This window comes from Heterodontus francisci, chromosome 17 (assembly GCF_036365525.1).
Source record: "Heterodontus francisci isolate sHetFra1 chromosome 17, sHetFra1.hap1, whole genome shotgun sequence".
Classification (NCBI taxonomy): domain Eukaryota; kingdom Metazoa; phylum Chordata; class Chondrichthyes; order Heterodontiformes; family Heterodontidae; genus Heterodontus; species Heterodontus francisci.
Window position 1 is genome coordinate 18142285 of NC_090387.1, and position 72089 is coordinate 18214373.

Sequence of the window (72089 nt, forward strand, 5' to 3'; positions counted from 1 at the left end):
CACTAATACATTAAAACGTATTAATTAAAGTGGGTTCAATCTAAGAACAATGTTTATATAAGACATTGCAGATACATCCATCAGGCAAATTTGATGGGGGTAGGCCAATGAACGAGTAATTGACGTGACAATTAGCCAATGACTGAGTGCACTCTGGTATGGAGGCGAGTGGAAGCAAGCCAATGGGAAGGATGGGGAGGCGGGTTAACTCCTGATTGACAGCTACGGGGCGTGTGCGGGAGCGGCAAGATGGCGGTGTATGCGGTGGGTGGATGTGAGAGTGAGAGGCAGCTTTCGGATAACCAGAAGCTGGAGGAGCCGCAAACTCAAGCAACAATGACAACAAGAGCAGTAGACGGACAAACCCCAACTTGCCAGATCATTAAGCCATCGGTTAGTGAGCTGAGCCGGGAGGTGAGGACCAACATCCTGTGCACAGTGACGGGCTGCGGCAAGATCCTGTCCAACCCGCCGGCCCTCAGCATGCACCTGGTCAAATCGCACAGGGTGCAGGTAGGTGTTGACCCTCCCCTCAGACCCATGGAACCCCTTCCCCAACCACCTCCCCACTCTCTTTCCCGCCCCCCTCCTCCATCTCTTTCCCCCCCCTCCTCCCATCTCTTTCCCCCCCCTCCTCCCATCTCTTTCCCCCCCCCCGCTCCCATCTCTTTCCCCCCCCTCCTCCCATCTCTTTCCCCCCCCCCTCTCCATCTCTTTCCCCCCCCCCCTCCTCCCATCTCTTTCCCCCCCCCCTCCTCCATCTCTTCCCCCCCCCTCCTCCCATCTCTTCCCCCCCCCCTCCTCCCATCTCTTCCCCCCCCCCCTTCCTCCCATCTCTTTCCCCCCCCCTCCTCCCATCTCTTTCCCCCCCCCCTCCTCCCATCTCTTTCCCCCCCCCCTCCTCCCATCTCTTTCCCCCCCCCCTCATCACATCTCTTTCGCCCCCCCCCTACTCCCATCTCTTTCCCCCCCCCCCTCCTCCCATCTCTTTTCCCCCCCCTCCTCCCATCTCTTTTCCCCCCCCCTCCTCCATCTCTTTTCCCCCCCCTCCTCCCATCTCTTTCCCCCCCCCTCCTCCCATCTCTTTTCCCCCCCCCTCCTCCCATCTCTTTTCCCCCCCCCTCCTCCATCTCTTTTCCCCCCCCTCCTCCCATCTCTTTTCCCCCCCCCTCCTCCCATCTCTTTTCCCCCCCCCTCCTCCCATCTCTTTTCCCCCCCCTCCTCCCATCTCTTTTCCCCCCCCCTCCTCCCATCTCTTTTCCCCCCCCTCCTCCCATCTCTTTTCCCCCCCCCTCCTCCCATCTCTTTTCCCCCCCCTCCTCCCATCTCTTTTCCCCCCCCTCCTCCCATCTCTTTTCCCCCCCCTCCTCCCATCTCTTTTCCCCCCCCTCCTCCCATCTCTTTTCCCCCCCCTCCTCCCATCTCTTTTCCCCCCCCCTCCTCCCATCTCTTTTCCCCCCCCCTCCTCCCATCTCTTTTCCCCCCCCCTCCTCCCATCTCTTTTCCCCCCCCCTCCTCCCATCTCTTTTCCCCCCCCTCCTCCCATCTCTTTTCCCCCCCCCTCCTCCCATCTCTTTTCCCCCCCCCTCCTCCCATCTCTTTTCCCCCCCCCCTCCTCCCATCTCTTTTCCCCCCCCCCTCCTCCCATCTCTTTTCCCCCCCCCCTCCTCCCATCTCTTTTCCCCCCCCCTCCTCCCATCTCTTTCCCCCCCTCCTCCCATCTCTTTCCCCCCCCCCATCCCATCTCTTTCCCCCCCCATCCCATCTCTTTCCCCCCCCCATCCCATCTCTTTCCCCCCCCCCATCCCATCTCTTTCCCCCCCCCCATCCCATCTCTTTCCCCCCCCCCATCCCATCTCTTCCCCCCCCCCATCCCATCTCTTCCCCCCCCCATCCCATCTCTTCCCCCCCCCCCATCCCATCTCTTCCCCCCCCCCCATCCCATCTCTTCCCCCCCCCCCCATCCCATCTCTTTTTCTCCCCCCCCCCCCATCCCATCTCTTTTTCTCCCCCCCCCCCCATCCCATCTCTTTTTCTCCCCCCCCCCCCCATCCCATCTCTTTTTCTCCCCCCCCCCCCATCCCATCTCTTTTTCTCCCCCCCCCCCCCCATCCCATCTCTTTTTCTCCCCCCCCCCCATCCCATCTCTTTTTCTCCCCCCCCCATCCCATCTCTTTTTCTCCCCCCCCCCCCCATCCCATCTCTTTTTCTCCCCCCCCCCCCATCCCATCTCTTTTTCTCCCCCCCCCCCCATCCCATCTCTTTTTCTCTCCCCCCCCCCCATCCCATCTCTTTTTCTCTCCCCCCCCCCCCCATCCCATCTCTTTTTCTCTCCCCCCCCCCCCCCATCCCATCTCTTTTTCTCTCCCCCCCCCCCCATCCCATCTCTTTTTCTCTCCCCCCCCCCCCCATCCCATCTCTTTTTCTCTCCCCCCCCCCCCCCATCCCATCTCTTTTTCTCTCCCCCCCCCCCCCCCCATCCCATCTCTTTTTCTCTCCCCCCCCCCCCCCCCCCCATCCCATCTCTTTTTCTCTCCCCCCCCCCCCCCCCCCATCCCATCTCTTTTTCTCTCCCCCCCCCCCCATCCCATCTCTTTTTCTCTCCCCCCCCCCCATCCCATCTCTTTTTCTCTCCCCCCCCCCCATCCCATCTCTTTTTCTCTCCCCCCCCCCCATCCCATCTCTTTTTCTCCCCCCCCCCCCCCCATCCCATCTCTTTTTCTCCCCCCCCCCCCCCATCCCATCTCTTTTTCTCCCCCCCCCCCCCATCCCATCTCTTTTTCTCCCCCCCCCCCCCCATCCCATCTCTTTTTCTCCCCCCCCCCCCCCATCCCATCTCTTTTTTCTCCCCCCCCCCCCCAATCCCATCTCTTTTTCTCCCCCCCCCCCCCCCATCCCATCTCTTTTTCTCCCCCCCCCCCCATCCCATCCCATCTCCTCCTCTTCCCCCCCCCCCCCCCTTCTCCTCCTCCCTCAACAGCATAGACCAGCTGGATTGAATGGCCTGTTTCTGTGCTGTAAATTCTGTGCAATTTCAGTTAGCAAATGTCATTTGGGTCATTGTATATCTTTTCTTCCCCTGTGAGAAAGGGTCCAGCTAAATTGCTCTTGCAGACAGCCAGTGTAGGCTTGATGGGCTGAATAGCCGCTTTCTGTGCTGGAATAATTCTATGATTGACTTATTGATTCATTTTTTCTCTAATCTAAAAGCTATGTTGACATTAAGGAGGGGTTTTCATAAGGTAAATGGTGAAAAAACTATTTCTGATGCCTTTTGAGTTGGTGACCCAGAGGGCATAAATTTAGTATTCGAGAAACAAAGGATGAAGTTTGTATTTTTGTTTAATAATATGCAGAGGGCTGTTAGGACATGAAATAGTGGCAGAAATGGAATTCATTGCTTTTTTAAAAAGAATGGGTGCATATTTGAAAAGGAAATTTTAAAGGATGTAGGAAAGCGGGAAGGGAAATGGAAGTAGTGGCTGGCTCTTAAGCATTGCTGGAGAATAAGAAATGAACTGAATAGCATTCTTCTGTGTTGTGAAATGGTGTCATTTATATAAAAAATAAAACTCTATGTTGTGGTACTACATCAGAAAGACCAGGGCACTCCCAAGTTCAGTTAAAGCCTGGCTCGGGTATAAAATTAAAACCCGAACCCACAAAAGCTGACCCGGGCCCAAGTCCTTTAACTTTTTTAAATGCCCAACCCGACCTGAATCCAAGACATGTAGTCGGGTTTGGTTGGGTAGCCAGGCTTTACTGCAGTGCGGAGGCCGGACTGCACGTTTCCTGCCTTGACGTCCTGAATGTTCATTTGAAGATTACTTCCTGGAGCAAGGCAGCACTGTCCACGTCCAGCCCGACCGGACCCGAATGCTGGCCCCAGAAGAGAGACTCGACCCGAACCCGAAACTAGTCCTCTCTGAATGCTGAAGGTGCTGAGTCTTTGCTGGGCTGAGGCTTTATGGGTGTTGAGCACCATCTGATATTTCACTGAAGTGGTCATTTATTTGGGAGCCAAGACAGTGAGTATTAGCAGAGTTTTCCACCTTGATGCTATTCTGAGCTGATTCCAATGATACTTCTGGTAGACATCCCTAGTTTGTGGTGAGGTGGAGGCCTGGCTGATTTTCCCAACCCTAATCCAGGGATATTGACGTCTCTTGTACCTTCCTTACTGCCACAGAACATGCATTGAAGTTGGAATGCCCCTTGTCCTTGTGTCTCGGTTACTTTCTGGCGAAATCTGTGCCATGGTATAATCTGAAGGGGTTAGTGGCACTAGACTTTGGATTGAAACATGAACACTGAAACATGAGGGCGGCGCAATGGTTAGCACCACAGCCTCACAGCTCCAGCGACCCGGGTTTGATTCTGGGTACTGCCTGTGCGGAGTTTGCAAGTTCTCCCTGTGATCGCATGGGTTTCTGCCGGGTGCTTCGGTTTCCTCCCACAGCCAAAGACTTGCAGGTTGATGGGTAAATTAGCTATTGTAAATTGCCCCTAGTGTAGGTAGGTGGTAGGAGAATGGTGGGGATGTGGCAGGGAATATGGGATTAATGTAGGATTAGTATAAATGGGTGGTTGATGGTCGGCACAGACTTGGTGGGCCAAAGGGCCTGTTTCAGTGCTGTGTCTCCCTATGACTCTAAAATAATATATATTAACTTCAAAATAGTTGCAAGCTGAATGGCAAAGCAAATGTGATTTGTGTAATACCTTCTCATTACTTTCAGAAATATTCTAAAGTGCTTCACCATGTACAGCAAATTGCCTTTGTGTCATTTTGCATGTAAGCTCATTGATAAGCCATTGATTTAATGTTATTTAGTGCACTGAGTTGATGGGATTGCTGTTGCCATTTTAGCAGACTCAGCAAAGGGACCGGCTAGGAAGGTTGATTCCTTAACTTTTTTTTTAAAAATCCTTGATAAGTGAGTATACTAATGCATTTTAACAAAGAAAGTGGATATTGCTTTATCATGTTCTGAGAATTTCAAGTGAATGTTCAGTTATAGGAACATAGGAAGATAGGAACAGGAGTAGGCCATTCAGCCCCTCAAGCCTGTCCCGCCATTCAATGAGATCATGGCTGATCTGTGGCCTAACTCCATATACCTGCCTTTGGCCCGTATCCCTTAATATCTTTGCTTAACAAAAATCTATCTCAGATTTTAAATCTAACAACTGTTCTAGCTTCAACTGCTGTTTGTGGGAGAGAGTTCCAAATCTCTACCACCCTTTGCGTGGAGAAGTGCTTCCTAGCCCCTCTCCTGAATGGTCTGGCTCTAATTTTTAGACTATGTCCCCTAGTTTTAGAATCTCCAACCAGTGGAAATAGTTTATCTTTATCGAGCCTGTCTTTTCCTGTTAATATCTTGAAGACTTTGATCAGATCACCCCTTAACCTTCTAAATTCTAGCGAAAACAAGCCTAATTTGTGTAGAATGAATTATAGAATGGTTACAGCACAAAAGGAGGCCATTTGGCCCGTCATGTCCAAATCAACTCTGCCCAAGAGCAACTCAGCTAGTCCCACTCCCCCGCCTTTTCCCTGTAAATGATTTTACAATCATATGAACATGGAGCAGGAGTAGGTCACTCTGCCCCTTGAGCCTGCTCCGCCATTCAATGAGATCATGGCTGATCTGATTGTAACCTCGACTCCACACTCCCGCCTACCCCCGATCAGCTTTCACCCCCTTGCTTATCAAGGATCTATCTACCTCTGCCTTAAAAATATTTAAAGACTGCTTCCACTGCCTTTTGAGGAAGAGAGTTCCAAAGACTCACGACTCGGAGAGAAAAAATTTCTCCTCATCTCTGTCTGAAATGGGTGACCTCTTATTTTTAAATAGTGACCCCTAGTTCTAGATGCTCTCACAAGGAGAAACATCCTTTCCAGATCCACCCTGTCAAGACCCCTCAGGATCTTGTATGTTTCAATCGTCGCCTCTTACTCTTCTAAACCCCAGCGGATACAAGCCCAGTCTGTCCAACCTTTCCTCATAAGACAACCCACCCATTCCAGGTATTATTTTTCTCTTCAGATAATTGTTCAATTCTCTTTTGAAAGCCACGATTGAATCTACCTCCACCACACTCTCAGGCAGTGCAGCCCAGATCCTAAGCACTTGCTGCATAAAAAAGGTTATTCCTCATGTCGCCTTTGGTTCTTTTGCCATTCACGATAAATTGGTGTCTTCTGGTTCTTAACCCTTCCATCAATGGGAGCGGTTTCATCTTATCTACTCTGTCCAGACCCCTCTTGATTTTGAACATCTCTATCAAATCTCCTCACAACCTTCTCCTGTAGGAGAACAGTCCAGCTTTTCCAATCTATACATGTAAAGGAAGTCCCTCATCCCTGGAACCATTCTCATAAATCTTTTCTTCACCCTCTCCAATGCCTTCACATCCCTTCTAAAGTGTGGTGCCCAGAATTGATCACCGTACACCAATTGAAGTTGAATCAGTGTTTTATAAAGGTTCACCATGATGTCCTTGTTTTTGTACTCTATGCCTCTATTTATAAAGCCCAGGATTCCCCTGTGCCTTATTAACCACTTCTTCAAACTGCCCAGACAACTTCAATGATTTGTGCACACATGCCCCCAGGTCCCTCTGCTCCTGCATCCCTTTAGAATTGTATCCTTTATTTTATATTGCTTCTCCTCATTCTTCCTACCAAAATGTATCACTTCTCTGCATTAAATTTCATCTGCCACGTTTTCACCCATTCCACTAGCCCTACTATATCCTCTTGAAGTCCATCACTGTCCCCCTCACAGGTCACAATACTTCCAAGTTCCAGGGCTTCAATGTGTAGCCAACAACAGTTCAACAGTCTGGCATTTTTCACATTCTTAAAAGATCTAAACATAGGAGTTATTCCTGGAAGTTTCCTCTTGAAGGATGATATGAAGCTTATTTTAGCTTCAGGGGTTTAGGATAGGTTTGTTGAATGAGTTCCAAATGAATGAAATATAACTTCTGGAAAGGATGAAAAATCTCTCAAGTTAAAAGCTGAAAGTACTGGGTGAGTTCGAACCTTTAATGGCTGTCTCTATGCATGAGTTGTATATGCTTCAATTTAGCAAGCAGAAAGCAATTTTTTTAAAATTGGAATCTTAAATGTGCTTTTTGTAATATTTTAAACATTAAAATTGCTGCAATCTGATTGCAATTATAGCTAAAGTTGAGCCATTACAGCATTATTTTGTTTTTTTAATTCTGTCGCAATTTAAGTCCAATTTTATTTCATGAAACCAAGCATTATAAATTAAAACAGGGAAGCAGCCAAACATGTCACCATTGAAAGTTGATGATTCTTGAGTTAGATCATACGGTGGTTTTTGCAATCAGTTTAAAATGGCATTTACGATAGAGTGCACTCATGGGTTCCGGGAGCTGGGAATATACTTGGAAACAGGTGCACAGGGGGCTGTTCTGTCTGTTACAGAATCATTGTTAGATTGGATCATTCTGCCGTACTTAGGAAAGGTTAGTGATGTGCTTTTAATTTTCCATCTAGGATCAACTTGCTCCTCCCTGTCTAGTGATGGTCTGGTTGGGGTCAGGGGTGAGTTGTGAAGGTCTGTTTCCAAAGTTTCCCACAATTACTTTGTTGTTTGCTGGCCTAGGTCTTGCTCTGTGGAATCTGTTGATAGAGAAATGAGCAGTGCCCAGGACGTGTAATGTTTTGAGTGCTTTTTGGATGCAGGATATGTAGCTCCAGGTGATTTTTTTTTTTTACTAGAGTTCTGAAGCACATTTGACTTCTGAAGGAAATATGATTTGGCAATAGCTAATGATGTCTTGTTGGGTGAGATAGAATTTGTCTTCCAATCATTCTTTAATAGTAAGTGAATGCAATAACCCAAAATATTTTTATTTGTATGAATAAAATACATGTTTTAAATTGATTACAGTGGACTCCATCTACATTCTGATCCAAGGGCATTATGATCGGTTGGTAGCTTCATTATGCATGAATCTGTTCATCAAAGAACCCTTTCTGTGTGCCTAATACTATGAGAGATATCTTCCTTTTCCAGATGGTATAACAATGTAAGATCATACCTTGCAGACAATGTCCCAGACACTGCCATCACCTTCCCTGGGTATGTCCTATTCCACCGGCAGGACAGACCCAGCAGAGGTGGTTGCACAGTGGTCCTCAACATCGACTCAGGACCCCATGAAGTCTCATGGCATCAGGTCAAACATGGGCAAGGTAATCTCCGACTGATTACCACCCATTGCCCTCCCTCAGCTCAGTCAGTACTCCTCCATGTTGAACAACACTTGGAGGAAGCACTGAGGGTGGCAAGGGCACAAAATGTACTCTGGGTGGGGGACTTCAATTTAGATCACCAAGAGTGGCTTGGTAGCACCACTACTGACCGAGATAGCCAAGTACTAAAGGACATAGCTGCTAGACTGGGTCTGGGGATCCAACACGAGGGAAAAACATACTTGACCTTGTCCTCACCAATCTGCCTGCCGCAGATGCCTCTGTCCATGACTGTATTGGTAGGAGTTACCACCGCACAGTCCTTGTGGAAACGAAGTCCCCTCTTCACATTGAGGATACCCTCGATCGTGTTGTGTGGCACTATCACCGTGCTAAATGGGATAGATTTCGAACAGATCTAGCAATGCAAAACTGGGCATCCATGAGGCGCTGTGGGCCATCAGCAGCAGCAGAATTGTACTCAGCCACAATCTGTAACCTCATGGCCCAGAATATCCCCCACTCTACCATTACCATCAAGCCAGGAGTCCAACCCTGGTTCAATGAAGAGTGCAGGAGGGCATGCCAGGAGCAGCACCAGGCATACCTCAAAATGAGGTGTCAACCTGGTGAAGCTACAACCCAGGACTACTTGCATGCCAAACTGCATAAGCAGCATGCAATAGACAGAGCTAAGCAATCCCATAACCAACAGATCAGATCTAAGCTCTGCAGTCCTGCCACATCCAGTCGTGAATGGTGGTGGACGATTAAACAACTAACTGGAGGAGGTGGCTCCACAAATATCTCCATCCTCAATGATGGGGGAGCCCAGCACATCAGTGCAAAAGATAAGGCAGAAGCATTTGCAACAATCTTCAGCCAGAAGTGCCGAGTTGATGATCCATCTCGGCCCCCTCCTGAAGTTCCCAGCATTAAAGATGCCAGACTTCAGCCAATTCGATTCACTCCGCGTGATATCAGGAAACAACTGAAGGCACTGGATACTGCAAAGGCTATGGGTCCTGACAATATTCCGGCAATAGTACTGAAGACCTGTGCTCCAGAACTTGCTGCACCCCTAGCCAAGCTGTTCCAGTATAGCTACAACACTGGCATCTACCCGGCAATGTGGAAAATTGTCCAGGTATGTCCTGTACACAAAAAGCAGGACAAGTCCAACCTGGCCAATTACTGCCCCATCTATCTACTCTCAATCATCAGCAAAGTGCTGGAAAGTATCATCAACAGTGCCATCAAGCAGCACTTGCTTAGCAATAACCTGCTCAGTGATGCCCAGTTTGGGTTCCGACAGGGCCACTTAGCACCTGACCTCATTACAGCCTTGGTTCAAACATGGACAAAAGAGCTGAACTCAAGAGGTGAGGTGAGTGACTGCCCTAAACATCAAGGCAGCAATTTTGAACGAGTATGGCATCAAGGAACCCTAGCAAAACTGGAATCAATGGGAATCATGGGAGAAACTCTCTGCAGGTTCGAGCCATACCTAGCACAAGGAAGATGGCTGTGGTTGTTGGAGGTCAATCATCTGAGCTCCAGGACATCACTGCAGGAGTTCCTCAGGGTATCATCAATGACCTTCCTTCAATCATAAGGTCAGAAGTGGGGATGTTCGCTGATGATTGCACAATGTTCAGCACCATTTGCGACTCCTCAAATACTGAAGCAGTCCATGTAGAAATGCAGCAAGACTTGGACAATATCCAGGCTTGGGCTGATAAGTGGCAAGTAACATTTGCGCCACAAAAATGCCAGGCAATGACCATCTCCAATAAGAGAGAATCAAACCGTCTCCCCTTGACATTCAATGGCATTACCATCGCTGAATCCCCCACTATCAACATCCTAGGGGCTACCATTGACCAGAAACTGAACTGGAGTAGCCATATAAATACCGTGGCTGCAAGAGCGGGTCAAAGGCTAGGAATCCTGCGGCGAGTAACTCACCACCTGACTCCCCAAAGCCTGTCTGCCATCTACAAGGCACAAGTAAGGAGTGTGATGGAATACTCTCCACTTGCCTGGCTGGGTGCAGCTCCAACAACACTCCAGAAGCTGGACACCATCCAGGACAAAGCAACCTGCTTGATTGGCACACCATCTACAAACATTCACTCCCTCCACCACCGACGCACAGTGGCAGCAGTGTGTACCATCTACAAGATGCACTGCAGCAACGCATCAAGGTTCCTTAGACAGCACCTTCCAGACCTGCGACCTCTACCACCTCAAAGGACAAGAGCAGCAGATGCATGATAACATCACCACCTGCAAGTTCCCCTCCAAGTCACACACCATCGTGACTTGGTATTATATCACCGTTCCTTCACTGTCTCTGGGTCAAAATCCTGGAACTCCCTTCCTAACAGCACTGTGGGCGTACCTACCTCACATGGACTGCAGCAGTTCAAGAAGGCAGCTCACCACCTCCTTCTCAAGGGCAATTAGGGATGGGCAATAAATGCTGGCATAGCCAATGACGCCCACGTCCCATGAATGAATTAAAAAAAAATTGCTGCAGGACTGGAGAGCAAAATTGTAGCTTGTGTCATAGTGGTGTGTGACCGTGAATAAAACAATGTAGAGAAAGATTGTGTTAAATAGTTGCATTTTGTTTGTTGGTGTTTGCTTCCAATTGCAGGACTGCAGCATTAATCCAACGGTTAGGAAAGATCTGAAGTCGTCTGTTCAAAAACTGTATTGCTGCCCAATTGAAGGTTGTCCAAGAGGACCGAACAGACCGTTTTCCCAGTTTGCCTTTGTTAAACAGGTAAGCACTGCTAACCTGCAATCCCGTTTTTAGGTTTAACTTCTTCACTTGGCATTTTGAATCATGCAGAAATAGCACATGGTGTCTGGGTTGAGTATTGGGTTGTCAGCTTCAGACCAGCACTTTTAAGAGGATTTGAGCTTATTTGTATATTTGTAAACTTTAACCATCTTTTGATTGCTCATAGACTGCTTTGACTTTTATGGAGTGGGGGTGGCAGGGATGGTGGTGGAGATCTTGTAACTACATGATAATGACAAGAATTCATGAAAGCTCAACTTCTTACATCAGTCAACTATCTGGAGCCAGTACTGGACATTTGTTTCTTGAGCCAGTGTGTTCTTGTACCACAACAACAACTTGCATTTATAAAGCACCTTTAAACATGGCAAATCATCCCTAGGCACTTCACAGGAGTATTATCAAACAAAATTTGACACTGAGCGACATTAAGATATATTAGAACAGATGACTGAAAGCTTGGTTAAAGAGGTAGGTTTTAAGGAGCATCTTAAAGGAGGAGAGAGAGGGAGAGCGGTTTAGGGAGGGAATTCGAGTTCAGGGCCTAGGCAGCTGAAAGCACGGCCACCAATGGTAAAGCAATTCAAATGGAGGCTAGAATTGGAGGAGTGCTGAGATCTCTGAGGGTCGTTGGACTGGAGGAAGCTACACTATAGAGATAGGGAATGGCAAGTTCATTATGGGATTGGGAAACAAGGATGCGAATCTTAAAAATGAGGCGTAACTAGAGCGGAAGCCAATGTGGGTGGAAAATGGGAGGCCAACCAGGAAATTATTAGAATAGTCAAGTCTGGAGGTAACGAGGCAAGGATGAGGGTTGTATGCAGTCAAGGCTGTCTATCCCATTTAGATGTTGTAGCTTAAGCTGCTCTTTGCCATTTTCTTTGTCTCCAGCACTTCATGAAAATTCATGCTGAAAAGAAACACAAGTGTGACAAATGTAATAACTCGTATGGCACAGAAAGGGACTTGAAACGACATGCTGAGGATTGTGGGAGGATCTTCCAGTGCACTTGTGGGTGTCCTTATGCCAGCAGGCCAGCACTACTGTCTCACATTTACAGAACTGGACATGAAATCCCTGCTGAACACCGGTGAGTAAATGATCCGCTGAACACCCTCCAGGTGAGCAGAAGTGTTCTTTTTGTAAAACTTTTTGTGTGGCAAGCCATCTGTTCTGCTGTATCATGCATCAAGACAAATTATTCAAGCTGCTTTTAAAACCATATTTATCAGATTAAAACCATCCAGCTCTAGTTTGCCTATAAACAAGGTACTGAGCCTTGTCTGCTACGTATATTTTTGCACTGCATGCTGGAGGCACTGCGATTCCTGTAATGTGTTGACTTTCTGAGGAGCCTCTGGAGGTCCAGCAGTGGTTCGGGTATTTCTGGATGACACTTGACTGTGGGTGGGTTGTGTCTGCAATCTACCTGTACGTGCCAATAATATGCTTGCTCAATACTCCCTGCCCCATAGATATTGGGGACCTTCTTCATGTAAATCTTTCATTTTTGTTCCTTTTTTAAAATTTAATTCACTTGTTGAAAGTATGTAAATGTAGTAAGGACTTCATGATGCAGAATCCCAACTTCAACAACAGTTGAGACACTTTAAATGTGGTCTTTTATTAATGTGACATTTTTAAATTTAAATTTGCATGGATCTTAAGTTGACTTTTATATGATTCTGACATCAACTTCAGTATGATGCAAACACACAGTTGGTATACTTCCTCTCCCCATCACCCCTATCCTCCCAAAATGCAGAGAAGATGCAGCCTATGCTTTTCCAAGGAGCAGAGTACTTTGGCAAACATAATAGACTGTGTATGTTTTCTGCTCCAGTTAGCTCATAGGGTGGAGAGAGGAAGAGGCAAATGTATAAAGACAGGGTTGTCTAACCTGTTGGAGCTGGTTAAATTAAGTAGGGTGGGGGGGGGTGCTGTTTGCTTGATTATGCAGAAATCTGAGCGCCCCCCCCCCCCTCCCCCATACACAAGTCAAGAAACTCCATTGACGGAAAGGAAGCCAAGTCGTCCATATGAAAAAGTCAACTCAACCCAAAAAAGTGTTGCAGTTCCCTCCATGCATAAAGCAAGACTCCCATTCACCAAAAAAAAAACTAGGCCCTTATGGATACAAAAGGTGAGAGTCCATGCATAAAACAGGTCATACCACACATGCATACACAGCAAGATCCCATACATAAAATAAGCAAGACCACTCATAAATGAAAGTTCCAAGCCTTCAACCACTTAACAAAGAATTCAAACTCTCCTCTCCTCTCACCTCCTTCCCCCACACACCTCCAACTGTCCTTTTGTCCTGTAATCCTCGCTCCCATTCTTCTTCCATGCTAAATTTGAAAACTAGGCAGCTTCAGTTTCTGTTCCTTAAACCCACCTGAGATGGCGGACTATTGTGCAAAAGAACTGTTGCCATCAATCAGGCTTCAACCTTTCCTAGTCCTTTGGGCTAGCTGAGGTTTAAAGAGCCACAGCTGAGCCATAGTTCAAATCAGCTTTGCCGCTTAATATGAAAAGAAGTGAGGGCTGGATTAAGGGAGCTTGTAGGCCAGATTTGCCCCCTGGGCCTTGTATTGATGCTTCTGGATTAAAGGATGAATTTTGTTATTAAATTAAATTTAGGGCCACATGTTAGACACTCTTGGATTAAGGAATTAATTCCCTTTATTAAATTACATTTTATGGAACGTGCTCTTTAGAGAAATAATAGTCTGTTGAACAGACAGCTGGCTCCAGGCAAACAGATTTCAAGAGTACAGCAGTGCAAAAACTTCCACATCTGGAAATCTGTATCATCACTTTGGACAGCTTGAAGGGCTTTATGCTTGTGAGGAGAGTGAGACGTGCTTCAGAACGAACCAAACACTTCAGACCTTTTTCCATTGGAACTCTTTGCTGTCAGCTGTTATCTGGAGACTATAATACAGCTACCAGAATGGGGCAGTAGTAACAGATCAAAGAAGTAGATCCCAAAGATGCTGAGGTTCAAAATTAATGGTAAATATTAATAACTGTTGAATATTTCAAATTTAAGCTCGAAAAAGCTAACCTTAATCAACCTGGACTCCCGTTATGGTCTGCTGCCTGTGAGGATGTCAGTAATGCAAGTTCATCATTACGGTACAAATTACCTTGAATGTTGACATAGATTTACCAAAAGAAAAATTCTTCTGATACTAATATGTAACTTTTTTTTTTGTAAGTGGGGGAAGCCTATATTTCTGCCTTGCCTGCTTGCTTTCATGTTTCTTAGTTCAACACCACTTGTTCACTCAAACTTGTTTCCAGTTAAATATTGGAAAGACTGAAGCCATTGTCTTCAGTTCCTGCCACAAATTCTGCTCCCAATCCACCATCTCCATCCCTCTTCCTCCTAATTGTCTGAGGCTGAACCAGACTGTTAGTAACCTTGGTGCCATATTTGATCCCGAGATGAGCTTTCAACCACATATTTGCATCATCACTGAGACCTCCTATTTCCACCTCCATAATAATGCCTGAGTCCGTCCCTGCTGTCGTTCATCTGCCGCTGAAACCCTTATTGTGCTTTTGTTATCACTCGGCTTGGATACTGCAACACACTCCTGGCCGGCCTTCAATGTTCTACCCTCTGTAAACTTGAGGCCATCCAAAACTCTGCTGCCAGTGTCCTAACGTGCATCAAATTCCGTTCACCCGTCACCCCTGAGCTCTCTGATCTACACTGGCTGCTTCTACTGATCTCCTGGCTGAATTACTTCCTCTCGGGTACAAAATATGAAAGAGCCCATGATCTGATGTATAGAATAAAACTTATTTGCACCTCTGCATTATATTGGGAATATTTCATCACTGTCTGTAGATGTCCATAATGCACTGTTGTTGAGTGTCTATGTCCCTTAGAGTCATAGAGAGATACAGCACTGAAACAGGCCCTTCGACCCACCGAGTCTGTGCCGACCAACAACCACCCATTTATACTAATCCTACATTAATCCCATATTCCCTACCACATTCCCACCATTCTCCTACCACCTACCTACACTAGGGGCAATTTATTGTGTAATATTTGTGTTTTAATTTTAAAGTTGCAAATCTTCAGATTTTTTCATCCATTTTAAAATAATTTTGTAGATTGACTATTATGTGTTATGTAATGGCGCAATTTATTTATCTTTTCAACTTCTTTGTATGTTGGTGATTCTCTTGTTTGTTAGCGGTGCTCACAGACATTTGGTAAGTATTTCTGCTCGGGCATTTACCCAAAATACTAAGGCACAAAAATTATCTTGGGATGTTCTGCCAACTGCTGAAATGTGCTGGTCTTAATTTGAAAAGTGGCCTCCTTTTTTAATCAAATATCTATTTAATAGGCACATGTAAGACATTTGAAAGGGCTCTTGTTAATATTATTGGCATTTTAAATTGACAGAGCACAAATAGCATGTGGCCTGCTCGATCTTCAGCATGTCACAGTATCCTTCAGCCAGCCATGAAATTTAGATAAACTGTAGCTGTCGGTGTCTGTAAATCACATGTCTTGTGATTTTTAATAAATTCTTCCGTGGACTGTGGGCGTCACTGGCAAGGCCAGCAATTGTTACCCATCCGTAGTTGCTTTTGACAACTAAGTGGCTTGCCAGGCTATTGCAGAGAGAATTTAAGAGTCAACCACATTGCTGTGGGTTTGGAGGTATATGTAGGCCAGACCAGGTAAAGATGGTCGATTTCATTCCCTAAAGGACTAGGTGGGTTTTTACGACAGTTTCATGGCACCATTACATCAATTCCAGATTTCTTTGTAAATAATAGTCAATTAATTAATATTTAAATTCCATCAGCTGCTGTAAGATTTGAACCCGTGTCCCCAGGACATTAGCCCGCACCTCTGGATTACTAGTTCAGTGACATTACCACGACACCACTCCAACATATGGGTACTAGTCTGGTCATGATTGCTTTCATCTGTTATGCATTGCCGCAGCCAGAATTTATACCTAGGCTCAACAGTTTTAGACTATGTTGTCAGGGTTCATAAAAATAGCTCTAGCTATGAAACATTGAGGCAGGGATAAATTAAACTTTATAATTGACCATTTCAAATCAGAGTGGGCAAATGCAGGGATCATATGCTGCGTGGAGCACCAAGACGTAGGACATGTGGTTTACCCAGAGCTGCTATAAACCTAGTTTCCGTCACACAGTTAGAGTCATAGAACTAGGCGCTTATGAAAGCTAGCCACTTCCTCATTGGGAAGAGAAAAATCAGGGAAAGAGAAACAGTCACCTTCTGCCGACTCTTTACAAAATTCCTTGCATTTGACTCCGAGAAACCCTAATAGAAGGCTTGGGAGCAATTGCCCTTTTAGTCGCAATATGGGGAAAAAGTAATTTGGCAGAAAAGAGAACTGCTAGTGACTAACTGCTGCAATTTCAGTGTAATCGTCGCAGTTTCCAATTGTTTCTGCATTCACTGATTTCATTCACTTGGACTTTGTTTGAGATAGACAATAGTAAGGTAGGTGCCAAAATGGCAAATTTAATTATTCCCCCGAACCCCATCAAGTTTTAAGAAACTTAGGTCTTGGCATTTAGCCGGTCTCCAGTTTAACCCAAGACAATTTGTTTGAGTTCTAACATGGATTTCAGTCACATTATAGTCTAGTCCTGACAGCACAAACCAGCCCATTTCAGACGGATGTTTCTCATCCAGATGTTAGAGGTGTCCATGTTGTGTTTAACTTTCGAGGGCTTGCAACCTTTTTTGCATTTTGAATATCTGATTATGAACTGGTCGTGGCAGTGTAGTCTAAATGGGAAGCATGAAGGGGATGTGCAGAAAGAATGTATGTGATGGGATTGCCAATTTTACAAAGTCATGCTAACTATCTAAGTGCTCACACTGTGGTGATGATTTTTAGCAGTTAGATTTTTGATCGACAAGGGAGTCGCGGGTTATTGGGAGAGAAAGGAAAGTGGAATTGAGGCTACAATCAGATCAGCCATGATCTTATCAAATGGTGGAGCAGACTCAAGGGGCCTAATGTCCTACTCCTGCTCCTAATTTCTTGTGTTCTCCTACTACTGTATTAAGCACATTGGCCTGTAGTTACTTCATGGTTTCCATTCCTTTTTTTCCCAACAGTAGTGGAAACCCTGCTATCTTCCAATCCTCTCCTACTGTCCCTGAATACAACTAGATTTGGGAGATGAAAACATTCCCAAGTTTGTCATCTATCATTGGATGGAAACCATCTAGACCTGGAACTTTGTCTTGCTTCAGTTGTCTTGGTTTATCCATTTATAACACCAAGAAATTAATCAGAAAGAGAATGAGAGTAGTCTAGCAAGAAAATTGTAAACATTTCTATAGGTATGTAAATAAGAGATTAGTGAAAGTAAATACTGGCCCTTTAGAGGCAGAGACATTTGAAATTATAATGGGAAATAAGGAAATGGCAGAAACATTAAACAAATATTTTGTATCTGTCTTCATAGTAGCACATACAAAAAACATTTTGGAAATAATGGGGAACCAAGGATCTTGTGAGAATGAATAAGGTATAAGTAAAGAAATAGCACTGGAGAAATTAACGGGATTGAGTGGCGACACATCCCCTGGACCTGACGACCTACATCCTATGGTTTTAAAAGAGGTAGCTGCAGAGATAGTGGATGCATTGATTTTGATCTTTCAGAATTCCTTAGATTTTAGAATAGTTCCCAGGGATTGGAAGGTAGCAAATATAACCCCAATATATAAGAAAGGAGGAAAACAGAAAACTGGGAACTGTAGGCCAGTTAGCCTAATATCAGTAGTAGGCAAAATGCTAAAATCTGTTATTAGGTAGGTGATAACAAGACACTTCGAAAATCATACCATTAAGCAGAATGAACACTGATTTATGGTGGGGATGTGGTAGGGAATATGAGATTAATGTAGGATTAGTATAAATGGGTGGTTCGGCACAGACTCTGGCCGAAGGGCCCGTTTCAGTGCTGTATCTCTCCGTGTCTATGTCTGTGAAAGGCAAATCATGCTTGACAAATCTGTTGAGAGTTTTTTGAGGATATAATTTGTAAGACAGATAAGGGGGAAATCAGTGGATGTAGTGTATTTGGATTTTCAAAAAGCATTTGATAAACTGCCGCACAAGAGGTTATTACAAAAAGTTAGGACTCCTGGGATTAGGGTTAATATATTAGCATGGTTTGCAGATTGGTTAATGGACAGAACACTGTAGGAACAAACAGGACATTTTCAGGTTGGCAGTCTGTAACTAGAAGGGTACTGCAAGGATCAGTACTTGGGGCTCAACTGTTTACAATCTATATTAATGACTTGGATGAGGGGACTAAATATAATGTATCCAAGTTTGACAGTACAAAGTTAGGTGGGAAAGTAAGCAGCGAGGACGCAAAGAGGCTGCTGAACGATGTAGATAGGTTGGATGAGTGGACAAGAATGTGGAAGATGGAAAACAATGCGGTGAAGTGTGAAGCTATCCATTTTGGTAGGAAAAACAACGAAGCAAAATATTTTTTGAATGGTGAGAGACCAGAAATGTTTGCATTCAGAGGGACCTTGTACATGAATCAAAGAAAGTTAACATGCAGGTACAGCAAACAATTAGGAAGGCAAATGGTATGTTAGCTTTTGTTACAAAGGGATTGGCGTATAAAATTAAGTAATTCTTACTACAATTATACAGGGCATGGGTGAGGCCACACCTGGAGTATTGTGTGCAATTTTGGTCTCCTTACCTAAGCAAGGACGTACTTGCACTAGAGGGTGTGCAATGAAGGTTCACTAGACTGATTCCTGGGATGAAAAGACCCTCCTATGAGCTTGAGTAGACTAGGCCTATTTTCCCTGGACTATAGAAGAATAAGAGGTGATCTAATTGAAACATATACAATTCTTAAGAACTTGACAGGGTAGATGCTGAGAAAATGTTTCTCCTGCCTTGAGAATCTGGAATATGGGATTACAGCCTCAGACTAAGGCGTGGACTGAGATGAGAATGGCAGAGTAGGCACCAACAGCCAAATGACCTAGTCAGTTCTATTTCTTAGGTTCTTGTATGTCTTCCTCTTCCAAAGACTTGTGTTAAATGCAGCTTTAGATTTTTACTCCGTTTAAGACAGAGCTTCAAAGACCTGATAATACCTGGTTTATTCTCTGCCATGTGCTGTGTTAGGTTTGCTCATCTCAACCAAGTAGCAACAGAATCATAGGAAACTTAACACAGATAATTTGAGCTGTGGTTATACCAATGCCTGTACTCGCACTTCATCAGAATTATGATTTCTAATGCTATTTCATTGCACTTTCCCTGTAGTGTTCAACTTTTTAACTTTATCTAATACCAGTGAAATGTTTTTTGCTTCATCACTTGTATTGCATTCCTTATTCTAATAACTGCATGAAAAAAAATTCGAAGTCTTTTGTGCTTAGAATTAATCTAAATTAGTACACATTTGTTAGTAAAGGATGTGATCACAGAGATACAGGGAAGGCTAGAGATTAATGAAGGAAAAGAAATTGCAGAAAACAATGTTTCACAGTTGCTGAATAATTTTTTTTAATTCATACATGGGAAGTGGGCATCACTGGCTATGCCAGCATTTATTGCCCATCCCTAATTGCCCTTGAGAAGGTGGTGGTGAGCTGCCTTCTTGAACTGCTGCAGTCCATGTGAGGTAGGTACACCCACAGTGCTGTTAGGAAGGGAGTTCCAGGATCTGGACCCAGCGACAGTGAAGGAATGGCGATATAGTTCCAAGTCACGATGGTATTTTTTTTTTTAGAATTAGAATTAGAATATTACAGCGCAGTACAGGCCCTTCGGCCCTCGATGTTGCGCCGATCATCTGACCTACACTATTCCATTTACATCCATATGTCTATCCAATGACCACTTAAATGCCCTTAAAGTTGGCGAGTCTACTACTGTTGCAGGCAGGGCGTTCCACGCCCCTACTACTCTCTGCGTAAAGAAACTACCTCTGACATCTGTCCTATATCTTTCACCCCTCAACTTAAAGCTATGTCCCCTCGTGTTTGCCATCCTCATCCGAGGAAAAAGACTCTCACTATCCACCCTATCTAACCCTCTGATTATCTTGTATGTCTCTATTAAGTCACCTCTCCTCCTCCTTCTCTCTAACGAAAACAACCCCAAGTCCCTCAGCCTTTCCTCGTAAGACCTTCCTTCCATACCAGGCAACATCCTAGTAAATCTCCTCTGCACCCTTTCCAAAGCTTCGACATCCTTCCTATAATGCGGTGACCAGAACTGCACGCAATACTCCAGGTGCGGCCTCACCAGAGTTTTGTACAGCTGCGTCATGACCCCGTGGCTCTGAAACTCGATCCCCCTACTAATAAAGGCTAACACACCATATGCCTTCTTAACAGCCCTATTAACCTGGGTAGCAACTTTCAGGGATTTATGTACCTGGATACCAAGATCTCTCTGCTCATCTACACTACCAAGAATCTTCCCATTAGCCCAGTACTCTGCATTGCTGTTACTCCTTCCAAAGTGAATCACCTCACACTTCTCCGCATTAAACTCCATTTGCCATCTCTCAGCCCAGCTCTGCAGCCTATCTATGTCCCTCTGTACCCTACAACACCCTTCGACACTATCCACAACTCCACCGACCTTCGTGTCATCCGCAAATTTACTAACCCACCCTTCTACACCCTCATCCAGGTCGTTTATAAAAATGACAAACAGCAGTGGCCCCAAAACAGAACCTTGCGGTACACCACTAGTAACTAAACTCCAGGATGAACATTTGCCATCAACCACCACCCTCTGTCTTCTTTCAGCTAGCCAATTTCTGATCCAAAGCTCTAAATCACCTTCAACCCCATACTTGCGTATTTTCTGCAATAGCCTACCGTGGGGAACCTTATCAAACGCCTTACTGAAATCCATATACACCACATCCACGGCTTTACCCTCATCCACCTGTTTGGTCACCTTCTCGAAAAACTCAATAAGGTTTGTGAGGCACGACCTACCTTTCACAAAACCGTGCTGACTATCGCAAATGAACTTATTCTTTTCAAGATGATTATAAATCCTGTCTCTTATAACCTTTTCCAACATTTTACCCACAACCGAAGTAAGGCTCACAGGTCTATAATTACCAGGGCTGTCTCTACTCCCCTTCTTGAACAAGGGGACAACATTTGCTATCCTCCAGTCCTCCGGCACTACTCCTGTCGACAATGACGACTTGAAGATCAACAACAACGGCTCTGCAATCTCCTCCCTGGCTTCCCAGAGAATCCTAGGATAAATCCCATCTGGCCCAGGGGACTTATCTATTTTCACTCTTTCCAAAATTGCTAACACCTCCTCCTTGTGAATCTCAATCCCATCTAGCCTAGTAGGCTGTATCTCAGTAATCTCCTCGGCAACATTTTCTTTCTCTACTGTAAATACTGACGAAAAATATTCATTTAACGCTTCCCCTATCTCCTCTGATTCCGCACACAACTTCCCACTACTATCCTTGATTGGCCCTGTTCTAACTCTTATCATTCGTTTATTCCTGATATACCTATAGAAAGCCTTAGGGTTTTCTTTGATCCTATCCGCCAATGACTTCTCGTGTCCTCTCCTTGCTCTTCTTAGCCCTCCCTTTAGATCCTTCCTGGCTAGCTTGTAACTCTCAAGCGCCCTAACTGAGCCTTCACGTCTCATCCTAACATAAGCCGCCCTCTTCCTCTTGACAAGCGCTTCAACTTCTTGAGTAAACCACGGCTCCCTTGCTCGACAACTTCCTCCCTGCCTGACAGGTACATACTTATCAAGGACACGCATTAGCTGCTCCTTGAATAAGCTCCACATTTCGTTTGTGCCCATCCCCTGCAGTTTCCTTCCCCATCCTACACATCCTAAATCTTGCCTAATCGCGTCATAATTTCCTTTCCCCCAGCTATAATTCTTGCCCTGCGGTATATACCTGTCCCTGCCCATCGCTAAGGTAAACCTAACCGAATTGTGATCACTATCGCCAAAGTGCTCACCTACATCTAAATCGAACACCTGGCCGGGTTCATTACCCAGTACCAAATCCAATGTGGCATCGCCCCTGGTTGGCCTGTCCACATACTGTGTCAGAAAACCCTCCTGCACACACTGGACAAAAACAGACCCATCTAAAGTACTCGAACTATAGTATTTCCAGTCAATATTTGGAAAGTTAAAGTCCCCCATAACCACTACCCTGTTACTCTCGCTCCTGTCGAGAATCATCTTCGCTATCCTTTCCTCTACATCTCTGGAACTATTCGGAGGTCTATAGAAAACTCCCAACAGGGTGACCTCTCCTCTCCTGTTTCTAACCTCGGCCCATACTACCTCAGTAGACGAGTCCTCAAACGTCCTTTCTGCCGCTGTAATACTTTCCTTGATTAACAATGCCACACCCCCCCCCTCTTTTACCCTCTTCTCTGTTCTTTCTGAAACATCTAAATCCCGGAACCTGCAACATCCATTCCTGCCCCTGCTCTACCCATGTCTCCGAAATGGCCACAACATCAGGATCCCAGGTACCAACCCATGCTGCAAGCTCACCCACCTTATTCCGGATGCTCCTGGCGTTGAAGTAGACACACTTTAAACCAAGTTCTTGCTTGCCAGTGCCCTCTTGCGTCCCTGTAACCTTATCCCCTACATCACTACTCTCAACAGCCTGTACACCGGCACTGCAATTTAGGTTCCCATTCCCCTGCTGATTTAGTTTAAACCCCCCCGAAGAGCACTAACAAATCTCCCCCCCAGGATATTGGTACCCCTCTGGTTCAGGTGAAGACCATCCTGTTTGTAGAGGTCCCACCTACCCCAGAAAGAGCCCCAATTATCCAGGAAACCAAAACCCTCCCTCCTACACCATCCCTGCAGCCACGTGTTCAACTCCTCTCTCTCCCTATTCCTCTCTTCGCTAGCACGTGGCACAGGCAACAACCCAGAGATAACAACTCTGGTTGTTCTCGCTCTAAGCTTCCACCCTAGCTCCCTGAATTTCTGCCTTAAATCCCCATCTCTCTTCCTACCTATGTCGTTGGTGCCTATGTGGACCACGACTTGGGGGTGCTCCCCCTCCCCCTTAAGGATCCCAAAAACACGATCGGAGACATCACGTACCCTGGCACCTGGGAGGCAACACACCAACCGTGAGTCTCTCTCGTTCCCACAGAACCTCCTATCTGTTCCCCTAACTATGGAGTCCCCAATGACTAATGCTCTGCTCCTCTTCCCTTTTCCCTTCTGAGCAACAGGGACAGACTCTGTGCCAGAGACCTGCACCCCATTGCTTACCCCTGGTAAGTCGTCCCCCCCAACAGTATCCAAAACGGTATACCTGTTGTTGAGGGAAACGGCCACAGGGGATCCCTGCACTGCCTGCTGGTTCCCTTTCCTTCCCCTGACGGTAACCCATCTACCTACTTTTACCTGAGGTGTGACTGCCTCCCTATAACTCCTGTCAATAATCCCCTCCGCCTCCCGAATGATCCGAAGTTCATCCAGCTCCAGCTCCAGTTCCCTAACGCGGTCTGCGAGGAGCTGGAGTTGGGTGCACTTCCCGCAGATGCAGTCAGCAGGGACACTCTTGGCGACCCCTACCTCCCACATTCTGCAGGAGGAACATACAACTGCCTTTACCTCCATTCCCACTATTCTAGATTCCCAATAAATCTACTGAAAAACCAAACGAAAAAAAAAAAGTCAAAACTTGTTCGCTTAGCAATCCGACGGACTGAAGTTTTAAATAAAAAGCTTACCTTATCAACACCCTAGAGTCCTTTTTTTTTGGTTAGAGGAGGAGGGTGGGTGGGAGACACTACACGTGTAGTGTCTCGGGTACTGCCACTGCCCAAATAAATAGTTTTCCCCTACCCAGCAGTCCCCGGTCCTCCGAAACAAAAAAGGGATTAACTTGTAACTTACTGAAATTGACCGCTCAGCTGAAAGTCCGCTCCGCACCCCGTTCTATCAAGGCTGCTCCTCGCAAAAGACAAAGATTTTAAAACTGCCCAAATAAATAGTTTTCCCCTACCCAGCAGTCCCCGGTCCTCCGAAACAAAAAAGGGATTAACTTGTAACTTACTGAAATTGACCGCTCAGCTGAAAGTCCGCTCCGCACCCCGTTCTATCAAGGCTGCTCCTCGCAAATGTATGTGACTTGAACGGGAACTTGCAGGTGATGATGTTACCATGCATCTGCTGCTTTTGCCCTACGAGGCGGTAGAGGTCGCAGGTTTGGAAGGTGCTGTCTAAGGAGCCTTGGTGCGTTGTTGCAGTGCATCTTGTAGATGGTACACACTGCTGCCACTGTGCGTCGGTGGTGGAGGGAGTGAATGTTTGTTGATGGTGTGCCAATCAAGCAGGTTGCTTTGTCCTGGATGGTGTCGAGCTTCTTGAGTGTTGTTGGAGCTGCACCCATCCAGGCTAGTGGAGAGTATTCCATCACACTCCTGACTTGTGCCTTGTAGATGGTGGACAGACTTTGGGGAGTCAGGAGGTGAGTTACTCACCGCAGGATTCCCAGCCTCTGACCTGCTCTTGTAGCCACGGTATTTATATGGTTACTCTAGTTCAGTTTCTGGTCCCTGGGATGTTGATAGTGGGGGATTCAGCAATGGTAATGCCATTGAATGTTAAGGGGAGATGGTTAGATTCTCGCTTGTTGGAGATGGTCATTGCCTGGCACTTGTGTGGCGCGAATGTTACTTGCCACTTATCAGCCCAAGCCTGGATATTGTCCGGGTCTTGCTGCATTTCTACACGGACTGCTTCAGTATTTGAGGAGTTGCAAATGGTACTGAACATATTGCAATCATCAGCGATCATCCCCACTTCTGACCTTATGATTGAAGGAAGGTCATTGATGAAGCAGCTGAAGATGGTTGGGCCTAGGACACTGCCCTGAGGAACTCCTGCAGTGATGTCCTGGAACTTAGATGATTGACCTCCAACAACCACAGCCATCTTCCTTTGTGCTAGGTATGACTCCAGCCAGCAGAGGGTTTTTCTCCTGATTCCTATTGACTCCAGTTTTGCTAGGGCTCCTTGATGCCATACTCGGTCAAATGCTGCCTTGATGTCAAGGGCAGTCACTCTCCCCTCACCTCTTGAGTTCAGCTATTTTGTCCATGTTTGAACCAAGGCTGTGCTGAGTGGCCCTGTTGGAATCCAAACTGGGTATCACTGAGCAGGTTATTACTAAGCAAGTGCTGCTTGATGGCACTGTTGATGATGCCTTCCATCACTTTAATGATTGAGAGTAGACTTATGGGGTGGTAACTGGCCGGGTTGGACTTGTCCTGCTTTTTGTGTACAGAACATACCTGGGCAATTTTCCACATTGCTGGGTAGATGCCAGTGTCGTAGCTATACTGGAACAGCTTGGCGAGGGGTGTGGCAAGTTCTGGAGCACAGGTCTTCAGTACTTTTGCCGGAACATTGTCAAGACCCATAGCCTTTGTGGTATCCAGTGCCTTCAGTTGTTTCCTGATATCACGCGGAGTGAATCGAATTGGCTGAAGTCTGGCATCTTTAATGCTGGGGACTTCAGGAGGAGACCGAGATGGATCATCAACTCAGCACTTCTGGCTGAAGGTTGTTGCAAATGCATCTGCCTTATCTTTTGCACTGATGTGCTGGGTGCCCCCATCATTGAGGATGGGGATGTTTGTGGAGCCACCTCCAATTAGTTCTTTAATTGTCCACCACCATTCACGGTTGGATGTGGCAGGACTGCAGAGCTTAGATCTGATCCGTTGGTTATGGGATCGCTTAGCTCTGTCTATTGCATGCTGCTTATGCAATTTGGCATGCAAGTAGTCCTGGGTTGTAGCTTCACCAGGTTGACACCTCATTTTGAGGTATGCCTGGTGCTGCTCCTGGCATGCCCTCCTGCACTCTTCATTGAACCAGGGTTGGACTCCTGGCTTGATGGTAATGGGAGATATTCTGGGCCATGAGGTTTCAGATTGTGGCTGAATACAATTCTGCTGCTGCTGATGGCTCACAGCGCCTCATGGATGCCCAGTTTTGCATTGCTAGATCTGTTTGAAATATATCCCATTTAGCACGGTGATACTGCCACACAACACGATGGACAGTATCCTCAATGTGAAGGGGGGATGACTTTTTCCACAAGGACTGTGCGGTGGTCACTCCTACCAATACAGTCTTGGACAGAAGCATCTGCAGCAGGCAGATTGGTGAGAACTCGGTCAAGTCTGTTTTTCCCTCTTGTTGGTTCTCTCGCCACCTGCCACATACCCAGTCTAGTAGCTATGTCCTTTAGGGGCTCTATAATTGGCCTCAGTATCCCTGGATTAGGGTACAGAAAATCAACCATTCGGTCCTGATCGCATTATGGGCAGCAGGTTATCAAAGTATGGAGGTGTGGATGTTGTATCTAGGCAGAGTTTAAAATTCCTATGAAGCAACTATGTTGTATTATGCAATAATCATTATCAGCTTGGATATCATCATGGCCATTTGAATGCCCTCAAGGGGAAAAGTTGTGTATTTTCAGGCAAATATTGATAGTAAACAGACTCCCATGTACAAGATTTGCTAGCTTTACTTTCAAAAATAAAAAGGATTTTGCAAAAGAGGTGAGCTATTTTATGTTTCTATTACTGGGGTTCTAATGACCTAATTTGTCTGTCTACTATTTAGGGATCCGCCATGCAAGAAGAGGAAAAGTGAGGGGTTAAATCAGAATCACCTGAACAAGGTAGAAAAAGAGAAGCAGAAAGTCCAGGTGCTCCAAGAGCCAATGGAGATGAACAAGAGAACCTGCATCAAAAACTTCGGTAGAGATGATGGCAATAATCAGACTCCAGCTCCGGCAAAACAAATTCAGAAATTGTTGTTACCAAAGCCCAAGGTTGCGCTAGTCAAACTTCCTGTAATGCACTTCACACATTTACCAGTCCTTTTATCTTCAAGCACGTCCATGGATAATTCTGTCAAGTCCATTGTTGTTGCTGTTGACAATCAAGGATCTGTTATGAGCACAATGCATATTTTGCCTACGTCAGTGGGAACACTGGCACCAGCTTTGGAGGCAAAACCATTGAATTTTAAAGGCGGTCTGCCCATCTCCAAGGTAACTAATGTCATGATGGTTGAACCAGTCAGCACTGCAGTGCAAGTCAACATGGATTCAGGTTTTGCCAATAATCAAGGAATGTCATCACTTGGAGACCTGGGCCAAAAGAACAAGTGTATCTCCATGAATGTTCAGACAGACATATCATACCTTGCACAGAACACAGCACCAGAGTCTCTAGCTACGTGCTGCTCAACAGAGAACACTGTGTCGGCTTGTGCACAGACTGATCTGAGTTTCAGTGCTCAAGTGTTGCTACCTGTAAGTGTCCAGACGCAAACATTCGAACCAGACACTAAAATCACTACATCGATAAGTGCTCAAACAGATTCTTTTGGCCAGTCTTGTTTTCCATTGTGTGACGTTTCCAGGAAAAAGCAAACTAGTTTGGTAAATTCTGCTCATGATAAAAGCCCTACAGTTCAAGCACTAATTAATGCAAATAATCATGAAGACATTTTTGACCATTCTTTAGTTTCCTCTTATGGTGTCTGTAGGCAGACTCAAACTACTTTTGCCCTGGATGCAAATGACATGGACCAAAGACAATCTCATGATGATCTTTTACAGAACTCTAAGTCAGCTGTTGATTTTCACATTCAATCTACTTTACTTCAACAGAACCCTATGACTGACAATCAGACTCAGACAATTAACCTATTTAATGACTTGGAAAATATCCTGTCTGAAAGTATAGCTGGTCATTCATTAGAAAACCGTGGTCTTTTGTCTGATGCCAGCAATGCCTCTGGAGAGAGTATGACCAGCAGCCAGACACAAAGTGCAGGTATTGACTTTGATATTGAAGAGTTTTTATCTGCAAGCAACATACAAACGCAGACAGAAGACAATGAATTTGGTGCTTTACAGACAGAGTCTGCCTTGGAATCTCTAGATATTGAGACTCAGACAGACTTCTTGTTTTCAGACCATCCTGCCCAAGCATACAATGGCAGGGGACAGTCCAACTATTTAGGACTAGAAATGTTTGACACACAGACTCAAACAGACTTCAATTTCTTATTGGACAGCAGTCCACATCTACCTCTCGACAGTATTTTGAAACAGTCCAGTTTCTCTTTAAGTGCAGAGTCTTCTGGTACCAAAACCCAGACTGATGTGTGCTGCAGAAATCATTTCGGCAGTGCCACTGAGAGTCATGTCCGGTTAAACTGCGCCGAAACGCAGACAACCAGCAGCTCCTTTGAAAACCTCGGCAGTCTTTTCTTCACTAGCAATGAAACACAGACTGTAATGGATGACTTTCTGTTGGCAGATATGGCATGGAACACCATGGAATCTCATTTCAGCTCTGTTGAGACACAAACATGTGATGAAATCTTTTCCTTATTTCAAAATACTGATAAAAACAGTGACTGAAGTGCACAGACTAAAAAGGAGCTTTGGTGTCTTTTGGAAAGTGCCAAAGTTTAATGTTAAGTTGCAGTGCTATGAAACTGTGCACCTCCTTTCGCAGCAGTGTATTATTGCTGGAGGGAGGGGGGTATAATTTTTGGTGGGAAGAAAATGGCAAAGAAATCCCAGATAAATAAACTGACCTAGTTTGTTGAGGTCTTTCTTCCCCTTACCCTTGGATGCCTGCATACTTTTTCTTTGATGGAAAAGCAGCTAAGCTTAATACTTCTAGGCTTCTACCGATGCTGTGCTGTGATTCACCATTCTTTAGTATTTCAGAGTAGCCCCTCTCTCTTCTACCTCCCCCATCCAGTTTGATGCTCTTGCTTTCCTCTTGGCACCTTCCTCAGATATATGTTAGCGTTGGATATGCTTTAGGACAGTTACAGAGACGCATCTTTCTGTGTTTAACTGTAAGGCAATATATGCCTTGATTTGCCCCCCGCCTCCCTCAATTTCATGGTGACATCATTTTTTAAAATTTTCTTTCTCCTCTGCACCCTCTACCCTCTACCCTACCCTTGGACGCTCTTGGCTGCTTTCTGTGTTAGAGTTTCATGGACACTGGTACTTTGTCCAAGTGGCAGTCATTCACGTGAGACCCTTGCTAGCTTGTGTTGACAGGCTCTTCAGTGAAAAGGAGCATCACGACTGGGGTTGTTAACTCTGGTTGGACATATTCCTGGAAATTTCATCATGACCTCTTGCTTCCAAATATCCTGTTGTAGCACTTTGATTGCAAAAATATTGGAGTTATCAATAGGTGAAAGTGTTCAAAGAATTTTACTTTAAAAAAAACCTTTGTTTTTATTGCCCCTGTGAATTTTGGGGACTCCAGGATAAACCTGGCAGGTTAGCCACCCTAATCGCAGCCTAACCCAAATCTGGTCTCGGCTGATGTCCATACATGCACTTTGAGCACGGTTTGTTGGATAACCACTGAGAACAAGAGCTCCTGCCAATTGCCCCCTACCTAATCTAGTGGCACTGAGGTTAATTGTAGTATTCTAGTCACTGCCCCAATGCTGAGAGCGCAGACTGCAGATTGAAATTGGAACTTTACTGGTGTGTGTGATTCAGCTACTCAACGTTGAGCATTCGGGGAGGAGAGTATTTTTGACACAACGCTGAGAATGTAAGTGGATGTGCATTGGTGTACTTTTTTCCAGAAAAGCTATTGATTAATGCAGTTCACGCTACCTGTTATTTGTGGCATGACTTAGATTATATTTATTTAACTTTACCAAATTAGTGAAAAGCTTTCCTGACCTTCCAAGACACAAACAATAAACCTGGTCTTGCCAATCCTGAAATGTAAAAGTCTCCGTGGTTGACCACCTTGGTTCTTCTCTCAGCTGCTGAATTTGCACATGTAACAGCTTTTGGCCCCTTCATTGGCTGTAAGTTTGAATTGTTCCTGTTAGTAGTGATTTGATTTTTTTTTTTCTTTCTTGGCTGCGTTTTGTGCCCTGGGTCTTTAGAAATTGCTTCACCATTTCAAGTGACCGTACGCATTACTGCTCTCTTAATTATTGCTCACATAAAGCAGTCTGGAAGGCTGTTGAACCATGTGTGCCCATCCTCCTGGGCTATGAGAGCAAAGAATCCTCAGCTATGAAGGCCATCAGCTCAGCTAAAGCAGGCTATAATAAGGCAAGAAATACTTCACTTACTCCACCCACGATCCCAGTGCAGTGCGCAAGTATCTGGAACAAGATTGAACCTGATTTATCAGATCATACTTGCTTCTTTCTTGTGAATTTCTGATGCTTCCGTACAGGCCTTGAAGTTGGGCTCTATACCTATTGGCTGTGATTTTAGCTTGACCATTTCACAGCATTAACTAATAAGATCTTCCTTCCATACAAGTTACTGTCACCAAGTGCCAAGGCACCTGTTTGGGCAAATGGAGATCAAGTATTGAAACCTGGGTCTCAAAATCCAGGCTTTTAAGCAATATCATGAGAGCATTTCCTTGAATGCGATGGGGTCCTGTCCAGATAATATACGCTGCTGTGCCCTTGCTATGTCACTGAGCAATTTCTGAGACTGTTTTAGAATATAAGCCTAAATGAATTCTTCAGGGAAAAGGAGACCTTTTTTGTTTTGCTACATCTAGTGGCTGAATCTGTGTGAATCCCGAGAAATGTTTAATTTTAATCTTCTAGTTCCTCAGCTTCTACGTTTATGTATTCCAAACTCCCAGTGGATACTCTAATTTCTATTTACAATCTCTCTCATTTGTGAAAAATGAGGTTTTCTAGGCCTGCTGGTAAATTTGATGGAGTTCGAGTGTGACCAGAAATGTGTCTGGAAACCAATGTCAGTGTCCGCATTGGGAGATAAAGTACTAAATTGTTAGGAATTGCTCCAAGCAGTTTTACAGAATTGGTGATTCTCAGAAACAAGTAAATGACAATAAATTTTTGTGTTCCATAAAAGTGAATGTATATCTCAAATTGGGACCACAAATGCATGTCACAATTAGATGAGTTGATTCCAGCAAGTGTTGAGAGTAGCGAAGAATATTTGCTAATCAGTAAGCATCATAATGTCAGGGTCCCATTTGTAAGTGTAAATTGCTATCTGTGTACGTTCGCTGCACAAATCTGGTTGTGTTTGATTGCCCTATCTGGTTGAGCTTTTGTTTTTGCAAATGTTCAGAAATAAATTGTGAGCCACAAATGTGATTCCTGGCTTCAAAGCTGCTTGGAAACCATAAGACACTTGCCAAAGGGGAAGAACATATCCTTTTTCAGGCCAAATTTAGTTATTCGAGCTTCAAATGCCTCCTGTCTGGTGCAGTCTTTGGAGGAGAGGTGGTAGGCATAAAAAGCCCTTTCACAGCTCCAAAGCTAACAGCTCTGGTAGACTTGGTACTCATCTTCCCAGTTGGAAGTATCAGTACACACCACCCAGGGCAGTGTCTTGAATTGCACACTTTATTTCCAAGTCCATGTCACACGTTGGAAAGATAGCTTCTGAAGATGCTTTAACACTCTTTCATTGGTGAGGTGTGATGATACAGCAGCTCTCTAATGCACAAAGTCCTGGCTTCTTATCTCTCTCTCTCTCTCTCTCTCTCTCTCTCTCTCTCTCAATTTTCCATTTTGCTAACTTCCCAGAGCTGTATCCACTTGATGTGTATTTCATTAATTTCACATAAGCATTTACTTTAGACCAAAAATTAGACTGCACACTCAATGACATTGCCTGTATTTGTGCTAGACTGTTGCTTTTCAATGCAAAGTGTAGCTTTGTATCTCTGATAGACAATGAAACTTAACTGTCTATTTTTTTAAAAAAGGTCCATCCGAGAAAACAGCTGCTCCATACTGCATTGACAAGTATACCTGCACATACCTTTAGTAGTTTTTGAGTGTGCATTTGTGTTTCAAGGGTCACTCTGTGTTTGTACTGCAATATTTTCACTAATACCTCTTTCATTCTTTTATGTGTTGAATTGATATGTAATTTAGTTATTGTCAGTAGTTTGATTCTGAAGTAAATAGCAAGCTCAGACATCCATGATCTCTGGAATTAACTTCTTTCAGTTACTCTTTAGTATATGGTTTTACTGCTGTAACTAGACCTACTTAACATAGTGGTATCAAATCATTTCAGGTAAAATAGTCCAGTAATGCACTTTTAATGCTTCAATAAACTGCTTTTATGACACTAATTTATTCCTTGAAATTGTTTTAATCGCTAGCAGTGCCAGTGATAAACCTGTAACCACCAATACTTCATCGTCACATTATTAAGTTTAAAATGTTGTCCCCAGACAAACTTCTATTTTTTCTCTCTCCACCACCACCCCCCCCCCCTTCCCCACCCCGGCCCCCGGCAGTTCAAGTGACCAGAATGGATGAGTCCTTCCCTCCTGTGATTTACCGAAATCTCAGTGCAGCAAATAGAGTGCAACTGTGTAAATATTTGTATCCCCTTTTTCCACTGAAATCATTAACACTGAATTAAATCCCTTTATTTTCAAGCTTATGGATACAGTTTGGCACAGTCAAAAACCTTTTGCACATTATCAGACTTTTGACATTATTGACCTTTGTTATCAACTACAGCAAGCGTGGCTATATTAACAGGTATTTCAACATACTGTGGATTAATTACTGCAGTGTAGACTTACAAGGAGTAACCTGCACATTTTTACTAAGCATTGTAGTCTTAGCCTGCTCTGTCCTCACTAATGCACCTCGTGCACCTGTTTCTGAAATGGTTACTTCTGTGTGAAGTTTAATGAATGAAGTGAGGTAATTTGCCTTGTACAGCTTGTAGTCCTTATTTTTAATGTTGACATACTTTATGTTCCATATTTTGCACCATTCTGTCTCAGAAGTAATAAACTTCATACGAGAAGTAAATTGCAGTATTTTTTGTGGGTAATGATTTAATAATGCGTTTCACTTTAACTTTATGTACATACAATACATATTAGGTGTCATCCCAAATATTTAGATGGAATGTATTGGGATTGCTTGCTTGAGGATGTCAGTTGTTTGGCTGGCAATTGACAAAGTGGACTGTGCTTTTGAAGTGAACTAAGTGTTGCTGTGACTTTTATTTTTGTCTGGTCAGTGATTTATGTTAATTTACCTTCAATTTATGAATAGCAACAAAACTTGAAAAGTGAATAACTTTTTTACGTACTCTTGTCTTTACACTTTCTATATTCCAATCACAAATTCTTCCCTCTTGTGATGGAGCATTGAGTTATTTCGCTGTTCTCCAGATGCCCTGATGGGTAAAGTTACTATGTGGCATAACACAATGTCAAACTGACCAGTCGTCCTAGGTTTGATTCTCAGTCTGAAAGTGACACAACTAGTTTTGGCGTTCTTGGGTTCGGAAGGGGGAAAATCAGCCACCATTCACAATCCTGATCACTGCTCCGGCACTCATTTTGGAATGGTGCATGTGGCAATGTTGGGTAAGGACAGGATCAGGCTTGGGTGGTGATTGCTCAGACACTAAATATGCTTTTATATGGGAAACAGCCACCTGGTCAAAATAATGGAAGGCTGCTGACATTTGTGGAACAGGAGGTGGTGCCCTTTGGAGGGGCGGAGGCAAAATTGACACAAAGATATCACCAAGTCTGTGTGATTCTTTAATTTTGTTTTTGATCGTTGCCATATTTACTAAGATTCCTGTTGAGTTGTATTTCATCTTTGTGTCTCCTTCGTTAATGTAACACTCAAACCAAGAAAAAACTGCATGGTTCATGACTTTCACCTGTATTTATGTTTGCACAATACTAAACAAAAGGGTTTGTGTGATTTGAGATGAGTTTAACTGACAAGCAGCTGCTCCACACAACCTTGCACAAGCCTCTGTGATAACTTTTTTTCCCCATTTGTGATGAATTGTGCATCTCTTACCATGTAAAGATCCCAAGTATCGTATCAATGCATGTGAAATATTGTCAAGTGTTTTTGTTAAAATATTTTTTGTCATGAGTGAAAATTTCTTTAAGTTGATGCTATAACATGAGATTTATTTCATTGTATTCCAGTTAGCTGGAATTTTGCACATTAAATTATTTTCTCAGTGTATAGTGTCAGTGGATGTTTTATGTAAAGTACTTGGTTGCTGGTCAAGATTATGCAAAATTGCACAAAATAAAGATCAGTTTCTTCTCAGCAGCGCTTCTTGATTTTCTTTCATGTAAGCTTAATTTACAAAAGTGTCCTCCTTTTATTTCAGCAGACTGCTGTGTTGCGTAATTTGTCTTGCCATGGTTTTGAACTACACTTTTTCAATTCAGTTGCAAAGCCAACCTTGCTGATTTCTACAATGCAAATGAGGAAACGATAAAAGTAAACCAGCCTTTTTTTCTCAAATTATAGCGTAGTTTTGTGTGTGTGGCCTATGCCCACTGGCAATTGAGTTGAGGCTACTGAATAAATTTCCCTACAAGGCATTCAGCAATTAGAAAAATACTTTAATCCCTTTATCTGGAATGGCTTTGAAATGTGGTTGCATGGGTAGACTGGTTTGTTTATAAAGACATAACTACTGTGTTTTTTAGTACCACTTTCCATCTTGGCTGAAAAACCTTTTGTTCAGGGTGTACCTGAGCTGCTGTCTTGACCGAGATTTGCGTAAAAGGCTTAGGTCAAGCTTGTGATCAGAGGTTGGGATTAATGCTTGTGAAATCTTAATGCCAGGTTTGTCTGAAGATTTCTGCTGTGTGGTTCCAGGTTTTTATTTTAACTCTTTTCCACCCACCCTGCAACCTTCCTGAAGGTTTCATTTGGCAACAGTTGCTTTTGGGCATCTTGCCAGGGCAATTACTCTCGAGCCTTGATGTCGCATTGCTAGGCTATTCAATGGAAAACCCAGGCTTGTTTAACGTCATGTAGGTAGTTCAGTAGGAGTCTTGAACTATTGCAAATGTGGAAACGCTAGCCAATTTCCATTTTCGGTACCCAGGGACAGTGAAATCAATTGTACTGACTCAGCTAAGTTGGCACAAACCCAGGACCAAACCTGGCTCCTTCCTAGCCTATGGATCAGCTATTCCATGGATAAACTCAAGCCTTTGGAAGAGTATGGTTCCAGTTTCATTGCCTTGAGGTGGTAAACCTTTTTGAGATTTGTATTATGCTCCCATCATCTATATTCACTTCTTTACAGGGTCTCAGTACATATGCCATTCTTGTGAAGCCCATTGCAGTTGCCTTCATACTAGTAGACCTCAAAGACAGGCCAAAGGAGACTTCCCACAGAATATATTAGAGACACAGAGGGCATGAGATCATAGAAAATAGGAGCAGGAGTAGGCCATTAAGCCTGCTCTGCCATTAAAACAGATCATGGCTGATCATCTACCTCTAAGCCATTTTTCCCTACTATCCCCATATCCCTTGATAGTATTCAGAAATCTATCAATTTCTGTCTTGAACATGCTGAATGATTGAGCTTTCACAGCCCTCTGGGGTAGAGAATTCCACAGATTCACACCCTCTGGGTAAAGAAATTCCTCCTCATCTCTGTCTTAAATAGCCTGCCCCTTATGCTGAGACTGTGTCCCCTTCTACCCTGTCCTATCCACATCTACCCTGTCACACCCTGTAACAATTGTGCAAGTTTCAATAGGATCACCTCTCATTCTTTGAAACTCTAGAGAATACAGGCCCAGTTTCTGCAATATCTCCTCATAAGACAATCCTGCCATCCTAGGGATTAGTCCGGTGAACCTCCGTTGCACTCCCTCTATGGCAAATATATCCTTCCTTCAATAAGGAGACCAAAACTGTACACAATACTCAAGGTGTGGTCTCACCAGGGCTTGATACAATTAAAGCAATACATCTTTCCTCTTGTACTCGAATTCCCTTGCAATGAAGGCCAGCATACCTTCTGTCCTCTTAGTTGCTTGCTGCACCTACATACTAGTTTTTAGTGACTCATGAACTACAAAACCCAGGTCTCTTTGGACATCAACACTTCCCAACCTCTCATCATTTAAGAAATACTCTGCTTTTCTGTTTTTCTACCTAAGTGGATCACTTCACACTTATTCACATTATATTCCACTTGCCATGTTCTTGCCCATTCACTTTGCCTGTCCAAATTCCCTTGAAGCCTCCTTGCATCCTCCTCACAACTTACATTCCCTCCTAGTTTTGTGTCATCTGCAAATTTGGAAATATTACAGTTGGTTCCCATGTCCAAATCATTTATATAGATTGTAAACAGCTGTGACCCAAGCACTGATCTTGTGGTACCCCACCAGTAACAGCCTGCCATCCTGAGAATGACCCATTTATTCCTACTCTGCTTTCTGTCTGTTAACCAATTCCATTTGCAGTATGTTACCCCCAATCCCATGTGCTCTAATTTTGTTTAAACATCTTGGGCATCTTGAGTTTATGAAGTTCCATCTAGTGGTAGAAGAATACAGCTTCAGACATGACTGTCACAGAACAGTGACGCACAAATAAGGAGTGTGTGGTACAGGTAGAAAATGTAATGCATTATAGATAGCATTGATGGTAGTTTGGGCCCTTGGGTCAGGGTTGCACTCTTGTTCTGTATTCTCACCTACTGTTCAACCCTCCTACCTCAGTTTTGATACTGCAACCTATGTAGGAATACAGGAGTAGGCCATTGAGTCTTCAAGCCTGTTCTGTCATTTAATTAGATCATGGGCTGATCTGTATCTTAACTCCATCCATCCTCGTTCCATAACCCTTAATACCCTTGCCTAACAATCTGTAAATATCAGTTTTTAAATTTTTAATGGACCCCCAGCACCAACAGCTTTTTGGGGCAGTGTCCCAGAATTTCATTACCCTTTGTGTGAAGAAGTGCTCCCTGACATCATCGCTGAGTGAATAAGCTCTTAATTTTGAGAACTAAAGATATACAAGCTGGAGTAGGTCAAATGGCCCTTTGAGCCTGCTTTGCTATTCAATAAGATCACAGCTGATCTTTGACTTCATATCCCTTGATTTCCCCTAGAGTCAAAGATCTATCTATCTCATAGTAGGCCATTTGGCCCTTTGAGCCTGTTCCACCTCGGCTCCACATTCCTGCACTATCCCTATATCTCTTAATTCACTTAGTGTCCAAAAGTCTATCAACCTCTGGCTTGAATATACTCAATAACTCTGCACCAACAGGTGTCTCAGAGAATTCCAAAGATTCACAACCCTCTGAGTGAAGACATTTCTCCTCATTTCTATCTTAAACGATCAACCTCTTATCCTGAGACTATGCCCCCTCATTTTAGACTCTCCAGCCAGGAGAAACAATCTCTCAGCATCTATATAGTCAAGCTCCTGCAGAATCCTATTTCAATGAGATCAACACTTATTTTTCTAAACGAGAGTATAGGCCCAGTCTGCTCAATCTCTCATCATTGGATAACCCTCCCATCCCAGGAATAAATCTAGTGAACGTTCGCTGTACTGTCTACAAGGCAAGTATATCGAGTATATTCCTTACACTTGTATTAGAATTAGAACATTACAGCGCAGTACAGGCCCTTCGGCCCTCGATGTTGTGCCGACCTGTGAAACCATCTGACCTACACTATTCCATTTTCATCCATATGTCTATCCAATGACCACTTAAATGCCCTTAAAGTAGGCGAGTCTACTACTGTTGCAGACTTGTACACCAACTCCTTGCAATAAAGGCCAACATACCATTTGCCTTGCTAATTGCCTGCTGTTAGAATGTTCACTTTGTGTTTCTTGTACAAGGACAAACAAATCCTTCTGAACACCAACATTGAAAAGTTTCCATTAAAAAAAAAGATTTTCCATTCTTCCTAACAAAGTAAATAACCTCACATTTCCCCACATTAGATTTCATCTGCCACCTTACTGCCCACTAACATAACCTATCTATATCACTTTGCAGCTTCCTTAAGAGCATAAGAAATAAGAACAGGAGTAGGCCATTTGGCCCTTTGAGCCTGTTCCACCTCAGCTCCACCTTCCTGCACTATCCCTATATCTCTTAATTCACTTAGTGTCCAAAAGTCTATCAACCTCTGGCTTGAATATACTCAACTCCGCATCCACAGCTCTCTGGGGTAGAGAATTCCAAAAATTCACAACCCCTATGAAAAACTTTCTCCTTATCTCAGTCCAAAATAGCCAACCCCTTATTCTGAGACTGTAATCCCATGTTCTAGATTCTCCAGCCAGAGAAAAATTTTTCTCAGAATCTACCCATCAAGCCCCTTAAGAATTTTATGTTTCAATTAAATCGCCTCTCATTCTTCTAAACTCGAGCTTGAGTATAGACCTACGCTACTCAATTTCTCCTCATAGGGGAATCCCCTCATCCCAGGAATCAGTCTAGTGAACCTTTGTTGCTCTCCCTCTAGGGCAAGTATGTCCTTCCTTGGGTAAGGAGACCAAAACTGCACACACTACTCCAAGTATGGCTTCACCAATGCTCTATATAATTGTAGGAAGACTTCTTTACTCTTATAGTCCAAACCCTTTGTAACAAAAGCTAACGTATCATTTGCCTTCCTAATTACTTGCTGTGCCTGCATGTTAACTTTGTGATTTATGTACAAGGGCACCCTATTTGCCTCTTAATGCAAACCTTTCCCAGTCTCCCTCCATTTTAAAAAAATATATATATTTTTCCTACCAAAATGGAAAACTTCACACTTTGCCACACTGTATTCCATCTAATGAGTCCTGCTCACTCATGCGGACTGTGTATATCCCTCTGCAGCATCTTTGTGTCCTCCTCACAGATAATTTCCCACCTAGCTTTGTATCACCAGCAAACTTGGATGCACTACTCTCAGTCCCTTCATTTATGTCATTAATATAGATTGGATAAAGCTGAGACCAGAACACTGATCCTTCCAGCACCACACTTGTTACAACCTGCCAACTCTGTTTATCCCTATTCTGTTTTCTGTCTTTTAACCTATCCTATAGCTACGCTAACATATTATCCCCAACCCCATGAACCACTGTGTAATATTTTATGTGGCACCTTATTGAAATATTTTGGAAATCTAAATATACTACATCTACAGGTCCCCCTTTATTCTTAGGTACATCCTCAAAAAACTTTAATACAATTGTCAAACGTGATTTCCCTTTCATAAAACAATGTTGACTCTGCCTAATTATACTACGATTTTCTAAGTACCTTGTTAATACCTCCTGAATTATAGATTCCAGAATTTTCCCAACAACTGATGTCAGGTTAACTTGCCTGCAGTTCTGTTTTCTCTCTCCCTCCTTTCTTACATTTGCTAATTTCCAATCTGCTGGGACCATCCTAGAATCCAGGGAATTTTGGAAGATCACAACACGTACATCCACTATCTGCAGCCACCTCTTAGAACCCTAGTATGTTGGCCATCAAGTCCAGGGAATTTGTCAAATGAGTCCCATTAGTTTATGTACTTTTTTTTTTCTCTACTGGTATTAATTACTTTATGTTCTTCACTCTTGTTAGCCTTTTGGTTCCCTATTATGTTTTTTGTGTGATCTTCTATGAAGAAAGATACAAAATATTTGTTTAATGTCTCTACCATTTCCTTATTCCCCCATTATAATTTGCCCTGTCTCAGCCTCTAAGGGATTAATGTCTACTTTTGCTACTCTTCCTTTTTACATGCTTGTAGAAGCTCTTATCGTCTTTTATATTTCTTGCTAGTTTTCTCTCATTTTATATTTTCCCCTTTTCATCAATTTTTTTGTTCATCTGTTTCTAAAACTCTCCCGATCCTCAGGCTTATTACTATTCTTGGCAACATTATAATCTTTTAATTGAATATCCTTAACTTCTTTAGCAAGCCACAGATAGATCACACGGTAGTTCTTGTTTCTCAAGAGAGTGTATTTTCATTGAGAATTTTGAACTATTTGTTTTAAGGTTTTGTCCACTTGTTCTGGACTCTCCCACCAGAGAAAATAGTTCCGCGAACAACCTCATCAAATCCTTTTTTTAATAATCATAAAATGCCTCAACTAAATCTTCTACATTCAAGGGAATACACACCTAGTCTATACAACCTGTCCTCATAATTTAACCCTTTTAGCCCAGGTATCATTCTGGCGAACCTGCACTCCAACCGCTGCAAGGTTAATATATCCCTCCTGAGGTGCAGTGCCTAGAAATGAATGCAGTACTGTAAAAGGGGTCTTCCCAGAGCTTTATATAACTAACTTGTACCCCTTTAAAGTCCAGCCCCTTTGAGATAGAATTCCAGCTGGCATTCTGGGGGTTGGAAGAAGACAGAATGTATCTATGAAAGAATGGGGTGTTAAATAGGATGCAGTGTCTGAGTCTGCAGGGGATAAATGCCTGGGTGAAATGGAATGGGTAGGTTGTATGTGGGAAAGTGACTGTTCGAGGGAGCTTTGGGCAAGTGATAAGTTTGCTCTGTTGAAAATGGAAATGTTGCTTTTTAAGATTACAAGTCTTTAATTGTGAAATATTAAAAATGCTTAAGATTAACTGGAATGCATAATTTTTAATGTAAAACTTCTAAATTTTCCAGGGGTGCCTGCCCGCCTTCCCACACCCCACTCTTAAATGCACATCAAATTTCTTCTTCAGCCTCACAAGTTGCAAAAGAGAAGCCTTCAAAATGTAGTTCTATCGCAGTACAATGCAATGTGCATAATCCAGCATGGTAGGTTGCAAGTTGGTGCCTGTGATTTTATTGTGTGGCCACTTCTCAAACTCAGCCATTGTAGTGTGGAGAGGTGCCTATCCTTGCAGAGAAGGAGTCTCTATAGTTTTTGATTTTACAATTAACTGACGCTAGAGAGTTGAACAGTAGGTATGATGAGGTACCTAACAAAATGGTAAGAACAAGAAATATCATTTTTATAAGTGTGAAAAATAGGACTCGTAGAATACATCCAGGGGTAAGCTTCTTGCTTTCATCTCCTTCAACTTAGTCCAAGCACTGACTGTTCCATGGTTCTGCGTTCTGTATTGTTTATCCAAAGCTGTATGATATTTCTAGAAGAGAACAATTGGGGTTATTGTTTACATCAACACCTGTGATATGTACCACTATGTGCTATAGGACTTGAATATTTTCTTCTGTCTTATGTTTTAGGTGTGTTGTATGTAGCGTATTTTGTAATGCACTGGTGGATATAGTTACCCATTTTCTGCCCCTCACCCTTCTTGAAAAGAATATTTGCTACTTTCCAGAATCTAGTGAATTTTGAAAAATTCACACCAACGCATCTACTACCTTATTAGTCACCTCTTTTAGAACCCTAGGATGAAGTTCATCAGGATCCGGGAACTTGTCAGCCTGCAGCTCCATCATTTTGCTCAATACTGCTTCCTTGGTCATAGAGTCATAGAGTTATACAACACAGAAACAGGCCCTTTGGCCCATCGTGTCTGTGCCGGCCATCAAGCCCCTAACTATTCTAGTCCCATTTTCCAGCACTTGGCCCGTAGACTTGTATGCTATGGTGTTTCAAGTGCTCATCTAAATACTACTTAAATGTTGTGAGGGTTCCTGCCTCTACTGCCAGGCAGTGTATTCCAGATTTCAACCACCCTTTGGGTGAAAACATTTTTCCTCAAATCCCCTCTAAACCTCCTGCCCCTTACCTTAAATCTATGCCCCCTGGTTATTGACCCCTCCGCTAAGGGAAAAAGTCTCTTCCTATCTAACCTATCAATGCCCCTCATAATTTTGTATACCTCAATCATGTCCCCCCTCATTCTTCTCTGTTCTAAGGAAAACAACCCTAGCCTTTTCAGTATCTCTTCATACCTGAAATGCTCCAGCCCAGACAACATCCTGGTGAATCTCCTCTGCACCCCCTCCAGTGCAATCACATCCTTCCTATAGTATGGTGCCCAGAACTGTACACAGTACTCAAGCTGTGGCCTAACTAGCGTTTTATACAGCTCCATCATAACCTCCCTGCTCTTATATTCTATGCCTCGGCTAATAAAGGCAAATATCCCATATGCCTACCTAACCACCTTATCTACCTGTGCTGCTGCCTTCAGTGATCTATGGACAAGTACACCAAGGTCCCTCTGACCTTCTGTACTTCCTAGGGTCCTACCATCTATTGTATAAACCCTTGCCTTGTTAGTCCTCCCAACATGCATCACCTCACACTTCTCAGGATTAAATTCCATTTGCCACAGCTCCGCCCATCTATATCATCCTGTAATCTAAGGCTTTCCTCCTCACTATTTACGACACCACCAATTTTCGTGTCATCTGCGAACTTACTTATCATACCTCCTATACTCACGTCTAAATCATTAATGTACACTACAAACAGCAAGGGTCCCACAACCGATTCCTGTGGTACACCAGTGGTCACAGGCTTCCACTCGCAAAAACAACCCTCGACTATTACCATAAAAGCAAAATACTGCGGATGCTGGAAATCTGAAACAAAAACAAGAAATGCTGGATTCACTCAGCAGGTCTGGCAGCATCTGTGGAAAGAGAAGCAGAGTTAACGTTTCGGGTCAGTGACCCTTCTTCGGAACTTCGGAGTTCCGAAGAAAGGTCACTGACCCGAAACGTTAACTCTGCTTCTCTTTCCACAGATGCTGCCAGACCTGCTGAGTGAATCCAGCATTTCTTGTTTTTGCCTCGACTATTACCCTCTGTTTCCTGCCACCAAGCCAATTTTGGATCCAAATTGCCCTGGATCCCATGGACTCTTACCTTCTTAACCAATCTCTCATGTGGGACCTTATCAAAAGCCTTACTGAAGACAATGTAGACTACATCAACTGATTTACCCTCATCTACACATCTAGTCAACTCCTCGAAAAATTCAATCATGTGAGTTAGACATGATCTCCCCCTTACAAAGCCTTGCTGACTATCCCTGATTATTCCCTGCCTCTCCAAGTGGAGATTAGTCTTGTCCCTCAAGACTTTTTCCAATAGTTTCCCAACCACTGATGTTAGATTGTAATTTCACCAAGTTCCTCTCCTCCTTCCACCTCCTGATTTACAGCTATTACTGGCATGTTTTTTGTATCCTCTGTAGTGAAGACAGAAGCAAAATATTTGTTCATTTCATCCTCCATTTCCTTATTATCTACTATTAACTCCCCATTCTCACTCTCTAGAGGACCAACACTCACCTTATTTACTCTTTTCCTTTTTAAATACCTGTAGAAACCCTTGCTATCCATTTTTACATTTCTAGCTAGCTTCCTCTCGTACTCTAATTTCTTTCTCCTGATTAACGTTTTCGTCATTCTCTGTCGTTTGTTATATTCTGGCCAATCATCTGACCTGCCACTTAACTTTGCTCAATTATATGCTTTTTCCTAAAGTTTGATGCTTTCCTTAACTTATTTAATTAACCACAGATGGTGGGGGTCCTCTCCTTAGAATTTTTCTTTATAGTAGGAATATACTTATTCTGAGTATTCTGAATTTTCCCCTTAAATGTCTGCCACTGCTTCTCTATCGTTCTATCTCCTAGCCTAGTAACCCAGTTTACTTCAGCTAGCTCAGCTTTCATGCCCACATAGTTGCCCATTTAAGTTTAAAATACTAGTCTTAGACCCACTTTTCTCTCTTTCAAACTGGATGTAAAATTCAATCATATTGTGGTCTCTGCTACCTAGAGGTGCCTTTACTCTGAGGTCATTAATTAATCCTGTCACATTACACAATACTAAGTTTAATATAACCTGCTCTCTGGGTGGTTCCAGAACATACTGCTCTAAGAAACTATCTTGAAAGCATTCTATGAACTCCTCATCCAGGATACTATTTCTAATCTGACTTTTCCAGTTTATATGTAGATTAAAATCATCCGTGATTATTACCTTCCCTTTATCACAAGCACCTAATATTTATTCTTGTATACTTGGTCCTACATTGGGGTTACTGTTAGGGGGCCTGTAGACGACTTCCGCTAGTGACTTCTTTCCCCTACTAGTCCTCACCGCCACCCAAACTGATTCTACATCCTGATCTCCCGAACCAAGGTCTTCTCTAAATATTGCACCAATGCCATCTTTGATTAACAGTGCTACCCCTCCACCTTTACCTAGCTTCCTATTCTTCTTGAATGTCATATACCCCTCAATATTCAGGACCTAATCCTTGTCATCCTACAGCCACGTCTCTGTAATGGCTATCAGATTATATTTATTTACTTCAATGTGTGCTGTCAGTTTGTCTACTTTGTTACGAATTCTATGTGCATTCAAATACAGAGCCTTTAGTTTTATCTTTTTGTTATCTTTGTAACATCTAGTCTTGATGTTGGTGTGTTATTAGGTTTTTTCTCTCTGTCCCTTCCTGCCATTCTCTGACCTTCATTTCCCATATTACTATTCTGCTCTCCTGCCTTGATTCTACCCCTTGATTTTGCTACATCTACTCAGGCTTGATCACTCACCCCCTCGTGCAGTTTAAAGCTCTCTCTACTTCCCCAGTTATACAGTTTGCTAGAGCACTGGTCCCAGCACGGTTCTGGTGCAGATCCCACTTTCACCAGTACTGGTGCCAGTGCCCCAAGAACTGAAACTCACTTCTCCCACATCAGTCTTTGAGCCAAGGCAGATTTCCTTCCCTAAAGGACATTAGTGAACCAGATGGGTTTTTACAACAATCGACAATGGTTTCATGGTCACCATTAGACTAGCTTTTTAATTCTAGATTTATTAATTGAATTCTAATTTACCATGACAAATGATGAAGACTAACCGTAATAGAATAGACTCATTTCTGGGTTCTGAAAAGGAAATATCATTCAGGGTTGCTGCTCCTGATTGTTATCCAGTGATTTCTTTGGAAAATGTTATTGTATGGACAACTGGTGAGGACAGGCTTGTGCACAAATGTGATGGACACTAACTATTTTGGTTCACACATGAATGGTTGTTGTTTGTGTACAATAGTGTTTATGAAACTATCCGGGGATGATTCAGCACCTTCATGGAGGGAGGTGGGGGAAGTACTTTCAAGGTTCAGATGACATTTTCTGCTGTAATTTGCTGAAGATTTCTAACCCAAATTCCCCGATGCTTATCTTGAAAAAGCAATTATTTTGTTGTAATAAGTTTCACATCAGGCTTATACTATATGAAGTTACGACGTTTTAAAGTTTTTTGTTTTGCTTTTGCTGTTATCATCCGAAGCTGAAATTAAATTATTGTGACACGAGACAAAATGCATTATGAATATCACAATTTAAGACCTGGAGGTATATTGCAGTATAACAAGTATAAGATCCTGCAATATTAGATTCACTTTTACATAAATTACAGAAACATTTATCTGTGTGTGTGTGTGTGTGTGTGTGTGTGTGTGTGTGTGTGTGTCACTTACCCAAATACATCCTTGCTGTTCTCTAATAAACATCATACAATAAATTATTGTGCATTATTACTTCTAGATTGCTAATTCCCTTTCCCAGTGACAACACAATAAACCTTTTACAGTCCGGATGTTGCCTTAGGGTCAATTGGTGGTCTGTACTGAGTTAGCTCATCTCAGCTAGGGTGCCGAGAGGGGCACCATAATCTGTCTCGACAACCGTTAGCCCTGGGAGTGGGGAGGGCAAAGAGGAGAAAACTTGGTAAGACTAAAGAAGTTTATGTGGCAATATGGAGATTGCTATCCTGGTTCCTGATGACGGTGGTGGGTCTGGCTGTGGGATCATGGGGAGTATATCTCTCCCCGCAACATTCCTTTGTCTTATTCTACCCAAATGTTTACTGCTTGGGCCATTGTGACTGAAAGCAGATTTACTGAAGTCGTCTTGCTTTATGTTCTTTGTCTGGCATTTTGTTACTTTCGAGGGCTGCACCCTTACGCTATGGCACTCCACTAGTTTGGAGGCCGGGGTGCCATTGATGGCCAGGTTGTGGTTGCCTTGCATCAAAGAATATTGCCAGCACCAATGATTCATGGTGTGCTGGAAGGGCATCCTTGTAAATCCAACAGGAGCAGAAGTCCCAGCCTTTTGGATCTTGCTGACCTGGAACATGGCCATATTACAAGCATGGGCCCTAATGTGCATGTTGGCTTTGTTGTTATTGCGCTTCGACATTACACTCACAGTTTGAAGATCTCGGTTGCCATTTTGTATGTCCAAACAAAACGTTCTTCCTGTTCTGAAACCTGAGACAGATGTTTCGTCGCCATTAGCCATTTTTACAGGTGGCAGCACAGAGAAGTTTTTTTTTACTGGGGTCTGTTGATCGGGACCATGGATAGTTTCACCCACTGTTTCGTGAGATGGGTTAACGTCAGTCTCTGTCTTGTCTTGGACCTGGATTTCTTGAGTTGCTTCACTTGTTTGCCTCTGTGAAACTGTGAAGCTATACTGCTGCAACTTGGTTTGTGAAACAGGAGGAGGAGTTCTCTCCGCAGAGGAGTTAGTATTCTTCCCTGTGAAATTATATGCCATTGTGCTGTTGGATAATTTGGATGAAGGGTTAGAATATTCAACTTCTTGGAAAGCTTTCCTTTCTGAGATGGGCACCATTTCTGCACAGAGCACGCAGCGGCTGTCATTCCTCTCCTCTTTTCTTGATTTCTTTGACTTCTTCAGAGTATTAACAGAGGAGTAGGAATTACCCCTTCTCCAGCCATGCACCTATAAAAAAGGAAACCTTTTAAAGTTACATTAGCTGTTTGAGATGGTGGTAAGTGACTACAGCCTAATGAGCTATGACATAGAAAGAATTTTATTCCTTTACTTGTGGAAAAAATGAAGCAAAGTTCAGATACCTATGTATTCACCAGTGTCTAGTGCTGTGCAACCATTGCTCCAAGCTACTATATACTGAAATTTATTAAGAAAAGGTACCAACTTCTATCTAGAACTAGTTTCTGATAAGTCACAGAACTCAATTCTTTCTATTTTAACATCACCAAGTGTTTAATGCCTTTGTCAATTATATTGACAAAGTTAATGAATCACTTTAGAATAATGTCACAAAACGCACACTTGCCAGGATAGACTCCCTCAGCCTGAGCCAATCCCGGACATGGCATTTTAGTGATTTTCCCCAATGACTGACTCAGCAGGACTGTCTAATGAACAGCTGAGATTTGTAGACTAGGAAGGTTCCATATTAGAAATGCTGATTAATTTATCTCTATTGGGATGGCGAGAGGGCCACTAGAATTGGCTTCAGTGTCTCTGGGCTGGACTCAGCCAGGATTCTTACTCCTAATCACTATCTTTTGGCTCTTGTTGGAGGTGCACAAGTGTGGACGGTTGGGGTAAGAATCTGGTTTAGTTGTGACCTTCTCACAACTGAGTAGTTAACCAAGAGTCACTGTTAAAGTTCCGAGATGAATAATGACCATTTAGAGGAGGTGAGTTTCAAGGCTAGTTGTTCTTTTGAAGCTTTTACATTGCAAGACAGGTTTTGGAGCAGTACTATACTGACTTCCTGGTCTCATTTTTTCCCCTTTTATATTTGCTTCTGGCACAGTTCTCTACCTCCAGGCAGGAGTGAAGTCAGAGAATCCAGAGGCTGCTGGTGACGTTCACCAAAAAGGTCTTGGCTGTAGCTGAAACAAGGTAAGTTGGACCATTTGTATTTTTAATTGGAGCCAACAGTAGAGGAACCATGCACTCATCTTTGGTTGTAGTCTATAAATTTGAAACTGCCTTATTGAGACTGTAAGCTTTCTAGGCATTGGAGGCAGCATGGAATCATACAGAACGAAAGGAGATCATCCTGCCCATCGTGCTTGTGCCAGCTCTTTGAAAGAACTATCCAATTGGTCCTACTCCCCTGCTCTTTCCCTACTTCCTTTAGAAGGTTACTATTGAATAGTCTTCTGCCATCCTTTAAGGCAGTGCATTTTCAGATCAGAACAACTCGATGTGTGGAAAAAAAATCTCACCTTCCCTCTGGTTCTTTTGCCAATTACCTTAAATGCAGCAGAAGCAAAACACAAGTTCAGTGAAACAGGGTGGATAAAAGTTCAATAAAAAGTCCATTCCAAAAATAGCCCTAAGCCATTAAACAATTACTCCTACTCAGACAGTCATTTATACCTTCCTATACAAATAGGTACTTTTTAAAATTAATCCCAAATTGCCATGTAATTTAGATATCCAAGCTCTTAATTTTCATACAATTACTGGCACTTAACTCCCCTGTAATTATTAGTGAAAAATACTTTACCATACCCCTCTATTATATAAGTATTATTTCCAATAACTATGACATCATAGCTAAATATAATGCCACTGTACTCAAAAAAAAAAGTAATACATTATGTAATAGATATTTTGATTTAAGGCGATGAATGAGTATTCTTAAACTTAAAATGCTTCCATCATTATATCTAATGCAGCCTTTTTCTGCAATATTTGTCAAATGATTTAAAGGTTATAATATTTATGAACAATATACTACAGCTATTCTTATTGGGCCATACATGTGCAGAGCATGTTTAGCCAGCATACCTGAGGTACACCTGCTGCCCATCGCACTCTGCTAAGCAATAAAGGAATTCTACTTGCATATGCAAAGCTGCAACTGGTTTAATTTTAATATCACCAGAGAGATTCCATTTTTGATAAATTTTTAAAGCTTGAGTTAGAGTTATACTGCACTGTTTGTAAGTTGAAACACTGAGTCTGCCTCCTCGAGTTGGTCACATTCCACACAGCTTTAGGGTGCTTTGGAGCCTGAATATTTTCTAGGAATATCATCTTTATGTCAGTTCAAAGTTGATGGTGAAATGGCAGAGTAAAATTGTGCTGCTTAGCAATTATATGAAAAACATTGTCTGAGATTGAATACACTAGAAGAATGTAATCTTAAATACCAGCTGTCAGTCATAAAACACTGCACTTGCACTTTATGACACTATTTGGATCCCTAATCAAATCGTTACTCACCATCAACAACACATCGTTGTACATTCATAAGATTAAATAAATTTTTGTTTGGAGATACAGCACTGAAACAGGCCCTTCGGCCCACCGAGTCTGTGCCGACCAACAACCACCCATTTATACTAACCCTACAGTAATCCCATATTCCCTAACACCTACCTACACTAGGGGCAATTTACAAAGGCCAATTTACCCATCACCTGCAAGCCTTTGGCTGTGGGAGGAAACCGGAGCACCCGGCGAAAACACACGCGGTCACAGGGAGAACTTGCAAACTCTGCACAGGCAGTCCCCAGAATCGAACCCGGGTCCCTGGAGCTGTGAGGCTGGGTGCTAACCACTGTGCCACCCTAAACATTTTTGAAAAATGTTTTATTTTATTTTATTTGTTACTGTACATTGTATGTTAGCCAACCTAAATGTTTCACAGGAAAATGTCAAAAGTCATTTCTTTTAGATATTTCCAAGCCAAGGGTAGAAAAGGAGTTAGAGCTAATGTAGGTGGATGGAGTTGAGTAATTTATTATGATCTCACTGAATGACAGAAGAGGCTTGATGGGCTGAATGGCCTACTCCTGTTCCTATGGTTCTGCTTTACCATCAGTTTAGTTAAGCAACAATGAGCAGTTTGGGAAAAGGAGTCACTGCAATAAGATTTGAGATTTTTTTTTCTCATCAGAGACTGACTCTCTTGACTGGCCAGGCATATAATAAACAATTTATCAAGTGTCTTTTTATACCATTGTAATAAACATAATTGCAAAGAAGGAATATATATCAAGCAGAAGTTGTTAGCAGCCAAACAGCTGAAATAATGGTTTTCAAAAGGGAATTGGAGAAGCACTGAAGAGAAGAAAATTGCTGGGCAACAGGGAAAGGGCAGGGGTGTGGGGCTAGCAGAGTTGCCCTTGCAGAGAGACAGCAAGGACATGATGGGCTGAATGGCCTCCTTCTGTGCTGTAACCATTCTATTATTCTTTGTCAAAATCACCAGTGGTTTTCAAAATACATACCATATTCCCATATGGGGCACTCGCAAAGTTCAGCCCCTCGAAAATATTTATATGTTAACTGTATGTGTGCACATGCAGACATTGCACTTATTCTAGAGCCAAGATCATTTTAAAATGCTTTATGTTTCATTAGCTGCAGGTTGGAACTGATCAGCATCTTTGAATCTCCAAAGTTTTCTGATCAAACAACTGAATGACTTGAAGATCTGTTTACTTAAAATTCGATGCTGTAACCTTATAGTGGACGCACATCAACCTTAACACCAAAATAACACGTTATGTATTAATGCGCTCATCGTGTGTGTCATCTGACCTGTGAACAACACCACGGGAACTCTGAGTAATATGTTAAAAATGCTACATCTGTGTGTGTGTGTGTGTGTGCGCGCGCGCGCGCAGATATCACACTGTTATGAATGCAAAACAAACTTAACATGCTGTGTGCTCCTAAGTTGCATCTTGAAAGTCATATTCCAGTCTTCACAATTCCCTGATCAAACAACCATTAAACTCTAAGTGACCTCAGCCTCAGTTCACTTAAACTATGACCTTAAACACTTGAAACTACTGACCATATCTTTAATTAAGCCTTTAATCATCCCTCCTAATCTCTCCCATCCTGCTGTGGCACAGTTGGCTCTCTCCTTGCGCTTCTGTCTTTTTTCCTGCCAACAGCTACGTCTCTTCGACTCGCCACTCTTTAGCCCCGCCTTTATGGCTGTCTGCCAGCTCTAGCGATCACTGGCAGCTGACTCCCACGGCTTGTGATCAATGTCACAGGACTTCATGTCGCATTTGCAGATGTCTTTAAAGCGGAGACATGGATGGCAGGTCTGATACCAGTGACGAGCTCTCTGTACAATGTGTCCTTGGGGATCCTGCCATCTTCCATGCAGCTCACATGGCCAAGCCATCTCAAGCGCCGCTGGCTCAGTAGGGTGTATATGCTGGGGATGTTGGCCGCCTCGAGGACTTCTGCATTGGAGATACAGTCCTGCCACCTGATGCCAAGGATTCTCCAGAGGCAGCGAAGATGGAATGAATTGAGATGTCGCTCTTGGCTGACATACGTTGTCCAGGCCTTGCTGCCGTAGAGCAAGGTACTGAGGACACAGGCTTGATACACTCGGACTTTTGTGTTCCATGTCAGTGCACCATTTTCCCACACTCTTTTGGCCAGTCTGGACATAGCAGCGGGCACCTTTCCCATGCGCTTATTGATTTCTGCATCGAGAGACAGGTTATTGGTGATAGTTGAGCCTAGGTAGGTGAACTCTTGAACCACTTCCAGAGCATGGTCGCTGATATTGCTGGATGGAGCATTTCTGACGTCCTGTCCCATGAAGTTCATTTTCTTGAGGCTGATGGTTGGGCCAAATTCGTTGCAGGCAGTTGCAATCCTGTCGATGAGTCTCTGCAGACGCTCTTCTGTGTGAGATGTTAATGCAGCATCGTCAGAAAAGAGGAGTTCCCTGATGAGGACCTTCCGTACTTTGGTCTTCGCTCTTAGATGGGCAAGGTTGAACAACCTGCCATCTGATCTTGTGTGGACGAAAATTTCTTCTTCTGAAGACTTGAACGCATGTGAGAGCATTCGGGAGAAAAAGATCCCAAACAGTGTAGGTGCGAGAACACAGCCCTGTTTCACACCACTCAGGATAGGAAAGGGGTCTGATGAGGCACCGCGGTCCCACAACGGATCAGATCTAAGCACTGCAGTCCTGTCATATCCAGTCGTGAATGGTAGTGGACAATTAAACAAGTGACAGGAGGAGGAGGCTCCACAAATATTTTCATCCTCAACGATGGGGGAGCCCAGCACATTAGTGCAAAAGACGAGGCTGAAGTATTGGCATCCATCTTCAGCCAGAAGTGCCAAACGGATGATCCATCTCGGCCTTCTCCTGAGATCCCCAGCATCACAGATGCCAGTTTTCAGCCAATCCGATTCACTCCACGTGATATCAAGAAATGGATGAAGCCACTGGATACTGCAAAGGCTATAGGCCCTGACAACATTCCGGCAATAGTACTGAAGACTTTGCTCCAGAACTAGCCGCACATCGAGCCAAGCTGTTCCAGTACAGCTACAACACTGGCACCTACCCAGCAATGTGGAACATTACCCAGGTAAGTCCTATACACAAAAAGCAGGACAAATCCAACCTGGCCAATTACTGCCATATCAGTCTACTCTCGATCATCAGCAAAGTAATGGAAGGGGTCGTCGACAGTGCTATCAAGTGGCACTTGCTCAGCAATAACCTGCTCACTGATGCTCAGTTTGGGTTCTGCCAGGGCCACTCAGCTCCTGACCTCATTACAGCCTTGGTCCAAACATGGACAAAAGAGCCGAACTCAACAGGTGAGCTGAGAATGACTGCCATTGACATCAAAGCAGCATTTGACTGAGTATGGCATCAAGGAGCCCTCGCAAAACTGTAGTCAATGGGAATCAGAGGGAAAACTCTCTGCTGGCTGGACTCATACCTAGCACAAAGAAAGATGGTTGTGGTTGTTGGTGGTCAATCATCTCAGCTTCTGGACATCACTGCAGCAGGTCCTCAGAGTAGTATCCCAACCATCTTCAGCTGATTCATCAATTTCCTTCCCTCCATCATCAGGTCAGAAGTGGGAATGTTCGCTGATGATTGCACAATGTTCAGCACCATTCGCGACTCCTTAGATACTGAAGCAGCCCATGTCGAGAATGCAGCAAAACCTGGATAACATCCAGGTTTGGGCTGATAAGTGGCAAATAACATTCGCGCCACATAAGTGCCAGACAATGACCATCTCAAACAAGAGAGATTCTAACCATCTCCCCTTGATGTTCAATGGCATTACCATCGCTGAATTCCCCCCACTATCAACATCCTGGGAGTCACCATTGACCAGAAACTGAACTGGACTAGCCGCATAAATGTTGTGGCTACAAGAGCAGGTCAGAGGCTGGGAATTCTGCAGCGAGTAACTCGCCTCCTGTCTCCCCAAAGCCTATCCACCATCTGCAAGGCACAAGTGAGGAGTGTGATGGAATACTCTCCACTTACCTGGATGGGTGCAGCTCCAAGAACACTCAAGAAGCTCAACACCATCCACGACAAAGCAGCCCGCTTGATTGGCACCCCATTTACCACCTTCAACATTTACTTCCTTTACCACCGACACACGGTGATAGCAGTGTGTACAAGATGCACTGCAACAACTCACCAAGGCTCCTTCGACAGCACCTTCCAAACCCGCAACCTCTACCACCTGGAAGGACAAGGGCAGCAGGTGCATGGGAACACCACCACCTGCAAGTTCCCCTCCGAGCCACACACCATCCTGACCTGGAACTATAACAAAGGAACTGTTCCTTCGCTGTCGCTGGGTCACAACCCTGGAACTCCCTTCCTAACAGCACCCCAAGGAGAGCAGCAGTTCAAGAAGGCAGCTCACCACCACCTTCTCAAGGGCAATTAGGGATGGGCAATAAATGCTGGCCTAGCCAGCGACGCCCACATCCCATGAATGAATTTTTTAAAAAGCGAAAGTTGGATGTTAGCCACCAGCAAGGACATGAGATGGAGCAGGGTCAACTGTGTGTGGGAACCAAGGTCAGACATAACATCATTGGAATGCTGTGAAAAGAAAGGGAATACCAGTATTTCAGCTAATGGCTGGCATAATGGATACTTCACAGGGACCTTGAACCGTCAAGATGCCATATGTCTCCAGTGTGAAAACATGCCCCTTTTGTGTCGCCCCGAGCTGCACCTGCTAACAGTCCCTACCGTCAAAATAAGTGATATTGGGGGTCAGAAGATCAAAACCTAAGCAAGCAGGGGCTTCACAGACATGTTGTCCATGCAATTGAACAATAACATGATTCATCTAGCAAAATTCAGTGATTTTTGAATCATAGAAAAAGGGTGTAAGAAGGGGGTCCACATGGACAGGAGGTGTAGAAGACTTCTGAGGGAATTCAGGAAAAATTAGAGGGTGAACCAAGGACCGATCCAGAGGTTGCAGATACATTTAATCGAGGCTTCTACCCCAGGCATAAACGGAGTAATAGATCTCTGTTATACCTTGAATATCTTGCTCAGATACTGTAATGTATCAAGTCTTTCTTGTGCTGAATAAAGTTTAATCATTGCCACCAAAAATAGGTCAACATTGAATCATTGGATATCAGGGTTTATCAAAAGCTAACAAATTGGTGACTCAGATGGGACATTGACATTCAGTGCACGTGAAGTCCTAGGACTGGTGTGGTTAGTGCAATCTAGCCAATTAAGGAAGGGAACTTTTGGGAGCTTAGGACCCTGCAATCAGCCAGTAGTGTTAGCGATTAGAACACTGAGAATGGCGAGCTTGACTGAAGTTCAGCATGCCAGAGAAATGAAATTTGACAGGTTATGTGTGACAGATACTGTATCATGATTTGCTTGTGCCGAATGAAGTTTAATTACTGTCATCAACATGGGTCAACATCAAATCATTGGATATCAGGGTTTATCAAAAGCTAACAGAAGTTCAAATGTACTACAGTTTACTCCCAGAGGCATCATGATGCTCAGTGCAACATGATTATGTGGGAAAGCCTGGTGGACCAGCTGGTCTTTTCCTATCTTTTCGTAGGTTCGTAAGTATGCTCGTATGCATGAAGGACGGCCAGTTAATAGAAGATCCAGAGGCTACCAGTACTTTTGGAACTGCAGCCCAACATCAGTTAATACGGGAAGAAGAAAGTCTTAGGCTGGAATTATACGGCCCCCAGACAAGCAGGCTGGTGACGGGGAGGTGCTGGGGGGCGTAAAAGTGAGTGGAAGGTTGGGGGGGTGAGGGGCCGTCCCCGAACCTCTCCTGCCCCCACTGCAATATTATGCAGGGCAGCGGTGAGAAACGGCCCATCCACCCCGGGCCAATCAAGGCCCTTAAGTGGCCATTTAACTGGGCCTCCTCCCGCCGCCGCGGGTATTTTACCCTCGGCGGCCAGATGCAAAGGCCTTGCAGGCTTAAGGGGTGCCCTCCTGATCGGGCACCCTGTGCCCCACAGAGGGCTGCCCCCGATGCCCAACTGCCCCCAATGCACAACACTTCCCTGCACCCTCCCCCCTTGCCTCGCCAGGCCTGGTCGATTGTCTCCAGTGAGGCCCCAAAAACTTACCGTAGTTCAAGGGCCGTCCTCCTTCTTGCTGTGGTGGCTGGATGTAGTCCCTGCAGTGGCCACTTCTCCCGGTGGCGCTGCTGGGACTAAGAGCTGCTAGCCCGCTGGCTGGCCGCAGCTCCATTAGGTGAGACGCTGCCTCACGAAGGTAGCAGCCCCAGCCAAGACCATTTAAGGGCCTGGGGAGCGAAAAATCCCGGCCTGGCTCCCCAGGCCCGGCAGAAGCAGGCTTGCCACCAACCTTTCGGCCAGCCGGCAGGGCCTCCCGCCCAACATATAACTCCGGGCTTAAATCACAAGAAATGGGAGCAAGAGTATGCCATATGCTCTTTGAGTCTGACCGCCATTCAATACAATCAAGGCTGAACTTCTACATCAACTCCACTTTCCCGTCCTATTCCTCAATTCCCTAAGTACCCAAAAGTCTGTCACTCTCAGTCTTGAATATACTCAACTCTGGGGTAGAGAATTCCAAAGATTCACAACCCTCTGAGTGAATAAATTTCTCCTCATCTCATTCCGATATGGCTGATCCCTTATCCTGAGACTATGCCTTCTTGTGCTAGACTCTCCAGCCAGGGAAGCAGCCTTTCAGAATCTACCCTGTCAAAAGAATGTTATATGTTTCAATGAAATCACCTCTCATTCCTCTAAACTCCAGAGAATATAGGCCCATTCTACTCAATCGTTTGTCTCCATTTAAAATATCCCATAAATAATTATAAGCAAGTCATATAAAGGGAGGCCTTGTTCTTCACAATTTAAATGCAACCTGATGAGACAAATTTAACAGAGAATTCTGAGACGAGAAGGTTAAACGACTTACTGCATCATCCCATCCACTACAAAGGATGAACTGATCCATTTGCTTTTGGTCTTCTTCATAGGTTTCCTCACTGAGTCTGATGAGAACATCTATGAGTTTTCTTTCAGATTCCCAAGAATGTAGAAAATGGGTGGGACTCGTCACATTACTGTCACCTCCAAGAGGATTGGAAAACGTTATTTTTTCACAGTCAACCATGACTTCATTTTGGAATTCCATTTTCCAACTGACGTTTTCATCAAGCAAGCTCAGATTATTTATCTGTCAAATGAAGTGAAGCATGCAGTTAATGCCTTACTACTTTCAAGTTAAAGCAAAATCATTAAATATTAAATAAGACATCCTATTTACAATTTAATGACGTCGCTTCACATACAGTTACTATCATTTGCTCCATGTTTCAAGGAGGATGCCTTCTGAAAAAGTGGCAAATGTTTTTGTTTGCAATCGTACAAAATAGGATGATGTAAATCACAAAGATGCAAGACATGTTTCAAAGGTTCAAATGCTTCCAAAACCAAATATATACAGATACATTATTTATAAGTTTTGTCTTGGCCGATTAATACATTATGCATTACATATCATGCTGTCTGCATATAACAATGTGTCATCTGACTTGCCATTAGTAATGCCACACGATATTTGCTAATACATTTGTATAGGAATTGCCAGGTGAAAAAAGACTGAGGTCCATCTAATTCACCTATATGGGGTGAGGAAAGGGGAGAGAGAGGGATCTATGTAAATGATTTTGTATATAGTGATCATGGACTACAAAAAGCCATGAGACACAAATTTCCCAGAAACCAATCAAGAATTGGGGTGAGTGGTTAATTTTTGTTTGGGGGCGGTGGTTAATGGAATCTGGCAAGGTTCGGAGTTTGTGGTGGAGCCAAAGAGGAAAGCGTTGTTTTTCTGAATATTTAATTGGAGAAACTTGATGCTCATTCAAGAATGAATGTTGAATTACAATTCTAAAAACACAGAGGTAGCAGAGGGATTGAGAAAGGTAGAAGAGAAGAAAGGTAGAGCTGGCTGTCAGCATGCATGTAGAAGCTGACCCCATGTCTTCGGATGATGGTGCCAAGGTTCAGCATGTAAATGAGGAAGAGAAAGGGGCAAATGTTTGATCCTTGGGGAATGCTAATGTTGTGAGAGCAGGAAGTGAAACCATTGCTGGAGATGCTATGGCTACAATTAGATAACTAAGAGTGGAACTAAGGCAACTGAGTTGGAAAATGGAGGCGAGGCATTGAAGGAGAGGAGAGGCTGGTATGGTCGACAATGTCAAGAACAGCAGAGGAGGACAAGAGATGGTACACCATGGTCACAGATAAAGACATCATTTGTGAAATGGATCAGGGCTGTTTGGTGGGGCAGAACCTGATTGGAGAGATCAAACATGAAGCTGCAGGAAAGATGGGCACTGAACAGAACAAGAAGAAGCAGCAGGAGTAGGCCATCCAGCCCGTTGAGCCTGCTCTGCCATTCAATAAGATCATGGCTGATCTGATCTTGGCTGGAACTGCACCTTCCTGCTTGTTCCCCATAACCTTTGACTCCCCGATAGTTCAAGAAACTGTCTAACTCAGCCTAGAATACGTTCAATGACTCAGCCTCCACTGGTCTCTAGGGTGGAGAATTCCAAAGATTCACAACCCTCAGAGATGAAATTGCTCTTCATCCCTGTCTTAAATGTGCGACCCCTTATTCTGAAACTCTGCCCCTAGTTCTAGATTCATGAGGGGAAACATCCTCTCAGCATCTACCCTGTCATGCCGCTCAGAATCTTATGTTTCAATAAGATCACCTCGCCTTCTCTAAACTCCAATGAGTACAGGCCTAACCTGTTCAACCTTTCCTCATAAGACAACCCCTTCATCCCAGAAATTAACTTAGCAAACCTTCTCTGAACTGCCTCCAATGCAAGTATATCCCTCCTTAACTATGAAGACCGAAACTGTACGCAGTACTGTAGGTGAGTTCTCACCAATGCTCTGTATAGTTGTAGCAAGACTTACCTACTTTTATACTCCATCCCCCTTGCAATAAAGGTCAATGTTCCATTTTTTAAATGAATTTATGGGATGTGGGTGTCGTTGGCTAGGCCAGCATTTATTGTCCATCCCTAATTACTTGCTGTACCTGCATGCTAACTTTTGGTCATTTATGTACGAAGACACCAAGATCTCTCTGTAGTCCGTCTCGATTTAAATTATATTTTGCTTTTCTATTTTTCCTACCAAAGTGAAAATTTTCCCACATTATACTCCATCAGACAAATTTTTGCCCACTTGCTTAACCTATATATCTCTCTTTGCAGACAGTTTGTGTCCTCCTCACAACTTGCTTTCCCATGAATCCTTGTATCACCAGCAAATTTGGCTACAATACTCTCTATCCTTTCATCCAAGTCATTATATAGATTGTAAATTGTTGAGGCCCCAGCACTGATCCATGTTACAGTTTGCCAACCTGAAAATGACCCATTTATCCCAACTGTTTCCTGTTAGTTTGCCATTCTTCTATCCATGCTAATATATTACCCCCACCACCATGAGCTGTTATCTTGTAACCTTTTATGTGGCACCTTATCGAATGCCTTTTGGAAATCCAAATACACTACATCTACTAGTTCCCCTTTATCCACCCTGCTTGCTACATCCTCAAAGAACCCTAATAAATTTGTCAAACACAATTTCCCTTTCATAAAACCATGTTGACTCTGCTTGATTGTATTACGATTTTCACAGTGGCGCAGTGTTTAGCACCGCAGCCTCACAGCTCCAGTGACCCGGGTTCAGTTCTGGGTACTGCCTGTGCGGAGTTTGTACGTTCTCCCTGTGACTGTGTGGGTTTCCGCCGGGTGCTCCGGTTTCCTCCCACAGCCAAAGACTTGCAGGTTGATAGGTAAATTGGCCATAGTGTAGGTAGGTGGTAGGCGAATGGTAGGGAATATGGGGTTAATGTAGGATTAGTATAAATGGGTGGTTGTTGGTCGGCACAGACTAGGTGGGCCGAAGGGCCTGTTTCAGTGCTGTATCTCTAAATAAAATAAATAAATGTTCTGCTACTACTTCCTTAAAAATGAATTGTAGCATTTTCCCAATGACAGATGTTTGGCTAACTGGCCTATAGTTTCCTGCTTTCTATTACTCTCCTTTCTAGAATAGGGGTGCTGGGAGGCAACAATATGTTCAAGGATTTTGAAGAGGAAAAGAAACTTGTAGATGTCAGAGTAGTTTGCAAGGACAGCAAGGTTGAGCCAATCCTGGATATTGGCTCCATGAAATTCAGGGATTAGGGTCAGTGGTTCAGTTTAGGTTTGTGGTTAACAGTTTGGGTTCCAGGTCAGACGTTGGTGGTTAGCATTAGGTTCAGAGACCACTATTGACAATGCCGGTATCACTAAACACATACTATTGAGAATGAGATCAAGGGAGCAAGAGGTGGGTCTCATGGACAAGCTGAGGTCCTATAGGGAATTGGGGAAGAGGACTATAGTCGAGGCAGCTGAATGGATGGTCTCAATGTTAGTGACAAAGAAGTCCACAAGCTCATTGCCCCAATTGTTGGTGAGGGTGGTTTACATTGGAAGTTTCCATGATAGAGGAATTTACGTGGAAAAAGGTGACATGGAAGTGTGAGGGAAAACTGTGACAACAGAGGAAAAAATTGTCTACCAAAAGTACAAGACTTGAAATGTATTACTGATGGTATGACTATATTCTGTCCTCTATACGGTGAGGCTCCTGCCATTATAGCACATATTTGACTCACTGAGCAGTGTAGAGCAAAACACCCCATTCATGAATGAAATTCACATGAAGATTCTCATGTTAAAGCTATCATTCTCCTTCTGATGCTGAGACCAAATGCGCCATTTTCTATTATTTCAGGTCTTAAATATTGTTTTTCCTATTATCAGTCTCAAATTACTGCTGTTTACCAGTTACTGGAAATCCTACTGATAGGAAGTACGAATGCTGTCTCCTGTGGCTGGAATATTTCATCCACAATATTCATGGGTGACTTGGAGTTTTATAATGTTTGCTTATAAATATTAACATTTGGTGGGTGAGAAACATCCAGGCCTTAAGAATTCACATTTCGGCCCTGGGGCTGTTATACACCCTTATTTACTTTTATGATCACATACATAGTGAAGATGGCCACAGCACTGATCTCGATGCAGGAACCAATTCTCTCAGAGCAACAGTAAACCTTACTTGCCTGTTCATTCATAGATTTGTTTTCCCACACTTGCCTCAATTATGAATGATTGTTCTCTTGGAAATAAAATGTAAATAATGGTGGTGAGGCAGAGAGCAAGGTCATTGTGTTTTGTCTCCAATGCAGCAACAGGGAGAGGATAGGCATCAGCTGCAACCCTGGAAACCAAGCAGAACCATTACCATGGCAACTACTGTGCTGCCTGCTGATGGCGTCGGAAGTTCTCGCCAGACGCATGATTATTGTGACGACACGGTGTGCGTCTGTAGGGAAGAATCGGGAAAGATGTGACCGTGAGCGGAAATGACGGAGACAGGGATCTGGAAAAGGCTTCCGCTTGCTGAGCCGCGAGCGGAAATGACGGAGACGGTAAGGGCTGGGATCATGCATACAGCCTCAGCTGGCGGGCGTTGACGCAGGAGCGGAAATGACGGACGCGGGGGGAAACCGGAAAAGGGGCGGGGGAGGGGGAAGGCATAACTGGTGGCGCAGGATTCGAGAAGCTTCGACGTGGTGGAGGAGGCCGCGAGGTTGCTGAGTGAAGGGTGGGACGGCGCTGGACGCGGGGCCCGGACTCTGGATTTCTGACCGTTTCAGTGGAAGTTTAAATGTTCCGTCCCAATTTCCGGCCGTCGCCGTCCGGCGGAGGGAGCTCGCGGCCGGGGTTCCGGAGCCCGCCGCCAGGCCCGGGCTCAGGCCCATTTCCCGGGGCGGGGCAGCCCGGCAGCATGTACCCCTGGGGCAACTCTCCCACCCCGCCTTACGGAGCCCGGCACCGGGGTTACAGCAAATCACCGCAGCAGCAACAACAAGGCCCGGGCCTGGGCTCGGGGCCCTTCCACCATCAGTACCGCTACAACAGCCCGTCTCCCGGGCAGCAGCAACCGCAGGGCTTCAGCCCCCGGCACCGGGGCCGATACTCCTCTCCCCCCTACCACCCGCTCTCCCCCGGCTCTCAGCAACATTCCCCCAGCCCTGCCCATCGCAAATACCAGGGCTCGCCCAGAACATCCACTCCCTTCGGCGGCGGCGAGAGGAGATCCCCGGCGCCGGTGGAACATTACTACAAACCCTCCATGCTGGAGGACCCGTGGGCTAACCTGGAGCCAGTCTGTGTCTCTGACATTAATCGACAATACAGCAAACTACAGACCCCCAGCGCTGGGAAAGGAGGGAGATATTTCAGTTAACAACCTTTGCAAAGACAAGAGAGCAGACTTGCACATTTCTTGTGTCTGCCAAAGGTATAATAACTGATCTTTGTTTCCCTCAACTGGCGAACATTTATCAAGAACTATCGCGGTATTGTGCTTTCCAGAGACTGTCTTTTTTTAAACACAATTTTGATTACAATTTTTTTGTAGGATCGACTTTTTAAAAATGAGACCTATTTTTTTACCCACACACCAGTTTTTTTTGCAACACATGGCTTGTTGGATGTTATCTAGGAGAGTACTAACTACTACAGAATTGGGAAGTGCCTGCTCAGAAGAACTGTTAAAATGTTCTTTAAAATCACCAGCCAGTGAAAAGTGACTAATTATTTTACAGGTGTCCACCACTCCTATGCATTAATGAACAGGTTAGACAGCACGCCATCTGATTTTTTTTTTACTGTAAACCATTGAAATGGTCATTTTTTTTAAATTTTTGTCAACCTTTTTAGATTGAAGATTAACAACTCCAGTGTTAATTTTGTATAATCCATATTTCTAGTGTGTGTGTGTGTGTTAGTATAAATGAAAGAAAATGATTCATGTCTGATTTAATGTTGAGATGGCATTTCTTGGGTTTGTACAGTAAAGGTATGAGATGTGCTGGTGTAGTTCCTGTTTTCAGTATTTTTGTTTTGAGCAAATGGTGAATTCAATTTGAAAACTTCTTGCGTTGTGGGGTGGGGAGTATAATGAATTGTCCTGGTACTGTAATTACTGCATAAAGTGGTATTTGGCATATAAACCAACCAGTGTATTTGGGGGAGGATTTTATTATCGGGTAAGTGGAGAGAAATGTTTTTCTCAGTGACCGCTCTAATTGTCTCTTACCTTGGTATTTATCATAAAATAAAGTTTGCTTGATTTATTTTGTATGGAGAAAGGCTACTTTTCGTTTTCTTTAACACTCAACTGTGGATGGATGTACATAATTCTAATTCTGTTTGGAAGCAGTCAGGGTTTTATCAGTTACCTTCCTGGGTCATGGCGAAATAGAAGTGCTAACTTTTGCTTTGATTCCTCTTGCTGTGGCACCATTCCATGGGTGCTGAAAGTCATTGTGTAAGCCTACATGGTGAGTGCATACGCCCTTTTTGATAGGGGCCATTATATGGTGCCGGTGATAATAGTAACCCCTTTCTTCCCCCGCCCTCCCCCCAACCCAGGACTAGGGCATTGAGGCAAATAGTAAAACCCAACTCATGCCACCTCAGATTTCGGGCATGGCTACAGACTAGAGCTCGAACTTTAGATTGTGGGGCTCGCTACCACACCAAGCAGGGGATCAATTCAGTTTAATAGTGAAAATGCTAGCCTATAGATTTCCCCCTCCATTGGGGGTTTTAGTAATAAAAACAAAAAGTGCTGAAAATATTCAGCAGGTCTGGCAGCACCTGTGGAGAGGGAAGCAGAGTTAACGTTTCAGGTCAGTGACCCTTCTTCAGAACTAGCAAATATTAGAAATGTAAAAGGTTACAACTCTAGGAGTGATGCTGAGGATTAATGAGTAATGAAAGGAAAAAGTTTTTGTTTAGCCAACAGAATTTAAAGCAATTAACTGGTTACCTCATTTGAAAATCCAGTAATGTGGAGCGAGAAACAGAGAAACCTTTCATCAGAACTGAGAATTTCCAGCTCTTTTTGTTTTTATTTCAGATTTCCAGCATCTGCAGTATTTTGCTTTTATTTTGGGGCTTTTAGTAAATTTGGAAAAGGCTATTGTGATGCATATTGTATAAGCTATTGGAACAAGAGAAGATGATAGGTTCAATATCTTGCAAACATTGGAATATGTAGACTTTATGTCTTACTACATTTCAGATGTTATATGCTGTCTGAAGAACATTTCTGTTATATCCTGTGAGGTGAGGGTGGAAGTATATAGAAATAAAAGCATATTTGAATTATGCAGGCACTCCAGCAACAGAACATACTGGAGCCGCAAAGTCTGCAACTTCTTGATTGGCATGTATGAACTGTGCTTTGTAACATTGTTTAAGCTTTAGCCTTACAAGTCCAAAATCTATGTTAGCACTTTCTACTATAACAGTATTCCTATCCTAATCAAACAGTATATCCACTGACTTATTTGCTACAGGAATTCTGCAATAATGTAAATACAATGTCTACTGCATGTTTCCTGTCTTGTCGCACTCCTGTCACATTCAGATACTCTTATTTTTTAAGAGTGTGTAGGAACACTCCAGAAGCATCACTTGAATATCTACAGCTCTTTGGTCTTTGCCCACTTTGTAGTTTTAATAAGTGACTTATCTACACTTTAACAGAACAATAATGTTTTAAATGGTATGTCTTATGAGGACAAGAACATGTCCTTTGGTCTGTCTTAAGTGGTACGGCAGGAAATTTGATTGTTTAATCAGAATATGAAATGTTGTTTGCATTTCCTGTCATGCTGTTCCAGTTTCTCTATATTGCTCTTTAAGTGAAATAGGCAGCCATTTGGAATGTACAGAGAAACTCGAGGAATAGAAAATTAATATGTGTGCAGACTTAATCTTACAAATCACATTTAAGACATCCATTCTGGTCTGGAGCCTGAATAGTAATTAAACTCTGAACCAATCTAGTGTTTGTAGAAAGCAATTAGAATTTGTGCCTTCCTGTAACAACAGAATAATGTATTGTGCATAACATGGTAAAATGCTTCTGTCTCTGTTTGATTGAAAGTAAGTCTTGCATCGTTTTAGTGCCTTATTGTTGACTCCCAACTAATTTTGTAAGAAGTATTTTTAAATTGCTCACTTTAAGTTCTCTGAAATTAAGTTTAGTCGAAGTAAATTCAAAATGACGACCTGTTGGTATTTAGCGAAGGTAGGGAACAGCCAGTGACTTAAGTGTTAGTGCTTGCAAGTACTTTGTTAGAATATAGATGGAAAATGCTGAAACAGTAGGTAGAGGTTGATTAGAAAATTTTTATGGTTATGGTGGAGTGCTGTAGCTGTTTTTGTCACCTAATTTTTTCACATTTCTCTTTCCATTAAAGGGTTTATACTAGAAAAAAGTAGAGAGCGAATCAGAGCAAACTGGGGAAAAGTTAGTTCATATTTGAGCCATGTATTTTCATTCTCATCTGTGTTTGCATTTTCTTTTTGATTTCCAGCTTTTGTGGTTTATCTTTGTATGCTTTGTTATTTTTTTTTAGAGATACAGCACTGAAACAGGCCCTTCGGCCCACCGAGTCTGTGCCGACCAACAACCACCCATTTATACTAATCCTACATTAATCCCATATTCCCTACTACGTCCCCACCATTCTCCTACCACCTACCTATATTTGGGGCAATTTACAATGGCCAATTTACCTATCAACCTGCAAGTCTTTGGCTGTGGGAGGAAACCGGAGCACCCGGCGGAAACCCAAGCGGTCACAGGGAGACCTTGCAAACTCCGCACAGGCAGTACCCAGAATTGAACCCGGGTCGCTGGAGCTGTGAGGCTGCGGTGCTAGCCACTGTGCCACCCTTTGTTAGGATTTTCTAGTCTTCGTTCCATGTAATGCAAACAACTAAAACAGTAAGATATGAAAATTTTGTTCACAAATCCTCTGTTCCATTCTCCTTGTTTCACTGTTTCTCTCTGCTCTTTCCTCTTCTGTGTCCTGTACTGATACTAATCCTCTGGAATGAGGGAAATGTGATAAAATCAAATGAAAAAGGCTATTTCAGTAGTCCCTCGTTACGACTATTGAAAATTTCCTTGCTCACCATCTGGTACAGTTGAGGACAATATGGGGAGGAGCGTTTTGCTGGGCCTGTGTCGTCTTTGGTTTAGATCAAGTGGAATTTTTGCATGGCTCTGGTGTAGCTAGTAAATATGTAATGAAAATGCCAAGTATGCTTATCATTGTGAAGTATGTGCTCCGAGGTGAGGGCTGGGAGGGAGAGGAGGAGGAATCATGATTTATGTATCTACTAGCTGACCAAAGTACACACCTGCACCGCAGTAAGAATTTTTCCCCAGGCTCAAACTGGGCTTGGCATCTGGTATGTGTGAAGTGATTATGTTTGCATCAAATCAGAGGCCTGTTGTGTGTCCTGTCAGAATAATTGGTCTTTTAATTATTGGTGGTTGGGTTTAAAAAAAGGGGCTCTGGTTAATGGTGTGTAGCAAATCATTATTGTGATAATGACTTGGGATACATCAAACTGGAAGGAGCGCCAGAGATTGTATAATACCTGAAAACTGGAGATTATCCAGTAAATACCATTTCTCTAAATGAATGGATAGCAAGAAGGTGGTTGAATTACTTAAATTAATGCTTTTCTATGAAATCATAACCCAGCAGCAGTGAAATTGTAAATTGAAAAGATCATCCTCAATCTGTAAAGTGAGTATTTCTATTGATGCCATATTTGTTTCCATTTAACTTGTTCAAGATAGAGGATTTTTTTGCCCCAATTGGTGAGACTTCACGGGACCCAATTGCTTGAAACACCTTGATTGTTTGCACATTCCTTCATCCAGATAGAGTGGTTAAATGCACTTTGGAGTCTGCTCCCATGGAGGTAAATGCTGACACAAACTGGCTGGGATGATTTCTGTATTTAAGTGCGTGCTGTGTTGGGAACCAATGCAAGATTTATCAACTTATATTTTTGGCTAAAGGAAGTCTCCCTGCTCGGTTCTTGATTTGAGATGATGTCTCTTTGAGACAATTAAAACTTGTGCTTGTTTTGAAAGGGTTCAAGGGAGGTGATGAGGCTTGTGGGAAATTACTTAAACTCTGTTTAGGTGTGTCATTTTTGAATGTTGAACTGTTGTAAAATGATCATGGCAATATTCTGGCCTAATCTGTCCTAATACAAGACTGAATAGGAAGATCGGGTCAAGTTTTTAAAATACGTTAATCTTTTGTGTAAGAAGTGGCTAAATTTCCCATTCATGTTTAATGTTGTCCCTAGTGCTTAGGTATTGAATATGTCTTGAGCACAAAGTGTCTAGAGGCTTCTTTATACTGGAGAGTATAACTTCCCTCTTCCTTGTAATCAAGATCCTTCCTCCTATATGTGGAACTGATTATCTTAATTGAAGTACTTTGCCCATTAGCAAAACTTTTTTTTGCAGCTTGCCAAATACTGTGTATCCAAGTTCAAAATGAAACCATCGTGCCCACAATAGCAAGAATCAAAATATGCCTGATAGCTTCCTTTACACAAACTATAAAATATTTGTTTTGAATCTGATTGGGGAATAGCAGAAAACTTCAAATAAACTAAAATCTGCATAAGTAGTAATAGATTTCCTTACAGAGCATTTGGCTGGTACAGTAGAGGCAGTTCACAACATGTTTGTATATGCATGGATGAGGAAGATCATTTGGTTCATTTGTTCTGGAAAACTATTGTTTTCGCCCTTGGAGACAGTTTGAGCCGACAGAAATTCATAGCAAGTGTGGTTTTGGGTAAAGAACTTACTGATGTCAGCCCTCCATTTCCGTTTTTGTTAGTTTTGTTGTTGTGGTTTCATGTATTCTGGACTTGTTTCTTTTTGAGATTCGTTTAGTCATCTTTCAAGTTTGAATTGCCAAATTATTTATTTATTTTCCCTCCACTTATTTCTCTGATGCTAGGGATCAGATCAATGGCTTCTCTTCACTGTCTTAGGGTTTGAAAACTTTTCTATGCTTCTGTGATCAACATGGTATATAGTATGCAAGCTCAGGTCTGAGCAGGGCTGTATCGTTTTAGCATAACATTCTCTAGCTTCTTTAGTGATTTAACAATATAGCCAACATTTCATTTGTCACTGCTTATTAAAATAATTATATGTAAAGTGCTTTGAGCTAAATAAAACTTTTTTCTTATTTGCTTTTATTGGTGCCCCTATGGTGACAATTTACTAATAACCAAGTTTATGAACATTCCATATAATTCAGTATACTATGAAAGATATCATTTGCATGTATGTCCACACTTTTTTCAATGTGCAGTGTGGCATTGGTCTCTACTGGACTAACAACAGAGGTCATGAGTTCAATCTCAAGATGCCACATTGTGAAATTATGATAAATCTGGTCATTTCTGGGCAAGAACCAAACACACCCACAAAAACCACACGATGCTGTGGAAACACTCCTTTTCAGGGAAGGGAGCTTATTTCAAAGTCCAAGGGGATAATGTATTTACAACAAGGGACAAAGCCCACCACAGTTGTTGGGCAGGTGTTCCATACTATCAATATGTGGACAGTTGGGGATCTCGGCTAGATAGACTGCCAAAATGACAAACCAGCATTGGTTTCCAAGGGATCAAACTTATTTTAAGACCATATGCTCTATAATGGCAGCATATTCTAGAATGTGATGGGTTAACTTTCAGTAATTTTAATATTTGTCTATTTATATTCTAATCTTGAATCAAATGTTTGTCTTTTAATATGCACTTCCTGCAAGTGTAATACATAATTCCTGTTGCGCTTGCCTCTTCATAGTTACATTGAATCTACAGCACAGAAACCAGCTATTTGATCCAACTGGTCTATGCTGGCAGTTAAATTCTACACCGCCTCCTTCCACTCCTCTTCATCTAACTCTATCAGCATATTCCTCTATTCTTTTCTCCCTTGTGTTTATCTGACTTCCCCTTAAATGTATCTGCTATTTGTCTCAATTGTAGCACATTTGGCATTCTTACCACCCTTTAGGGATGACATTGCTATCCTGCATACAATGTCATGGGAGATATGGTAAGTTCTGTGCATAGAATTTTTTATTACCCTCTGTTGCTTTCTGAGAATATATTCACATTTTATGACCGTATACATCAGTCTGCATTCACATTTCTAAAGCCTTGTATGATTATGGATGTTTTCAGAGATATTTTGAGATCGTTGTATTAGATTTCTAATTGCACACATTTTACAAGATTGTATGTTTACACACAATTTATTACTTGTAAGTCAGAATATGATTGACAAGAGTCAACAGTTTCATGGAAGAGAAGTCATGGTTGACAAATGTATAATTTTTTTGATACAGTAACTAGCGGGGTTTCTTTTCTTTCTTTCTTTCTTTCTTTTGGGCCTCCTTATCTCGAGAGACAATGGATACGCGCCTGGAGGTGGTCAGTGGTTTGTGAAGCAGCGCCTGGAGTGGCTATAAAGGCCAATTCTGGAGTGACAGGCTCTTCCACAGGTGCTGCAGAGAAATTTGTTTGTTGGGGCTGTTGCACAGTTGGCTCTCCCCTTGCGCCTCTGTCTTTTTTCCTGCCAACTACTAAGTCTCTTCGACTCGCCACAATTTAGCCCTGTCTTTATGGCTGCCCGCCAGCTCTGGCGAATGCTGGCAACTGATTCCCACGACTTGTGATCAATGTCACACGATTTCATGTCGCGTTTGCAGACGTCTTTATAACGGAGACATGGACGGCCGGTGGGTCTGATACCAGTGGCGAGCTCGCTGTACAATGTGTCTTTGGGGATCCTGCCATCTTCCATGCGGCTCACATGGCCAAGCCATCTCAAGCGCCGCTGACTCAGTAGTGTGTATAAGCTGGGGGTGTTGGCCGCTTCAAGGACTTCTGTGTTGGAGATATAGTCCTGCCACCTGATGCCAAGTATTCTCCGAAGGCAGCGAAGCTGGAATGAATTGAGACGTCGCTCTTGGCTGGCATACGTTGTCCAGGCCTCGCTGCCGTAGAGCAAGGTACTGAGGACACAGGCCTGATACACTCGGACTTTTGTGTTCCGTGTCAGTGCGCCATTTTCCCACACTCTCTTGGCCAGTCTGGACATAGCAGTGGAAGCCTTACCCATGCGCTTGTTGATTTCTGCATCTAGAGACAGGTTACTGGTGATAGTTGAGCCTAGGTAGGTGAACTCTTGAACCACTTCCAGAGCGTGGTCGCCAATATTGATGGAGCATTTCTGACATCCTGCCCCATGATGTTCGTTTTCTTGAGGCTGATGGTTAGGCCAAATTAATTGCAGGCAGACGCAAACCTGTCGATGAGACTCTGCAGGCATTCTTCAGTGTGAGATGTTAAAGCAGCATCGTCAGCAAAGAGGAGTTCTCTGATGAGGACTTTCCGTACTTTGGACTTCGCTCTTAGACGGGCAAGGTTGAACAACCTGCCCCCTGATCTTGTGTGGAGGAAAATTCCTTCTTCAGAGGATTTGAACGCATGTGAAAGCAGCAGGGAGAAGAAAATCCCAAAAAGTGTGGGTGCGAGAACACAGCCCTGTTTCACACTACTCAGGATAGGAAAGGGCTCTGATGAGGAGCCACCATGTTGAATTGTGCCTTTCATATTGTCATGGAATGAGGTGATGATACTTAGTAGCTTTGGTGGACATCCGATCTTTTCTAGTAGTCTGAAGAGACCACGTCTGCTGACAAGGTCAAAGGCTTTGGTGAGATCAATGAAAGCAATGTAGAGGGGCATCTGTTGTTCACGGCATTTCTCCTGTATCTGACGAAGGGAGAACAGCATGTCAATAGTCGATCTCTCTGCACGAAAGCCACACTGTGCCTCAGGGTAGACGCGCTCGGCCAGCTTCTGGAGCCTGTTCAGAGCGACTCGAGCAAAGACTTTCCCCACTATGCTGAGCAGGGAGATTCCACGGTAGTTGTTGCAGTCACCGCGGTCACCTTTGTTTTTATAGAGGGTGATGATGTTGGCATCGCGCATGTCCTGGGGTACTGCTCCCTCGTCCCAGCACAGGCATAGCAGTTCATGTAGTGCTGAGAGTATAGCAGGCTTGGCACTCTTGATTATTTCAGGGGTAATGCTGTCCTTCCCAGGGGCTTTTCCGCTGGCTAGGGAATCAATGGCATCACTGAGTTCCGATTTGGTTGGCTGTATGTCCAGCTCATCCATGACTGGTAGAGGCTGGGCTGCATTGAGGGCAGTCTCAGTGACAGCATTCTCCCTGGAGTACAGTTCTAGGTAGTGCTCAACCCAGCGGTCCATCTGTTTGCGTTGGTCAGTGATTATGTCCCCCGATTTAGATTTGAGGGGGGTGATCTTCTTGATGGTTGGCCCAAGAGCTCTCTTCATGCCATCATACATTCCTCTGATGTTTCCGGTGTCTGAGCGGGGTAGATAAAGGGAAACCAATGGAAATAGTCTATTTAGATTTTAAGGAGGATTTCGATAAGGTGTGACACAAGAAGTGGTTCATCATTTGTCTGACCCAAACTCTGCAAGAAGGCTGTTTTTATGCATAAAAAAGCATGTCCTTGAGTTTAATTCATTGACGATTTATTAAGATATTGCCAGAGTGACCAGATTCTCTTCTTCCCCTCCCCCCATTTGAATTTCCTAAGGCTGCTTTAATTAATTGCTTCATCAGAAGTTTGTATTCATATTGAATTGTGTACCCACTCTGATTCTCTCTAAAGCACTTCTGCCAGAAGCGCATAGATATGTTTGTTTGTTGCCTTGCTGACCCCATCCTATTCTTGCGTTAAGACTGCTTTTATTTTAGTTCAGTTGCCAAGATTCTGATTTCATGTAATTGTTAACTATCCCTATTTCATGCTGCTGCTTTGTTCTATATATCAATTAATTAGATTCTTCTGTCAGCAGTAATTAATGTGTTTTTACATCTTAAATGTGTAGTTATTTCTTGCACATTTCTTTAACAAGTGCTTCATGCAGTTCATGAATTAATAGGAGCACTTATTTGAATCTTAAAGATTAAAACTTGATTAGATTCATTAGGACTTGGCACCAATTTCGGCTGACACTGCAGTGCAGTACTGAGGGAGTGCTGCACTGTCAGAGCTGCAATCTTTCAGATCAGATCTGAAATGGAGACCCCATCTGCCCCCTCGGGTGAATGTAAAAGATCCCTGGCCCTGTTTTGAAGAGTAGGGGATTTTTCAATATATATCCCTCAACCAAAATCACTAAACAAATGATCTGGTCATTATCACATTGCTGTTTGGAAGAGTTTGCTATATTGCAACAGTGACTACACTTCTAAAAGTACTTAACTGGCTGTAAAGCACTTTGAGACATCTGGTGGACATGAAGGGGGCTTTATAAATGCAAGTCTTTTTTTTTTAAAAGACATGAGTTGCTGGATGCTTTTGTTACCTCTAGACTTGATTATTCTAATGCACTTTACCCTCCATAAACTTGAGGTCATTCAAATCTCTGCTGCCTGTGTCTTAAGTTGCACCAAATCCCATTTGCCCATCTTCCCTGTGCTCACTGATTTACATTGGCTCCTGGTCAAACAATGCCTTGCTTTTAAAATACTCATCCTTGTTTTCAACTCAGTCCGTGGCTTAGCCCCCTCCTTTATCTGTAATCTCCTGTTGGCCCTACAATTCCAATTACAAGGCTAATTCTGGCCTCCTGGAACATTCACAATTTTAATCACTTCTCCATTGATTGCTGTACCTTCAACTGCCTAGGTCCTGAGGTCTGAAATTCCCTCCCTATATCTCACCCTCTTTCCCCTCTTTCCTCCTTTTAAGATTGTCCTTAAAACCTACCTCTGCCAAGCTTTTGGCATCTGGCCTAATATCTCCTTATGTCAAATTTTGTTCCATAACACACCTTTAAAGTGCCTTGGCACATTTTATGTTAAAAAGGTGCTACATGAATGTAAGTTGATTTAGTTAGGTTTTTTTTGTTTCCAAAATATACTTTATTCATAAAAATCTGTAATAAAAAAAAACAT

The 72089-nt window shown here is 43.4% G+C and overlaps 3 protein-coding genes across 3 annotated transcripts; 2 read left to right on the forward strand and 1 right to left on the reverse strand.

The window, feature by feature from the left end:
• The first annotated feature begins 244 nt into the window (after positions 1 to 244).
• atmin (ATM interactor) lies at positions 245 to 34266 on the forward strand. The gene is made up of 4 exons (XM_068049101.1): positions 245 to 513; positions 10902 to 11030; positions 11946 to 12145; positions 26778 to 34266. Exons 1-4 carry the CDS (start codon positions 250 to 252, stop codon positions 28591 to 28593), a joined length of 2409 nt encoding a protein of 802 aa, XP_067905202.1. The 5' UTR covers positions 245 to 249; the 3' UTR covers positions 28594 to 34266.
• An 11052-nt stretch (positions 34267 to 45318) lies between these two features.
• Positions 45319 to 60561, reverse strand: si:ch73-103b9.2 (uncharacterized protein LOC100150067 homolog). The gene is made up of 3 exons (XM_068049102.1): positions 60220 to 60561; positions 55984 to 56244; positions 45319 to 46718 (listed from the first exon to the last, which is right to left on the reverse strand). The coding sequence occupies exons 1-3, from the start codon at positions 60229 to 60231 to the stop codon at positions 45702 to 45704; spliced, it is 1290 nt and encodes a 429-aa protein (XP_067905203.1). The 5' UTR covers positions 60232 to 60561; the 3' UTR covers positions 45319 to 45701.
• Positions 60562 to 60680: 119 nt separating this feature from the next.
• On the forward strand, positions 60681 to 62316 carry mplkip (M-phase specific PLK1 interacting protein). The gene has a single exon (XM_068049867.1). It carries the CDS (start codon positions 60828 to 60830, stop codon positions 61407 to 61409), a length of 582 nt encoding a protein of 193 aa, XP_067905968.1. The 5' UTR covers positions 60681 to 60827; the 3' UTR covers positions 61410 to 62316.
• Positions 62317 to 72089: the final 9773 nt, after the last annotated feature.

Coding starts and splice junctions, on each gene's coding strand:
- atmin (XM_068049101.1), top strand. CDS start 250: ATGGCGGTGTATGCGGTGGGTGGATGTGAGAGTGAGAGGCAGCTTTCG. Junction 11,031..11,945: donor AGTTTGCCTTTGTTAAACAG/GTAAGCACTGCT, acceptor CTTTGTCTCCAG/CACTTCATGAAAATTCATGC. Junction 12,146..26,777: donor GAAATCCCTGCTGAACACCG/GTGAGTAAATGA, acceptor TCTACTATTTAG/GGATCCGCCATGCAAGAAGA.
- mplkip (XM_068049867.1), top strand. CDS start 60,828: ATGTTCCGTCCCAATTTCCGGCCGTCGCCGTCCGGCGGAGGGAGCTCG.
- si:ch73-103b9.2 (XM_068049102.1), bottom strand. Junction 46,719..55,983: donor GTAGTGGATGGGATGATGCA/GTAAGTCGTTTA, acceptor CCTTTTTTATAG/GTGCATGGCTGGAGAAGGGG.